This window comes from Camarhynchus parvulus, chromosome 3, assembly GCF_901933205.1.
Source record: "Camarhynchus parvulus chromosome 3, STF_HiC, whole genome shotgun sequence".
Classification (NCBI taxonomy): Eukaryota; Metazoa; Chordata; class Aves; order Passeriformes; family Thraupidae; genus Camarhynchus; species Camarhynchus parvulus.
Window position 1 is genome coordinate 109511632 of NC_044573.1, and position 55833 is coordinate 109567464.

General features: G+C 47.8%; 2 protein-coding genes and 5 non-coding genes across 7 annotated transcripts; 2 read left to right on the forward strand and 5 right to left on the reverse strand.

Moving 5' to 3' along the window:
- Positions 1-2837: 2837 nt before the first annotated feature.
- LOC115902348 (gallinacin-10-like) lies at positions 2838-3286 on the reverse strand. Its single transcript, XM_030945793.1, has 2 exons — positions 3229-3286; positions 2838-2977 (listed from the first exon to the last, which is right to left on the reverse strand). The coding sequence occupies exons 1-2, from the start codon at positions 3284-3286 to the stop codon at positions 2838-2840; spliced, it is 198 nt and encodes a 65-aa protein (XP_030801653.1).
- Positions 3287-15386: 12100 nt separating this feature from the next.
- TRNAW-CCA lies at positions 15387-15458 on the reverse strand. The gene has a single exon. It is a non-coding gene; the product is annotated as a tRNA-Trp (tRNA).
- Positions 15459-17130: 1672 nt separating this feature from the next.
- Positions 17131-17203, forward strand: TRNAR-ACG. Its single transcript has one exon. It is a non-coding gene; the product is annotated as a tRNA-Arg (tRNA).
- Positions 17204-18624: 1421 nt separating this feature from the next.
- On the reverse strand, positions 18625-18697 carry TRNAR-ACG. The gene has a single exon. It is a non-coding gene; the product is annotated as a tRNA-Arg (tRNA).
- Positions 18698-19232: 535 nt separating this feature from the next.
- Positions 19233-19305, reverse strand: TRNAR-ACG. Its single transcript has one exon. It is a non-coding gene; the product is annotated as a tRNA-Arg (tRNA).
- Positions 19306-20963: 1658 nt separating this feature from the next.
- TRNAW-CCA lies at positions 20964-21035 on the reverse strand. The gene has a single exon. It is a non-coding gene; the product is annotated as a tRNA-Trp (tRNA).
- A 3666-nt stretch (positions 21036-24701) lies between these two features.
- LOC115902706 (gallinacin-11-like) lies at positions 24702-27798 on the forward strand. Its single transcript, XM_030946421.1, has 3 exons — positions 24702-24759; positions 26348-26476; positions 27671-27798. Exons 1-3 carry the CDS (start codon positions 24702-24704, stop codon positions 27796-27798), a joined length of 315 nt encoding a protein of 104 aa, XP_030802281.1.
- The last annotated feature ends 28035 nt before the right edge of the window (positions 27799-55833 follow it).

Consider the following 55833-nt stretch of genomic DNA (forward strand, 5'->3'; position numbering starts at 1 on the left):
ATATATTATATATTATATATTATATATTATATATTATATATTATATATTATATATTGTATATATAAAAATTGCAATACTGCTGGTGTTTATTTGTTGCCATACAATTATCCTCTGTGTCAAGAGTTTCCTGTAAAGTTCTTCCCACTCAGCTTTCATTCCCGTCATCCTAAATGCTTTATTACCATCATCAAAACTGGTTGCTCCTTTAGTCATTCCCTTTCCCAAATCCTTTGGGAATATGTGAGACTGCACAGCCTCACTTCTGAAAAAAATACTGCATCACTCTGAACCTTGCGTCAAAACCAGAGAGGAAATTACTGTGAGTAGCAACAAAGATCACAGGTTTTGGTTTAAGAAAACCTTTATTTTTATGTGCGAATAAAATAATAATATATATATTGCTTCACATCCTCCAAGAGCTGCATGAACCTGAAGTGATTGAACCTCCAAACACCCCTGTGAGGTAGGCTGGAATAGGTGGCCAAGGAACCAAAGTGGCTTGAGTATTAAAAGCAAAAAGGGAGTGATTTTAGCAAGGAAAAACTCGGATCTCCAGAAGCGGTGTGCTAACAGGACATGCCCTCTGGAAGCTTCTTTTAAAGCTCATTTGCAGGAGGCTTTAGACAGAGGAGGAATCCATGAAAATCAGCTCCTCAAGGCAGTGGAAATGTTGCTGGTCCAAAGGCTCTGATCCAGGAAAGCATTTTCTTCTTATTCTGCCGAAATCCTGCAAGGATACAAAGGGTCTTGTTATTGTGCTGCAGTTCCACCTCAGTTCATTCCCTAAAAGCCCCAACACCTTCTAATTACCTTTCAAAATGAACCTACAGGGTGGGTTCAGCCTGCAGGTTTAAAAAACTACATCTCTGTGTGTGTTGGGCGTCCTGGTCTGCAGATAACCAGTGTGTAAAACTGTGGCCACTGGCAAATGAGTTATATGACCACTTGTAATGACTTTTTTTATTCAGTTTGCACCAAAATAAAAAATTGAGGATTTGATGTAGTTGCTGAATATACAAGTTTAGTGTCATCTGAAGTGGTTTGGGGTATCTGCTTGGCCTCCAGACATCTATCTTTTCTGAAAAACAGTGTTTTCCCTTAGAGCTGACTCAGCCAGATACATTGATATGATTTAAATACTCCAAGGCACCTCAAATGGCACTAAACATCTCAATGTATTCTGCTGAACCAAGCCCTTCATGTCTAAATTCAAAGATTTGTTTTCAAGCAACCTGAGCTGGAAAAAAATATTTATATTGTACTTCAGAGTACCCTGTTGGTTTTAACTTCTACTCTTGTGTTGGTTTACTCAGCTGAAAATCAAACAGCCAGTATAAGAACTTTAATCCTGAACACTAACATCCATCAGTATCAGGTACATTCTTCCAAGAAAGAGTATTTCTGTAGGAAAATTACACCTGAAACCAAACTTGAGAGGTCTTGTTAATTTCCCAGGCTCAGTTTTTCTTTTTGTCCGGTCTAGCAGATGTTCTGACAGAAATTTGGTGTTGGAGTTCTCCCATCTGCTCCTCCCAGTCCATTTGCTATCAGTGGAAATTGCTTCCCAAGGAGCATGAGTGGTCACAGAAACTGAGGGATCACATCACTGCTTTGTAAAATCATCTAATATCAGGTTCCTTCTGTTCCATTTGCTTTCCTGAATTCCCAAATGCATTCTTAGCATCTTATTCCCTAGCATCTTATTCCTTAGCATCTTATTCTCCTGGCAACAAACCTGTCCTATTATTGGAATTGAGTTTCCTGAAACCATTGAGGATCCCCATTTGCTGAATAAATGTATAAAACTTTTTTCTAGAACCACCTCATCAGATTTCTTCAGTTTCTGGGAACCTTTAAGCCTTGGCAATTCTATAAATAACAGAACCACCGAATAAGGAGTTCTGGGAAATTCAGACATCACAGGTCTGAGCTCTCCCTTTGTTTTGAGCCAAGGTCTGTCCTGTCACATCAGTGGCTGGGGATCTGCCTGAACATCATGGCTGGGATAAATTTTATCATCACACCAGTCCTCTTCACCAAAGGTACAGGAACCTCTCCTAATCTGTCTCTGAATTTGGGGGTGTGAATGTCACTGCAGCTGCCAAGGATCATCTTGTGGCCATTAACGGAACAAAGTTATTCTAAGAATTAATAGATGGACAATATGTTGTATTTTAAGCTGAAGAGCATTTCCCAAAAACATGTTCAAAACCTTAAGGAAATAAAAAAAATCTGGCTATCAGGGAAACTCCAGACATTATTAGAAAGTGGTTTCCAAGGTCAAAAGTGAAATGCACACCCAAGTCTCCACTCACTGACAAATTCACTCCTCTTCACCTTTCTAAGACCTGTGCAGTGGTGGAAGGAAGGAGAGATGGGGAGAGGCGGAGAAGCAAAGTTCTGTGAACACTTTTCCCCCTTTAAATGTACATTTTCTAGGTAAATTTTAAAATAAAAACAGAGGGATGGTAAAATGCTTCCCCTGATGGGTATAAATACTGTGAAGCATTTTCCTAATAATTTCTTGAAAAAACTTCTTTCTTTTCCCATAAAAATTCAAAATAAAGTGAAAAATACTGAATTCTTGGACATTTTGACAGTTCTGAATTCTTTCTGAATTCTGAATTCTGAATTCTGAATTCTTTCTCCCATACATAACTTCCACTCAAATGAATGTTCTCCCTAAACACACATCAACATTGTACACGTGTTCCTCCTCTCTCTGGACCTTCCCACCAAGGGTTGCCCTTCAAGCCCCGCTAAGGTTTCGCTGATTATTCAGAGAAACAGGGGATAAAACAGGGGACCTTCTGAGGTCCCTGAGATGTTTTGTTACCTACCTGGAGCAGCAGTTCAGCGTCCCCCCGTGGCATGTCCCCGTGGCAGTGAAGGTGGGTGGGCACGGCCCAGCACGGCAGAATTTTCCCTGTGCGTTCCGGCACTCGACGGTGTCAGCAAAAAGAGGGTCTGCAGAACCTGTGGGGAGTGGAAGGAGTTAAAATCTCAGCTTTCTGCCTGAAATGATGAGAGGTAAATGCTCAACAAGTCATGTGTTGTCTTTTTTATCAAGAGGGGCATCCTGAGCACAGATGCTCCTGGTCCCACCACTGCACCATCCCCAGGGCATCAGAGTTTTGCCTTTCAGCTAAATGGTGGCTTTTTGTCCCCCTGTGAACACTCTTCTGCTTAGAAACTCTTCTGCTTTTTATAAGAGTTTTGCTTCTCACCTGAAGTGGCCTGGAAGAGGAGGAGGAAGACAGCGAAGAGCAGGTAAAGGATCTTCATGGCTGTCAGCTGCTTGTGGATTGTGAGGTCCTGCAAAGCACCTGAAAGGCCAATGATGGCTGGAGCTGGCTTGAGCAAGGGCTGGGACAGGCACCTGGTATTTATAGGGCCCTTGGGGTTGTGCAAGTGTGACAAGTCAATGAGTAACTGCCATGAACTTTCTGGAGAGGGACTGGACCCCTTATCACAGGTGGGAGTGAACGTGTTGCAATCCCCCAAGGGTGAATTTCCACTTCATGGGTCAGTTATATAATCTGACCATCAGCCAAGCCTGACTGAGCTGCACCAACTTTCATGGCTTTTGGAAACCTCTTCCCAACACAGGGACCAGGATGGGTATGGGGGACTTGGAAGTCACAGAATCACAGAATCACAGAATAATGAGGTTGGAAGAGACCCCTAAGATCATCAAGTCCAACCTATGCCCTAACACCTCAACTAGGCTATAACACCGAGTGCCATGCCCAGTCTTTTTTTAAACACATCCAGAGATGGTGATTCTAACACCTCCCTGGGAAGAGAATTCCAGTCCTTTATTATTCTTGCAGTGAAAAATTTCTTCCTAATATCCAACCATACCTTCCCTGATGTAGCTTGACCATTGGAGTGGGGACCCAGCTTTGACCCTGGGTTTGTCACTCACTGACAGTTCATGTAACATTTTGTCTCCATCTCCCCATCCCTGTAGTCAGGTGGATGATGTCAGAGGCAGAGGAAAGCGTTGGGAAAGACTTGAGGTGATGCAACTGCTCTCTGTCAGTTTTTAAGCAGGTCTCAGGACAGCCTCACCCACTGCAGGGGGCTGACACAAAGCTCTCCCCCTCCTTCACTCCTCACTTTTATCACAGAATCACAGAGCAGTTTGGGTTGGAAGGCACCCTAAAGATCATCTCATTCCAACACCCCTGCCATGGGCAGGGACACTTCCACTAGAACAGGTTGCTCCAAGCCCCATTCAGCCTGGCATTGCATCCCACATCATTCCCACTGCTTTACCTTCAGCTTTAAGGGGCAAATTCTGACCCCTTTGCATTCAGTTTGTTTGTCCATGTTAAAAACCTCAGGAGTTAAGAGTTCTAACACTCACTAATACATCTATTTTCCTTTAAAGGAAATAAACTATTTCATATACATGCACAAGTTTGTGATGCAATGCCAAATATTTCCCCTCTTATTGCCCTTAAAAGGTTGGGAGAATGTGCTGATTCCACAAGAATCATGACACAATGTTTTGAAGGGCAGCATCTTCTGGGGCTTCATTTCAGAGCATGATCCTTGTGGCTGTAAATTTTCTTAAAAGGAGATCCATGCAGGAAGGCTCTCCTTCAAAAATTCCTGGGCTAATAAACAGCTTGAACACTGTCACAGCCCAGGTGTTTCTGCAGTTCCTACCTCTGACATTCTGGTTCAGTGGTTTGCTTCCTTATTACCTCATTCATTATATTTAACTCGGAGTTAATGGCATTTTTGTTCCAAGAATTGTTCGAAGGATGAAAACATTACCAAGGTTTATGTTTAATTTGTACTGTAATGGGCCAGATCAAGCATCTGAGAGAGATCAACAAGGTGAGTTTATCCAGCAAATAACAGCAAGATAAATACTGATTTCCCTCTTCCACTCATAAAATCTAATTAACCAAGAAATGCCAAGTGCTCCTTTTTTGTCCCTCTTTTTTTTTGTACCCTTGCCTTGAAAATGATCTTTTCCTTTGCCAGCAACTCTTCAGCTTTCCCCATTTCTAATGGAGAAGAAATTTAATTTGCCACCCCTCTCTTTTCTCTTTAGTAGGATACAGAGAGGCAAGCCTGCAACGCCAGCATGAGTAAACCAAAAAATAAAACTCTTGTTTTTCTCAAGACCCTTTGAGATGTGAATTCCCCTCATCTGTCTTTCACACAGACAGAACAGCTGGGAATGTTGTGCAAGTGGAAGCACTTATCCATAAGACATCCAAGTTGGGGAGGAAGGGTCTTTTCCCAAATAAATCAGAGTGTGGCACTGGGGAAAGTTATGATTACTTTTTGTTATTTGAAAAAGCTCCACTCACTTCCATGGCTGGAACAGAGTCAATCTATTATTAAAGTTAAATTATATAATTTCATTTATATGGATTGCCACAGCACTCAGATTTTGCTGAACAGATTTTGCAGAAGGAGAACAGCCCTCTAAGAAACAGGGAGGAAGATTTTTTGCAATGAGGGTGGCAAAACCCTGGAACAGGTTGCCCAGAGATGTGGTGGATGACCCTGGAAACAACCAAGGATGGGGCTTGGAACAATCTGGACCAGTGGAAGATGTCCCTGCCCATGGCAGAGGGTTGAAATGAGTTTAACCAAGAAGAATTTCCAACCCAAATTTTTCAAGGATTCTATGATTCCATGATTCTATGCAAGGGACCAACACTTTGAGCCCTGCTAGCACAGGCAACCTGAAAATGTCACCCAGAGCAAGAGGAAAATTCCATGACTTTGAGTGCTAACAAAAACAAAGACAGGAGCAAACTGGTTGCTTAAAACCGGGCAAAACTTGTATAAAACAGGCAAGGAGCAGAACAATTCATGCAGCACAGCAGTGACCTGGGGCTGGAACGTGGAAGTGTGCGCATGGAACTCTATCTCACAGTACCCAGGGCCAGGATGAAGTCCTGGAGATCTCTGTTGTACATTAACTCCCACACATGAGCTGGGAATTCAAGGAGCTGCAAGTACCTATCCCAGAGAAATCAAGCTCTCTAAGCAAAGAAGAGCTGGGGGGATTTTGCAATTCAATTTTCCTGAATTTTGCCCCAGCAACCCCTTTCCAAAGGTGATATTACAAGGAAAATCTGTAATGTTGTAGTGCTGCAAACAGCATTTCAAGCTGATTTTTTCAGTCTTCTGCAAAACAGGGCTTTTTCTTTTCTTTTTCCCTCTTGGGTAACAAACTACCCCCATAATAATTCACAGCAAGCACCATACATGATGTTATATAGGAGGGGTTTGCCTCAGTGTTTTCTTTTAAGTGTGACTCATCAGCTAATGGCAAATGAAAAGAAGTCTAAGAACTATTATTCTTTTGAGAAAGTTTGTTTAAAATAAGGTACATGTATTTGGATGGTGGCAAAACTTTGTTTTACTATTATAAATATGCCTTTAAAATCTTGTAGGCACATAGTTATTTAAGAAATCATGTGCTTATGTTCCATTAAAACCAAGTGCATGTTAAAACATAATCCAGTATTCTCCTGGCTTTCCTAAGGACAGTGAATATCATTATAATAGAATCATGAAAAGATTTGGGTTGGAAGGGACCTTAAAAATCATCCAGTTCCACCTCTGCCATGGGCAGGAACACCTTCCACTACCCCACGTTGCTCCACCTGGAACAGCCTGGTCTAATGGAAGGTGGAACATCCTTGGAACTGTTCAAAACCAGGCTGGATCAGGCTTAGAGGAACCTGGGGTAGTGGAAGGTGTCCCTGCCCATGGCAGGGGGTTGAAACTGGATTATCTTTAAGCTCCCTTCCAACCCAAACCATTCTGTGATTCCATGTTTCTACCCTTTGACATCATCCTGCTAAGGGCGTGTGGAAGAGGTTTCCAGCAACTTCTGTGAGCCAGAGAGGAGTTTGATAAGAGGATCCATGTTTACCCCTGAAATAATTTTCTACCAAGGTCATTGACATAGAAACCAAGAAAGAAAGAAGGATAAAGAAGAGAAACTTGCAACTGCCTATTCCAATGAGCACTTTGTCTTTCATGACCAATGAGTAAAGTGAAAACTTATGAGCTTTGTAAGAATGTATAAAAAGCATGCATGCTATAATAAAAACTGTTTGAAACCTTCTGAAAATGGAGTGTGTTGCTTTGTGTTGTCTCTGTCTCAACTACAACAAGGGCACAATGAGAATGGGAAAATGAGGGCTAAGATTGCTTGAAAATGAAAATTTACTAGTGGACATCCTCTAATGAATACACTTGGCTTTCACACACAATATTCCCACAAGTCACTTGGCATTAGAGTAGTTTGTGCCATTTCCCATGGGCTAAATGGGTGCACAGGGCAGGTTTTGCCTCTGTTTCTCCATCAGCCCTCACTGCGCTTGGCAACAGCCACAAAGGTCTCCTATTAAAGAAACATCCTGAAATTTTCAGATGAGGAAAAATACAGCAGATGAGTTAATGAATCCTGGTGTGTGAGACATTGGCTGGTGTCACTGAAAGGGCACAAGGGGAGGCTCCTGTACATTTCAGGTTCAGGGATGGGGCTGTGCTGAGGTCTGGGAACCTGGTCAATCATTATCTGCCCTTGGCTGCTTTGATCTCAGCTACTTGTGCCCTCCTGCTGCAATCCAGACACTGAGTCAGCATAAAATAGAAATTCAAGTGACAGCACTGAACACCAGCTGGGAGAATGTACTGTCCTCTGTGCCTCTCAGCTAAAGGGGAATTCCTCTGTGGAGGAGAGGGTGAGAAGGAATAATAATGAATGTTTGAGAGGAAGGAGGAAGGCAGGATCTCCTGTAGGCTGTGGAGAACAGACTGGAGTTTCTCTGGTCCTGATGAGGAGTTCCCTGATCGGTCACACAGCCCCAGAGCTGATGCTTTTCCTGAAAATACAGAGACTTCTGTGTGGATGGTATCCTACAGAATAAGCCTTAATTTTTAAGAGTTATTGTACAGCTGATGACAAGTTAAAACACCGGAAGAGTCTTCGTTAGACAGTGAGCAGCTCTTCCCTCTGTGCATCATTTAAATGTCTACTCCTGTTGAGTAGACATTTAAATGATGCACAGAGAGAAGTATTGGGTAGGTTCTGTTGCCTTTGGCAGCATCATCATCATCAAAACCTGAATCATGGAACTCCACTGGTTCTTGTTAGGTAGGAAGCTGCTAATGCTGCAGCCACAAGAATTGGATTCACATATATTTGTATCTATAATCAATCAGGTCAGCATGGCATTGACCTTCTCCTTGTTCTCATCTGTAGTAGACAACTCCCTTGTGCCTGCTACATCCAAGATCACATTGCAATTTATTGAGCTGCAGCTAATTCAGGCAGCAGAGTGTGAGCAGTGATTCAGGATGTGACCACTGAATACTCATCATCCACAATATTCAATTATTAGAACAGCCCTGACAGTTTTGCCCTCTGCCAAAAATTCCTGGGCTGTTTCAATGATTAGTCCTGGCTAGGAACTATTCCAGCAGGCACCTGGTGTGGTCACCTTGGACTGGAAGCCAAGAATTGCACAATATGGGCATGGTCAAATGATGTCATCTCAGAACCCAGAGAAAGGCACTGCTATGAGTCCAGAAGCTTTCCAGACTGTATTTGCAGCTATTCATATTACAATTATTACATATTGCAGCTGACAGAATGAGAGGACATAGGCGCAAGCTGCACCAAGGGAAATACAGGTTTGATATTAGGAAAAAGTTTTTACTGACAGAATCATCAAGTTGTGGAATGATCTGCCCAGGGATGTGGTGGAGTCACCATCCCTGGATGTGTTTAAGAGAGATTGGATGTGGCACTTGGTGCGATGGTTTAGTTGAGGTGTTGGGGCATGGGTTGGACTCGATGATCTTGAAGGTCTCTTCCAACCTAATGATTCTGTAATTCTGTGAATTATTCATGTTTTTCTGGTTTGGCACAAGATGCAAATGAGCCTTTTGTAAGATGCTTCATCAATTGTCCTTCTCCTCCTCCTCATGGTTCAGTTATCTTGAATTCCTCTGTTCTGCTGCTAGCAATCTTTCTTCTGCTATAAATGACAACTAATAACAATAATTTTTTTGAGATCTAAATATCTGTCTTCTACACAGGTCAGTGTCCTGATCAAAGTTTGGAATTGCACAGAGCTTCATTCCTGTCTCTGCTTGGATGCCACTGCCCCAAGAGAAATCACAGTGATTATGGACGTCTAAATCCCATTCTGAGTCAATCACTGCACATCTCCACTTGTACCGATGGCACAGAAAAGAAAAGGTATCACTAATCTAACAAAAAATTGTTTCCATTCAGTTATGGCTTGAAATATCATATCAAGGATGGTGTGGGTTGGAAGGACCTTAAAGAACATCCAGTTCCACCCCCTGCCATGGGCAGGGACACCTTCCACTATCCCAGGTTGCTCCAAGTCCCATCCAGCCTGGCCTTGGACACTTTTAAAGAACAGAGAAAACCAGCTACTGGCTGGAGGAGTCACCTGAAATAACAGATACTTTGATTTACTCAGTTACCTCATTTCTAGCCCTCTGTAAAGCAGCCCACAGCTTCGAAGGTCAATATCAGGGACAAAACCCAGTTGTGCAAGCCATGACATCATCAAGCACATTACCAATTTCCAATGAGCCAATCAGGGCATTGTGTAATGCAGGGGACAGAGCTGGGAGTGGAGTTTGCTTTCTCCCGCCCAATGGGCCACATCTGCTGGGGATGAGAAGTGGCAGTGCCTGGCTCTTCACTTGTTCCTGCATCACCCAATTGTTTGCTTCCCAGGTTCTAGTTTAAATTTCAGTTAATGTTTTTTTCTTGAAACTTTTTTTTCCCTGAAATTAGTTTTTCCTATAATTATACACTTTGTGGATTGAAAGCACTTTTCGATGACTGTGTTATTTCTCAGGAGTCATAGAGACAGGACTTTGAGCATTTCCTTGATATCTGATGTCTTTTAAATATCTCCTTGAGATAAGCATGAGGGTGGTGAGGACCTGGCACAGGTTGCCCAGAGAAGCTGTGGCTGCCCCTGGGTCCCTGGAGGTGTCCAAGGCCAGGTTGGACAGAGCTTGGAGCAGCCTGGGATAGTGGAAGATGTCCCTGCCCATGGCACAGGACGGAACTGGATGATCTTTAAGGTCCTGTCCAACCCAAAACATTCCATTCTGTGGTCTATCAGATGAACCTCTGGGAGCACTACGTAAACATACTTTCTGCCTCTCCTTTCACTTAATCTCTTTCATTTCACCTCTTTCATTTCACCTCTTTCATTTCATCTCTCCATTCACAGATATTTTTTCCCCACAACACTGGTCTCCATGCTGGGGGATGAGGTTTGCTCCAGCCTCAGCTGGGAGCAGGGCTGACATTGCAGCAGCTGTACAGTTCCAGCATGGAAGAATCTCTCAAAAAAACAGGGAAGTCACAGAGTTGTTAATTTTTAGTGTCCCTTCCTCACAGACATGTTGACATGGCACAAACCATCCTGACTCTCATCTGCTGAAGTTTACAAAATGTTTGAGATGATTTTAATGACCCCAAGCCTGCTCTGCACAGAGGTCTCCACAGACCCACCCAGGGCCAATAGCTCCTGCTCCCCTGGGCATGACTTTCCTGGGAAACCACATCTTGAGCAGCAGCACCTCACCCCCTCCTTCAAGGACAGGATTCCTCCTGGGTAATGAACCACACACTTCTAGGAAACTTTGGAAAGGCCAAGATTTCCTGCAGCATTTAGGGCACATTTCTCAAGCCGTCTGCACATTTTCACTCCCACGCCTTTGCTGGGGGTATGAAACAGAGTTTAATCCACCTTTTACCCCCATCTCCAGCCCTCCAGAGGGGCAGTGAGGTTGAGTTTGTGGGTGTGGGTGCAAAGGTCCTTTCCAGCCCAAACCATTCTGTGATTCTGAGGCAACAAGTGTGGCTGGCCTCATCCATACTGTTAAATTCCTTCAACTTCAGGAACAGGTGGCTGGATTAAAACAATCCACAGGGAGTGGTTCCTAGCCCATGCCAGCCCCCATGGGTTTGGGACAGTTCTGGGCCCACATTGAGCCAGTTTAGCTGATATTACAGACCCAGGCCCTGTACCTTTCCCCTACACTGTTTTAATGCCAGCATGGACATGGTGCTGCTCCAGGACATTTTGTGATGGATGGTCTCACAGGAGAAGGCAGACAGAGCCTTTCCTTCCCTCCTTCCCCTCCACTCACTCCTCCTGCCCCAGGACATCAGCAGTTCTGCTGGTACATTATTTGGACCAAAGCTGTTGCAATCACACCACAAGTAAGTGAAATCTCTGGCTTTTACTCTAAAATTTAATTGGCCTTTCAGATTACAGCAGTTCTGCATTTAATCAGCCATTTCCACCATGTAAAGGACATAGGTCTAGTGCAAGAGCAGTTTAGGTTGCAGGAATATGATATAAAATCTCAGAAGGAAGGAAGGAAGGAAGGAAGGAAGGAAGGAAGGAAGGAAGGAAGGAAGGAAGGAAGGAAGGAAGGAAGGAAGGAAGGAAGGAAGGACGGAAGGAGCGAGCCGAGCTGTTGGATCAAATTGCATTTGCAGACAGCTCCTGTTCTTACACCAGGGACAAAATCCCAGGGAAAAGTTCAGGCAAAAGAAATTAATTTGGTTGATTTTCCATGCTCAAAAGTCTAAGAGCTATATTATTTCTCCATCAGCTTTGGGAGATGGGGAATGATATGCTCAGCAGGGCCATCTGCTCCAGCCTCATCTTGCAATTTTCTTCCTTGGGAAAAATTCCCATCATTACTTTTTCACTGCAAATATAAGGCATAAAAAGTGTCTAACACACTTTTGGAGATTTGAATAGCTAATGGATTGTGATAGAGCAGGGAATGCAATTAGGATGATGGGTACCTACAAACTGATGAGCTCTGGCTTGTATTCATTTAGACATTTATTCATTTTAAAAATCTACTCTTGATTACATCTCCCTGCCAGCATTGGTGTCTGCTCACAAGGGTGATCCCTGCGCTTTGTTCAGGTTTTCTTGGAATTTGTTCTAATATTCACCCAGTTCCTAAGACAGGAACCTGAAAATCACTCATGAGTACATCTTGGGTCTGCACCTGGCAAAACAGCTGAAAAAATAGAAAAAAAGAGTTTACAAGAAATTAATTATGAATGAAGGTCTGGAATCTGATGACAAAGAAGTTTGACAATTTTCAGGCTTGGGTATTGCAACAGAGATAGAGATAAGAAATTGCTTTGAGCATTTTTTATTGTTGTTTTCCCACAAAATAAATCTAAGGAAATATTTCTCTCTTGAAGATTCTTAGCTGATAATCCATCCCATATTGGTTTACGGCCTGATTTTAAAGATATCAGTGTACAAGCTGAAAACCCTTCTGCTTCCTGATTGCAGAGAAAGATAAATATCAACCACATGCTGTCAACAAAATGTACATTGGGAAAGAAATCACCCAGTGTCACAACCTGGGTTATTTTCCCCTAAATCCATTACCCCCAAGTACTTCTGTTATATATTTTCCCACTTGCTCCATTTTATGAAGTTCCCTGCTGTTGGTGTGGCTTTTAAATAGCTGGAATAAAACTGCCAAAACCCCACTCTCTGGGTTTTTTTTCCATGTCATTGCTGAAGGTATTTATAAAAATTCATCCCCATATGGAAGACTGAGCAATCACAGCCCTGCCACCCCCATCCTGCTCCACACTAAGGCAGGAGTGAGATGGAGATGTAAATAGGGAAGGGATGACAGCACCAGGGACAGGCTTGGCCAGAGGAAATGGGAGACACAAAGTCTGTTAGAATCACAGAATTACTGAATTATTTACATTGCAAAAGAGCTCCCAGACCACTGAGTCTAATCTGTGACTGATCCCCACCTTGTCAGAGCACTGAGTGACACATCCAGTAATTCCATGGACACTTCCAGGGATGGAAACTCCACCATCTTCCTGGGCAGCCCCTCCCAACTCCTGAGCACCCTTTTCATGAAAAAATTCCTCTGGGTATCTAAACATCAATAGGTTCCTCCATCGCTCCTCCAGCAGTCACTTCATTGATTGGTTCAAGTGCTGAGGGAATGGAGGCTAAAGATCTTTTTTTTTGGCATGGAATGAGCCTCCCTCCACAAACAGGAGGACCTACAAGTTGCCCAGAGAGGGTGTGGAATCTCCCTCACTGGAGATATTCCAGAACTGGACACAATTCTTTGCAATGTCTTCTAGGATGAGCCTGCTTGAGCAGGGAGGTTGGGCCAAATGACCTCCAGTGGTGTCTCCCAACATTTTCCATTCTGTGTTTCTGTGGTCTTTATCCTTAGGAAGGTCCAGCAGACCAAAAACAACCCTTCCTTGGTCACTCACAGGGAGATGTGACCTTGTCCTCAACCTGGACACTGAGACTTGAACCAACAGGGTGGAGAGAAATGAAAACAAATTTCAGCTTCCAAAATAGTCATGGGATCATTCTAGAAGGAAACCTGGTGACACAAGAGTGACACTGTTGCTTATATAGACAGAAAAAAACCAAAACAAAGCAAAACAAACCAACCTTGCTGCCTGACAAAACATACTTCAAGTTTCTACAGAAAAACATTTCCACCAGACACAAAAACTCCAGAATTGAACCCAATCTGTCCAATCTGTGTGAAGGAGTGCCAGCTTCAGGTTTCACATCCTCCTCTGGTCGAGCTACTTCTAAGTCAATATTCAGAGTAAACTACTTTGTGTAACAGACCTCGATAGTGCTGATCATAATTCCCTGAGAATTGCATTTTCACTGGAAAATAAACTTATATAGGAAAGAGAATTTGTTACATGAATTTACACCAATATGGAATATTTTAAGCCTTTCTCCCTCACATTTCCCCATTTCATGCAGCCTCAAAGATTTCCTTGTTTATGCAAGACAGAGTATTTTAACTGGAAACATTTGGAGAGTCTCAAGATTATGAAATAATCTTGGTTATTAAGTAGCTTATGACAACTTTCCTGGAATGGGGGACATCAAGTTCTACTCTCTGTTGAGGTGTCCCTTTGATTAAACCTCATCACCAGGCTCTTCATAGAATCATCAAATGGTTTGGGTTGAAAGGGGACCTTGAAGATCCTCCTGTTCCAACCCCCCTGTCATGGGCAGGGACACCTTCCCTAAATTGTGACTCAAAACACTCCTGCTTAAAAAAAAAAAAGGCTTTCAGAAGTCTTAAGAGTTTGGCCCTTTGAAAAGTGTGAATAGTTGTAAATTCAGCATTTTTTTATGAAATGTAAAACTGTTCCCATTGCCTGAAGTGAAAATACTTCTGATGAGAAGTCCACAAGAATAATGCCTCCTACCAGATATCCTTTCAAGAGAATGCCAGTTGTCCCAACAACAGCATCTTGAAAAATTGTGCTATTTGGGGCTTTTTCATCTGTGGAAGATTTATAGAAGGAAATGCCTGAGGTTTTTTCCATTCTGAGAAGTCAAAGGGACAGAAAATCACATTATGGAGACAGAGCCAAAGACAAGGACATTTGACTTAATGATCTTGGAGGTCTTTTCCAACCTCCATGATTCTGTGACATTGAAAGCAATGAGGCAGCGACATCTTGAGGAAATCCCTGCTCACTCAACCCTTTGGTGGCATTCCAGGAGTTATGGAATAAGGGAACCTACGTTCTTGTCTTTCTTATTGATCCATTGTCTTATCTCAGTATATCTCCTGTTTATATATTTTAAAATTCACCTTGAAAGAACCCTTAAAGGAGTTCAACTACTTTTTATGAATTATAACTCACATAAGGCCATTCCTACAGATTCAAGCCTTTTTTCCAGCCCTCCATCCCCTCTGTCCATCTCACCATGGGGAATCAAGAGAAGACTAAGCAAGGAGTTAAAGATCCTGATGACCAGTCCTGATGGCTCAGCTTAGGCTCCCCACAGCCAGGTGTTTCAACAGAATCAACGAAAAAACCTCACTGACACAGCGAAGCAAGTTCAGTGAGAGCCATCAGGGTGGTGGAGGAGTTGGAAATGGGAGATGTGAAGAGAGATGGGGAGAAATTGGGATTATTCTATTCGAGGAAGAACGTATAGAGGGATCTTATCCCCCCTAACAGTTCCTTGCCTTTCCAAAGAGGTTTTGGGACCAGAAAAATTGATATCCTGACATGAAGCCGCATCTGGGGTGCCCACTATTCCTGTCAGCTTTGCAAACATAGGATACAGGAAAGCTGAAGTGATACTTTGGAGAACCACAACTTTGAAGATACTTTGAATCCTCATGCAGCAAGGAAAGACCACTCTGCCATGGCTCATCCATTGCCCTTCTGAAGGGATTTGAGGTACAGAGTTATGGAGTGGGAGGGCAAAAGGAAATGTGCAGGAGATGCTGATCTCACATCCCCACAGAGGGGACATTCTGACCCCGGTGTGATTTGAACACACAGCCTTCTGATCTGGAGTCAGACGCGCTGCCATTGCGCCACGAGGTCAGGGGTGGAACAATTTCTGCTCAAATGTCATCCTGGAATTTGGGGCATTTTTGAGGAAATGGGAATTTTGTTTCACCTGGCAGAGGAGTGGCACCATCTTTTCCTGCCTTGCCTTGGTATAAAAAATATTCTAGATATTTCGAATATCTAAATGAGGTACTTCAGAGGAAGAAGGCCAAAAATGGCCACTGCCCAGAGCAGCCCTGCAGAGCCTCTCCCAGGAGAAACACTCCTGGATGTGGTGTCTCCAGAGGGATAGGAAAAATGGAGGCCCAGTTTTGGAACCCTGGTTACTAAGGATTTTAGACTTTCTATGCTATCAGGCACTGACCCCCCAAGAGAACACTGCATTTGACCTGAGGCTGTGGAGAAAACTTCCAGAATTGAATGATAGAACTGGGATTATGGATGTGGAGTTTGAATAGAAGTGTGTAATATCACATAGTAGAAAACTTAGAGTTTAAGGTTTTAGAATATAGTAATATATATAAAACAAGATATAGGTTTTAGAGCAGAAGCTAGCCCTTCTTCACCTTCTTCTTTGTAGGTTTGAGTAGTATTGTGTAATTAGAAAAAAAATCTGTATTGTGATCCACAAGTAGTTAGTTATTAAGTCAAAAATAAAAATAATTTAAATGTAATTTTTAGTTAAATAATTTATCCTTAAAAAACCTTATAGAGAGATAAGACTCCATTTTCAGTTTGTTAAAATAAAATACTGTAGAACCCACAGTCTGTAAAACTATAATATAGATAAGAACTAATAAACATCTGAGTCCAAACATGAAATTCCATCTTGCATTTAATCCCAACCTTAACAAAAAAGAGGCAAAAACTTCACAGCCCAGCACCTCCCTGAGGACTGAAGCCCCATTCACCTGGAAGATGCATGGATATCAAACCCATGATTCACAGGGCACAGGCCATAACCGAAGTGCAGTACACAGCAGGGAAGTGTGGTGGGTGTCTGCTGCACTTTGCCTCATGAGGAAGCTGAATGGAGTGAAAGCTTTCTCTGAAAAGAGGAAAAAGCTTCACAACTGCAGGCTCAGTCACTCCTGGGGGACTTGGACTTATCTCCATGTGATATTTCACCACCTGGAACATCAGTGTGGGGTGGTACAGTCAGTCCAGAGGACTCCTGGAGTGTTTAAGGACAATGGTTCAGTGTAATGTGATGAAAACAGAGGTTTCTGATGAATGCCATGAGGAGTTTTTCTCAAGAAAAGAATAAAAAGGAAGTCTGGTCCATCCCACCTCAAAGGCCATGTTCCTGAAATGAAGGAAGAATGTGATGATGGCTGGAGACAGGGACCATGGACTTCCCAAGGGCAGAACACTCTGGGATGATACCATTCCTTCCTCGATGGCCAAATGGACACTGAGGAACATCATTTATCTTGGCTTTGGTTTCACCTCTGACAAGGTCTCCCAGACATGTCCCTGCAGCAGGACATGCACACAGAGCAGCTGAGCTCATTCCAAAGGCAAAGCAAAGGGCCACAACCAGGCACTGAGTGGGTTGGGATCAGGGGCTGGGGGTCCAGGGGACCCTTCACTGCTGGATGCTGAGCTGGCTGTGCTTTGGGGTCTCTGTGGTGGGAGCAGAGGCTGCTCCACAGAAGGAAGGACATGGCCAGCCTGGCAGGGACGTGGGGGTCACCAAGGGACAGGGCCAGTGGCGCAATGGACAACGCGCCTGACTACGGATCAGGAGATTGCAGGTTCGACTCCTGCCTGGCTCAACACTTTTAGCCCACGGAAATTCCTCCTGCTCCCTTCTTTCTGACCACCTTCCTTCTCCTGCCCACCATCCATCCTCCCTCAAGCTCCTCATGTCCTGTCCCACACTCCAGAAGGGGCAGGGATGGAGTCCACACCAGAGCCAGGGGCACCACAGCAAATCCCACAGCGGAATGCAGGTGCCTCCTGGAAATACAGGTGCTTCCAAAACTCCTGTCCCACAACCAGGACAGAGCCAGCACTCCCAGGATGTCCTGGCACCTCGTGTGTCCTGGTCCCAGCCCGCTCCGAAGCTCACACTGGTCCTGCTGCCCTCTGTCAGGGCCTTGCCAAGTTCTGCTCTGGAAGCAGTGCCCTGCTCACAGCTTTGATGTCACAAAATGATGTTCCTGAGATGGTGGTGTTGGAGAGATGGGAGAAAAGTCTGGAAGGTTAAGGACCTCTGGAAGACAGCCGTCCCTTGTCACCTCCACCACCAGTTTCAGGGTGATCCAGGCAGGGCTTAAACCTGCAGACTCCTGATCCATAGTTAGGTGTGTTCATTGAGAAACTGGCCCCAGCCTCTGATCCTACCTGCTCTCCTCACTTCAGGACCACCTGGATTTATTGGTGGTTAAAGGGAAGTGGTAGGACCTCACCTTGCTCCTGCCTGCCCATCCCATGTCAGCCTTGCCCTCCTCACCTGTGGTCCCACCGGTTCCACCACCCAGGAGAGGAGGTGCCCGTACTGAGCTCCAGGCTCAGCTCAGCTGCTCTGGAGGGTTGGAGGGCACATCCTGCCTTCCTATGGGATGTGTAGTTAAACTTCCCAGGCCTTATAGAACTGTCTGGAGCTGTGGTGCCCAGTGGAGGGGAAAGCTTAGCCCAAGGCCACCTCCACTTGCTCCAGCCTGGTGACAGAGGGATGGACAGCTGAGCTGTAGCAAGATTTTGCTTGATGGCCAATTGGTCTGGGCTGCCCTGCACATGGACACCTTCAACCTTCCTCGCCCAAGCCACAGACACAGTGAAGGTACAAAACAGTGATGACAGGACCATGAGTGTGCAAATATGGGATGAAGCAACAAAAGAACATGGAAATGGGAATTTTACATCAAATAACAGTGATTCGTGTTGGAAATGACACATGGTGGTCTCCAGTCCAGACTTCTGCTTAATTGATGACATGCAGATCAGAACTGCTTGCTCAGGCTCTGAATACCTCCAAGGATGTAGAGGCCACAGGCTCTCTGAGCTTCTCTCTTGGTGATTTACCATCTCACAGAGAATTTTTTTCACCAGTATGTCCAGTCAGAGCCTGCCCTGATGCGAGGGAAGTTTTGCTGTGCAGGAAGGGACAACACCGGACAGAGGCAGGGCACCATGGGGAAAGACGTCCCCTGTCACCATCAATGTGACAGCCAGGCTGTGGGCAGGAAAATTGCGAGCCAGGCAGGAGTCGAACCTGCAATCTCCTGATCCGTAGTCAGGCGCGTTGTCCATTGCGCCACTGGCCCGGCCCTCCTGGAGCTCTAGGTGGGCTTTGTGACTGAATTAATCAAGTATAGGAAAAAACAGATTTTAGGACATCCCTGAGAAGCAGGCGATCTAATCCCCCCTCAGAGCACAACATTCTTTGACATCAGGTTGTAGCCAAATTTTAAATGACTCCAAGGATGGAAACTCCAAAGCTTCTCTGGGACCTTGCCCTACTCTGAGACCATTGCTGTCCCATGCAGAACTTGACAAGGCACTGACAAAGGGCAGCAGGACCAGGGTGAGCCTTGGAAGGGGCTGGGGACCAGGGTACAGGAGGTGCCAGGACATCCTGGGAGTGCTGGCTCTGTCCTGGCTGTGGGACAGCAGTTCTGTAGGCACCTGCATTTCGCTGTGGGATTTGCTGTGGTGTCCCTGACTCTGGTGTGGACTCCATCCCTGCCCCTTCTGGAGTGTGGGACAGGACATGAGGAGCTTGAGGGAGGATGGATGGTGGGCAGAAGGAAGGTGGTCAGAAAGAAGGGAGCAGGAGGAATTTCCGTGGGCTAAAAGTGTTGAGCCAGGCAGGAGTCGAACCTGCAATCTCCTGATCCGTAGTCAGGCGCGTTGTCCATTGCGCCACTGGCCCTGTCCCTTGGTGACCCCCACGTCCCTGCCAGGCTGGCCATGTCCTTCCTTCTGTGGAGCAGCCTCTGCTCCCACCACAGAGACCCCAAAGCACAGCCAGCTCAGCATCCAGCAGTGAAGGGTCCCCTGGACCCCCAGCCCCTGATCCCAACCCACTCAGTGCCTGGTTGTGGCCCTTTGCTTTGCCTTTGGAATGAGCTCAGCTGCTCTGTGTGCATGTCCTGCTGCAGGGACATGTCTGGGAGACCTTGTCAGAGGTGAAACCAAAGTCAAGATAAATGATGTTCCTCAGTGTCCACTTGACTACCAAAGAAATCATCTCTTCAGAGAAATCTATTATTTTGGTCTAGGGTGGTCTGCATTTGATAAGTTCTTGGCCTTCCAGTTTTTTCACATCTTTCCTCCTTTTGGGCATGGCTTTCTGAAGGATTGTTTCCATAGTGTTCAGGCAGACCCCGAGCTGTGATGGCCCGGACTAGAGCTTTCCAGATGGTCTTCCTTAAATATTCTTGAAAAAAAATCTTTCCATGTTGTTCATCAGAAACTTGTCCCTTTTTCCATAATCCTACACAGAGTAATTGCTCTTGATTCCCCTCCAGATATCTCCAGATCCTTGGAGATATTCAGTCCCCTGGACTGACCCTACCACCCCATGTTACCCTGCCAGGCAAGCATGTCCAGGTCCTCCAGAAGTGACTGAGCCTGGAGTTAAAAAGTTTCCTGCATTTTCCTGAGGAAGGCATTAACTCCTTCTTGAGGTAAATTATGGCCAATACCCACCACAACACAACCTCCCCACTTGCATCTCGACCCATAATTTCCATCCAGCACAGCTCCCTGCTCAAAGGAGAGCTCTGGGCATCATGTTGCCCATATAGTCTAGTCCATGTCCCTACACCCTGAGCCCTGTCCCTCTGTCTTGGTTTGAACAGACAGGTGTCTGCTAAGGAAGGCAGGAGCCTCCCTTGAAATGGAAAATGCAAACCCCCTTCCTCTGAATTATTATAATTTTGAAATTAAGGTGTTCTCAGGCAAAGATATGGGAACAGGAGTAATAGTTCTTTACTAGGAAAACTAAAAATACAAATGCAATAGTACAAAAAGAAAACAAACCACTGACAGAGTCAGAATGCAACCTGACACACTGTGGGTGAGGGTGGTGGCAGCAGTCCCATTAAATGGTGGCTGCAGCCCTGCTGCTGCGCCAGGTGTGGTTCTGTTGGAGCAGGGATCCTGGAGAAGGGTAGAGTTTTCCTCTGAAAGTCCAGTGGTGATGTAGATGGGCCTGGTCTTCCTCTGGGAATGCAGTGGAGAAGAAAGCTGCTCCTCTGGGAATCCAGTGCAAAATGCTGCCTGTGGTGTTCCAAACTTCAGATCATATCCAGGTAGGAATGCTTGGCTCCTCCCTCTGGGTGGAGCATCTCCCAAGGGGATGATGGAATTTTATCAGTCCTGCAGGGACACTCAATGACCCATGAACAGAAGAGATGTCCTGGAGGGAAGATTGCTTGTGGAATAGATACAGAAAACTGCCCAATTAACAGAAGATAACTGCCCCACCTCCAACAGATGGAAATAGAATACACACCCCCAGGCTAAGGCACCCTCCCACAGAGCAGCCCCCCAGAAAAGCAGAGGGATGCCAGTGCTGGCCCAGACTGACCCCGGTGTGATTTGAACACACAGCCTTCTGATCTGGAGTCAGACGCGCTGCCCTTGCGCCACGAGGTCAGGGTGGCAGGGTCCTGGGGCCTGGGATTGGCCCCTGGGAATGTCCTTTCCATGGGGACCACCCTGGGGTGTCCCTGCACCCCGGGAGCAGGGCTGTGGCTGTGGAGGGGCAGCCTGAGGGGAGGGTGGCTGCTGAGACCAGCCCAGGCTGCAGGATGGAGGTGTGGGGTGGGATGAGGGGAACTACGGTGTCAGTGAGGGCAGGAACCAGGCTCAGGGATGCTCCAAGGGAGGATGGTGGCTCAGGGGGGAACACAGAACAGCCCAAGGTGGGTTTTGGCTGTGGACTCAGAAATGGTTTTGGCTGTGGACTCAGAAATGGTTGTGGCAGAGCGGAGCACCCATGGGCTCAGGCCACTCACAGCTCCTGATGTCCTGCCCCAGCCACAGCCCTGTGCTGGCTGGGAGTGGCACCTGGAGCTCCTGCAAGGAGGGCAGGATGCTCCCTTGTCCCCTGCCCCACCACTGCAGCTGCCCAGTCCTTTCCTCGTGGCTGCTGAGGGCAAGGCTGCCATGGACAGCTGTGTCAGTAAGGAGGTGAAGCCTTCCTTAGCCCTCTCCATCTCCCTTCCCAGCTTCATTCCCACCCCATGGAGACATGCTGGAGACAGCCTGCTGGGTACCAGGGTGTGTGGAGAGGGGCAATACGGGCAAGGGCTGTGGCCAGCAGTGCAATGGGCAAAGCACCAGGAAACTCCTCCCTGGCTCAGCCTAATCCTGGTAAGAGCAGAGCTCTCAGTATTACTATAGTTACAGAGATTTTTAAAGTTATAGAAATGTTATTAAATTTCATGAGGTTAGAAAACATTAACTTCATAGTTAAACACTTACCCTGAATGTGACTCCCTCCAAAAATTCGATTCCTCTCTAAAATTTGATGCCTGAAACCAAATCCCATCCCTGCTGTCCAAATATATGAATAATCACCATGAATTTTCCCTGTGGATTACCAGTGCTGAAGATGGAGCAAAGAGGCATTTCCTCTTTCTTTTACCTTTCCACCTGAGCAAATTCTGCACCACGAGGTCCCTTCCTTCTCCAGCACCTTTTCCCACAAGAGGGAGCCAGGAACCAGCTCATGGGCTCCATGAGCTCTAAGTCAGGCTGGAGATTAATTTTGTTCAGTGAAGAATCCTCCATCCCAAGGCCAGACTGGAAATTCAGCTTGTTTCCTTCCTGGGAATACAGTGGTTTTTCCTCCACAGCACAAAGTTTTTGTCTCTTCAACCCCAATGGTTGCTATTAGATTTTCCCCCATATTTTTCCCTGCTGACCACCCTCAGTGGCACCTCTCCTCATCCATCCCACTCTGTCACTTGCTCCTCACAATGTTGGAAATAAAGTCAGGTTTTCAGCCAGTTCCAGGACCACTTCAGCCCAACTGCAGTCAAATCCTGCTGATTTACATTGCCATAACACAAATCTGGTTAAGCGCTTTGGGACAGCAGATGTTTCCCATAAATTTAGCATCCCAGTTATTATTTTCAGAGCTGTCCCATGACTGAAAACTTCAAAATGAATGAGAAGTCTTCCCTTCTCATAAAAACTCCTTTACTCAAAGGGATGTGAGTCCCAGACCAGATCAGCAAAACCCTCCAGGGATGGGGATTTCGCCACTGCGCTGGGCAGCTGTGCCAGGGCTGGACAGAGCTTTCTGTGAAGGAATTGTTCCTAATTTCCAATCTAAACCTCCCCTGGTGCAATTTGAGGTGATTCCTATTGCTCTGTCCCTTGTTTCTTGGGAGGAGATCCCGACCCACCCCTGGCTGTCCCCTCCTGTCAGGAGTTGTGCAGAGCCACAGGGTCCCCCCTGAGCCTCCTTTTCTCCAGACTGAGCCCCTTTCCCAGCTCCCTCAGCAGCTTCTCACAAGAGATCCTGAGGCAAGGGGCAGAACTTCCACTGTGTATGAAAATATCTTTTGCGTTCCATATAAAACATGTCTCTGACCTGGAATAACCTGGGAAAGTAACCTGGGAAAGGAGGAGAACAAAAAGGAGCAAACAAAGTGCAGAGGTGTCAAAGCAGACTGCGATTGTCCTTGAATTTCAAAGACTTGGGGTTTTTTCTGGGATAATTTCTGATCCTAATTTGAAGGGCACTGTGACTGTATGAGCACTTGTGGTGTGATAGTAATGACATTCTGGAAACGATGGGGAGGGATTTTGAATGTGGGATTACTGGGCAGTCACTCCTCTTCCTCCAGACTGTTAACACACTTGAGGTTTTAAATTTGTATTTTACCTCCCATGGAAATAAAATTTTAAACAGCAAACACATTTCCAGGCCATCACTACAGAACAAGACTTTTTTTTGTGATTTAAAAAATAATTGCTGAGAAAGCTGAGTGTCTGCTCCTGTCTAAGTACAACAACAGATCCTGAAAGCTGAGATGAATATTTCAGCTAGGATATCTTTGGATTCAGAGGGAACCTGAGCCAGATGAAGGGTTCTTGTTGCAGCCTTTGCTCCATCCCTGTCCCTGGAGTATCTGGAAATGGACACAAACACTTCTCCTTCAGGACTGGATGGCACCTGCAAATTTGCAATGGAAAGCAAACAAAGAAAGCAGGGAGGCAGACAGAGAACAATGCACATGGCTGAGGGGGAGGTTTTATTGTTGATATTGGGGCTGCTGGGTCAGAACAACATCAAAAAATACCTTGTACAGAAAGAGGCTGAAGTAAATGATGGAGGGAGAGCCTGAGCTGTCAGCTGCCACCTCCATGTGTCTGCTGGTATCATTCAAACTCTGTACAGACAAATGCTGAGTAAAAATCATTAATCTCACTTGTCACATGCTCTTTGTGCACCTGCAAAGTTGAAGGTGCTGCTGGTGATACCTGAAAACTGATAATCTGCACTTCATGTATCATAGAAACATGGAGTGGCAGAAGGGTTTGGGATGAAAGGAATCTGAAAAATCATTTAATTCCATGGACAGGAAGACCTTCCACTAGACCAGACCTTTTTTTTTTTTCTTCACAGCACCTTTCACAGAAAAAATACAACTATTTCATATGCTTGTGTATGGAATGATTATTGTAATTTATTTATTTTTCTTGGGAACAGATGTTGCATCACAGGACAAGCAGTAGGAACAGATATTCTCTGTTGTCCAGAGAAGCCTTGGCTGTCCTTGGATCCCTGGAAGTGTCCAAGGCCAGGCTGGATGGGCTTGGAGTAACCTAGGATAGTGAGAGCTGTCCCTGCCCATGGCAGAGAGTTGGACTGGATGACCTCTAAAGTCCTTTCCAACCCAAACGATTCTATGATTCCGTGATGATTCTATGATATTCCAGCTGCCTTCTCTCCCACCAAACAATGGCTAATTTCCTCCAGACAATCCATTACCAACCACATTGACATTTCAAGTTAATGATGCTCTCTGGGTGGTTCCATATTGATAAGGGGCCCTCCCAGTGGTCAGGCGGGCAGGCACAGCTATTTGTCCCCTTGTTTTTTGTGCCCCCGAGCCATTGTTCAGGTTTAGCCACGTGCAGAGGTCAGGCTGTACCTGCTGCCTTCCCCTGCCACCCCTGCCAAGGTTCCCCAGACAGCCCCAGCTGCTCCCACTGCCCTATAAATGCCAGGGTGCTCCCTCCTCCCCTGCCCAAAGGTTCTGGTATTGTGGCCCTGTCTCCAGGCTGCAGCTGAGACCTTCCACCATGAAGCTCTTCTCCTGCCTCATGGCTCTCCTGCTTTTCCTCCTCCAGGCTGTTCCAGGTAAGGGGCAAGCCCCACGCTGGGGTTTGCCTGTGCAGGAGGCACAGCTCGCTCGTGTGGTGGTGCAGAATGTTCTCCTCATCTCCTTTTCTTAGAACAGTTCCCTTTTTCTAAAAGCAGAAGTGAAAAGTTAACCTGTGGGGAGCAGGTGTCACACCAGAACCTCCCCACACAAGCTTCTGCCAAGTATTGGGTCTTATGACTCTTTGAAATGTTTTTTGTGGCACTATTGGATGGTGGCACCATGGAAATCACCTCCTCTTCTAACCCCAGGGTTAAAATTGTCCCCTCTGTGTGGGTAGAAGAGAGCAGAGGTGTTCTCTGGTATTGTTCAGGTTGAACTGCACCACTGACTTCAGCTGTCTGAATATTCTGGTTCCCTTTCCTCAGCCCTTCTGCTGCACTGACTCATCTTCCGATTGTGTCTTTATCCTACCTGTTCTTCTTGCTTAATGAAACTCCTCACCTTGGAGAAGGCTTCCAGAGAAAGAAGGGACTGGGCAAACTGCTTGTTCCTGTTAATTGAGCCAGATCCTGCTTTTGGGGTTTTTTAAAAGCCATAATTTTATCTCCAGGACATGTGATGACCTTGCATGTCCCTTGCATGTCCCTGCAGCACTGCAGTCACAGAACTCAGAAGCAGCCAAGGCTGGTCTGTCCCTTCCCATTATAGCACAAATTGCCAGGATATGTTCAGAAAATTGACATCAACCTCTATGTTTCACTCCAGTTGTACAAAAAACCTTCTTTTAAATGCTCTGAGGTCCTATGAGTTCCTCCAGACTTCTGGGTTTTGGGGGTATTTGTGTCAGATCCCTAACTGGGGTCTGTGGGGTTTCAGCAGGAGGAATGGAGATAAGAATGGACTGATCCTGCAGGACAACTGGGAATCCCATTCCCCCTGTGTTGGGAAGGATGAAAGTTTGACAAGAAAGTCTCACAGACACATGTGCTTAGCAGAAAGATTTTTGAATGTAGAATCTGATGAAGGAATAGAGATGGAAGCAAGTTTTGATATAGAAGAAAAGAATTGCTGAGTCTTACTGGATAACTAAGGAGGCAAAAGTTATGTTAGTCAGAAGGGGTTTTTATGACTTAGAGCAAATCCACCTCAAACAAGAAGATATTTTTACCAAGCAGAAAGAGAGCACAGGCAAACAAGACTGCCAATGTTGCAACTAGAAAAAAGGTCTCGGAATTTTCCACTGCAAGAAAACTGAAAAACAACTTCTAGCTTAAACTGTAATGTACTAACTTTTAGTGATTGGAGAACAGTAACATGAATATGGTAATTATAGTAGTTATGATAGGCTATAGATAATAGTTAAGGTATAGATTGGCTCTACTGTATTAAGATGCTCAGCAAAGAAAAGTACATAATGCAGTGTAACCAAAAGGAAAGTATATAATGCATTGCAACCAAAACCAAAGGGTCTCCAGGCCTGGCTGCAGCTGGAGCTGACAGCTGTAGGCACAGCTCTGTCACCCACCACCCTGGACTGCTGTAACCTCTTGGATGGAATAAACTGCATTTTGAAGAGCCACCTGGAGTCCCACATCCCTCATTTTGGCTCTTACACCCCTGTAGGTCTCGGCTTGCCCAGGGACACCTCGCGTTGTTTGGAATACCACGGCTACTGCTTCCACCTGAAATCCTGTCCGGAGCCCTTCGCTGCCTTCGGGACTTGCTATCGGCGCCGGAGGACCTGCTGTGTTGGTACGTGTGGGAACCCTGCCCTGGAGGGAAAATTCGGAGAGAAATGGCTGAACTCAGCAAAGCAAACTTTGCCTCCAAATCACAGAATCACAAAATGGGTTGGGTTGGATGGGAACTCAAATCCATCATCTCATGGTGAACTCATCCAGTTCCACCCCCTGCCATGGGCAGGGACACCTTCCACTATCCCAGGGTGCTCCAAACTCCATCCAGCCTGCCCTGGACACTTCCAGGCATGGGGTCTAAGCCATCTCTTTCCATGTACAAAGATGGACCTGTGTGTTCCTCCACTGACCCCAGTGTGGAGCCTTTGGGGCTGGCCAAAAGAACCCAAAGCTCTACATCCAACTGGAGAAATAAAATAAAAGTTTTGGCCCACAGAGAGTCTTCTTTCCTTGGTAAATCTTCCTATAATTATCTGTTGGGGGGCTGCTGGCTGCACCCACCCTGCTGGGCTTAATAGGTGCCAACTGACCCTGTTATTTTATCTGAATCTTCCCAGAATTGCTTGTTTTTGGTGCTTCTCAGTAGATAATCCTCAGCATAAATCATTCATGAATATATACTTTAGAAACAACTGTGTTAATCCCAAAGTTCCTCTGATCCAGCATCCTGGCCAGAAGTGGATATTTCCTTGCACTCACTCTGTGTGTGTAAAGTGACCACAACCACATAATTACATTTCCTTATATGTTATGTTATGTTATGTTATGTTATGTGTTATGTTATGTTATGTTATGTTATGTTATGTTATGTTATGTTATGTTATGTTATGTTATATGTTATGTTATGTTATTCTGGATTTTGTGAAATTGCAGCTCGGGATTTTTAGATTTAGACATCCTTGTGTTTAAAAGTTCTTACTGGATGTTTTTCCCCCAGGTTAGGAATTCCATTTATTTTAAAACCTGATCCCTCATAATTTTATTCAGTGCCACCGACTTGAAATGTAGTCATTCTGCATCCATCTTTTTCACAGGTCTACAATATCTTTCCCTCAGTTAATTCTTTTCCAAGCTGGTGGGTCACAAATTCCTTCTTTTACAGAAGTGCTGTGATAAACCCCAAAGTTCATCTTTGTGTCTTTGCTTTTGGAGACACAGTAAGCAGAATTTCCCAACAATTTTTGTGTATGAGATGGTTTGGATGGCAGTGTCAGGTTTCCTGGTTTGACTCAACCCCTCTGAATTGCAGACACCACATCCAACTTCCACATCTGCCAGGATGAGGGGGGCCATTGTGTGCCCCCAGAAATCAGATGTCTGCAAGAGCAGGAGGGGCTCTGCCCTCGCAGGGGATGGAAGTGCTGCACAGAAGTGTGACAAGGACCTCGTGGGACTGCAGAAAACCATGGGAGTGAGCAGACAAGAAAGCAAACAAACTTTATGCTAAGTGTTGTAGATGTGTCTGCTGTTCTCCACATGCAAAGTGTGTAATTAACTAGAGGTGACACGTGTCTTTATATAAAGAAGGCAATAAATGATGTATAAACAGGTGTAACAGTCATTTATTTATGGAAAGAGGCAGAATGTCTCTCTATTACACCCACATGCAGAATTGCACAAAAATTTGCTGTTGTATCCTTGGAAACCCCATCCCTTAATCCTTCTTACCAGCCTAATCTTATTTACCAGGTTTGATTTTACACTTGGATGCTTTAGAGGACTGAGGACACTTAATCACAGAATCATTAAGGCTGGAAAAGATCTCCAAGGTCATCGAGTCCAACCTGTGACTGATCCCCACCTTGTCACCCAGCCCAGAGAGCCGAGTGCCACATCCAATCATTCCTTGGACACTTCAGGGAGCAGCTGAGGGAGCTGGGGAAAGGGGCTCAGCCTGGAGAAAAGGAGGCTCAGGGGGGACCTTGTGGCTCTGCACAACTCCCCGACAGGAGGGGACAGCCAGGGGGGTCGGGCTCTGCTCCCAGGGAACAGGGACAGGAGGAGAGGAAATGGCCTCAAACTGACAAGGGAGACTCAGATTGGACATCAGGAGGAATTTCTGCATGGAAAGGGTGGTCAGGTATTAAAACAGGGTGCCCAGTGCAGTGATGGAGTCCCCATCTCTGAGGGATTTAAAAGAGAGACAGATGTGGCATTTGAGGACATGATTTAGTGGTGGCTTGGGAGAGCTGGGGAATGGTTGGACTCGATGACCTTGGAGGCCTTTTCCAACCTAAATTACTCTGATTTTAATTACGTTGTTCTGTTTGGGTATTTTTTTTTAGGGAGAAAGGGGCTTTTAATTTTACTCTTTAGCCTGCCAGTTTAAGATGTGTTCACAGAGCAGTTTTATTGCCACAGCTGAAGGGACAGCAAACAGCAGGGCCAGGCAGGGCAGCTGGAATATCACATTTCACAGCCAGCACTGCACACTCACCACAGATTTACCACCATGAGGTGCACTGCTGAACTAACAGCTCTTCCACCAGCACTGTGTGCTCATCACACCCTCAGGAATGAAGCCTCCCAAATTCCTTGGAAGCCAAAGCTGGGGAAAAAAAAATAACACCCAGGTTTCAGCTGGACAAAATATTCACACGAGCTCAGATTAAAAATTAATCACTCCCAGCCTGCGTCCTTCTCCTCCTTGCAGATCCTCAGGACTCTTCCCTTGCTTCCCTCCTCCCTGTCACTTCCAAGGGACTTTGATGCAGGTGAAGGGCAGAGGATCTCCCTGAGTTTCTTTTTTCCCTGCTGGAATTCTACCAGCTGCCAAGGAGAGGAATCAGGAAAGCCAGTAACCTGTGACTGTGAAAAAAAGTCATCATTGTTTGGAGCAGCAGAGCTGGGTCAGAACGACACAAAACGGTTTCTCAGCAGCAAATGTTACTTTGAGGACTGGAATGTAATTAACTCCTGCCTACTCCTCCCCTCTTCCAGGATGCCATCCAGCATGCCAGCAGCACACAGAGGCTTCTGTGAAATGTCATTCCCAGCCCTGGGATTTTCCAGCAGAGCCAAAGGAATGGGGTTCCTCGTGCTTGTTTTCATATTCATCTCCCTGACCCAGCACGGTAAGACCAGGAAGGCCTGGGGTGGTGAACAGGATATCTGGGAACAGGGATAATCTTTCTTCACTGTGTGATAGCGACTGAGGAAAGGTTTTCTGGGTGAGAGAGTGGGTGAGGTACTTTGGGAAAATTCATTATTTAATCCCTTGGGGGAATACAAAAAATGAGCAGGGAGGAGGCTGTGAAAATGGGGCACATCACTGAGTTAGGGGAAGCCCTAAAGGAGAAGCTCTGTGCTCTGGGAAAATGTTCCTGCCTTTTCTCAGGCTGCAGTTGCCTCCTTGGCAGGGAGAGGACAGCCCCTCTGACCTCCCATGCACGGTCTTTGCCAACATCCTGAGAAAACAACTCCGTGATAAAACATTCCTTGAGGGAGGTTGGCTCAGCAGCTTGGGATTTCTAACATGGATATCTGAACCTGGGATGGGGATCCTGGTGTGTGCCCAGGCTCTCTGTGTGCTCCCAGTGCTGGCTTGGCTGGCTGGGAACACGGTGCCAGAAGGAACCCCACTAATTTTATCCATGAATTTGCTACTCCCTTGTCCAGGAGGTGCCCATGGACCAGACAGCTGTAACCAGGGAGGGGGCTTGTGCCGAGTGGGAAGCTGTGTTTCTGGGGAATACCTGGCTCAGTTCTGCTTTGAACCCGTCATTCTCTGCTGCAAAAATCTGCCAGCTGCCACCACAGAGAGCTGAAGGTTTCCAGAGGAGCCACTGCAGCACATGGAGAGCTGCAGGATCCACTGGCACAGCATGAGCAGCTGCTGGGAAGTTTTTGTGGTTTCTGTGGCTGTGGATTCACTCATGGAACTCCTGAACACTTTGGTTTTGCTGTAACTTTTTTAGGAAATGCTGTGTGACAAGAAGAAACTGGGGCCACTCATATCTGTGGCCCTTTTGGGACTCTTGATTGTTATCTGACATGCTCAGGCAAAAAAATTGCCTTTCTGCTTTATCTGAAACCAATAAACCTGAGGTTTAACAAAGCAGCAAGTGCCCACCTGTGGGAGTCAGCAATGCTGCCAGTGGTGGGATGGCACTGAGCAGGAGTGACCACAGCATTCCTCACCTCCCCAGAACACCAGGGGGACTCTGTGCTTTATTTCCCTTCCCAGATGCAATGGGGAAAGTCGTTTTGGCATCACTTTTGGTGCAAAAGGCACCTGGTTTGACATAAAGGCGAGTGTGGTCTGTGCTTCTCAGGCAAGATCCACCCCCATCCACTTCTCCTTTCCAGGCTGTGCCAGGTTCTCAAGGCAGTCATGGAATCCCAGAATGGATTGGTACATTAAAGATCATCTCATTGCCATGGGCAGGGACACCTTCCACTATCCCAGGGTGCTCCAAGCCCATCCAGCCTGGCCTTGGACAATTCCAGGGATCCAGGGGCAGCCACAGCTTCTCTGGGCACCCTGTGCCAGGGCCTCACCACCCTCACAGGGAGCAATTTTTTTTTCCCCCTAAATCCCAGGTTTACTTGTTTTAAACATGGTGGGGAGGGGATCTGAAAGCTGCATCCCATTGCCCTGACAGGCTGCCCTCCACCCACAGACTGCATTTCTGATGCAACTCCTTTCCCTTTTGGTCACCCAGCCCCAAGGAAATCAGCCTCTTTGTCCCTCACATCTTTCTTCCTATGAACTCCCTCAGCCTAAATTAATTTTCTGTCCAAATCCCCTCTCAGCCCTTCTGTGTCTTTTCAACACAAAATTTTGACACTTCCCTGCCTTTGTCAGCTCCTGGTCTCCCTTTCCAGGTAAAATATTTCTCTCTGGGTCAATCATTTCTGTGAAAGCAAGGAAACAATGATGTAATGAGAGAGCTATGCCAACCAGCTGAGGCACTGGTCAGACAGAGCCAGGGAAAAGTCTTCTCTGGGAGATGAAATTCTTGTTCTGATGAATCAAACAGGAAAATTCCCACTGACCTCACCAGGGTCAGGCCCCAGTGCCAGAGGAATGACAATTCATTCATCCAAGAGCCTCCATTCACTGATGAGCAGCCCAGCTACTCTCCTCAAGTCATCACTGGGACACCAGTGATGCCAGTGGTCCCCTGGAGATCCCCTGAAGCTGGATGAACCCTCAGGAGAGCCAGATAACCCAGAGCTGGGGAACTGATTCTGAAAAGAGGGACAGGGCTGAATCCAGAGGCAAATTCCTGCCCATGCCCAGCCCATGCCTCTGACGCACGCGGACGAACGAGGACAGCACAGGGAGGCCTTGGGGTCAAGGCACCTCTCCAAATCAAACAGTTTATTTCTCACATTCATCCACAGGGTTCATCGTTCCTGCAACTCATCTGGGAATGCTCAGCCATCCTGGTTACAGCCTGGTTTCCAAGGAAAGTGAGGAGTGAGCTCTTGCATCTCGCCTTGCACATTTCTCTCATTGTCACTGGGCCCCTGATATGCTTCAGACTTACTGGCCAGTCCACCAGGAAAGGTGGAAAAACTCACTTTATAGGGAATATTGTCCTTCTGGCACTGGTCTGTCCCTCACAGGTATGATCCCACTGTCCCACTGCTGTGTGTTCCCTTGTTTGCTGATCTGGATGGAAATAACCTTAAAAAACACCAAACCACAATCCAACAACAACCAAAAAAATAAACAAAAATCCATCATTATTTCTGCCCAATGAATAAGATGAACTGAATCCCCTTCCAGTCTCACAGAGAGAAAGGAGAGAGAAAGCACCAAGGATAGGGTGGATGGTGGAGAATGGCATTCCCAGACTTTATAAAACTATTTCTTGATGTGGTTTCTTTACCCCTGAACTCACCTGGGGCAAAGCAGCCAGCTCAGCTCAGCTCATGGGGACTTGTCACTATATGACATGAAACAACACAACACGGACACTGTGCTGTTTTTAAGGTAAAAAAGGGAAGTTTATTTTCTGACTCTAACATTTATAGATTTCCAAAAGTGCCAGTGGATTGGAGGGTGAAAGTGCCACCGCTCCAATGACACTGGACAAACCAACAGTCCATCATATTTCTCCTCCTCCATAAAAGAATGAAAAACAATGAGTTATTTACATAAAGTGTGAGAGGAAGTTCATTACAAGAATGTCAACATCAGAAGGCTGAGAAAGTCTTAAAAAATCAGGGTGACAGGAAGTTGCTTGAACAGCAGCATGAGCTGCTTTGGTGTAAGTGTATGACAGGGAATGCTGCTCAAAATAATTAAACCCTGGTTGGAGTAGCCTGTAAACCCTGGGGAGGAGGAAGAATCATAAATTCATCACAGAATCCCAGGATGGTTTGGGTTGGAAGGGACCTTAAAGATCATCCAGTTCCAACACCCTGCCATGGGCAGGTAAAAGCCAAATGAAGAAGGGGGTTTTGGTGGGAAATTCTTGATTGAGCCTTGAACTCCAGCTGTCTGTATCTGATAGAGCTCAGAAAGCTACAAATTGGGGTTCTTTAGCATTACCTCAGCAGACCTATACCTAAAGGAGATGCAAAAATCATCCAGACATCTTGGTGTGCCTATTTGGGATCTCTGCAGCCACGCAGACAGCCAAGATAGAGCTCTACCCTCATGCCAGGTCTGTCACCCAGCACAAGCCTCCTGCATAACTGGGGATTTCAGTCCATCAAAGCATGGCATGGATTCCCTCAGCAGGATTTGTTTGCTGTTCCCAGGCAACAGGACAGTGTTTGTTTGGCAAAGAGAGCCAAATCCTCCTCTTCTGCCCTAAAAACGTCACTGTGATGTGCAATCAGGAGCAGGATGGGGCTGGCTGGGCTCCTGCTTGGGGAAGCTGAGATGCCAAACCCATGGGCAGCCCCTTGGATCCAGGCTGTCCCTCACATCCCTGGCAATCCCACACAAACCAGTGCAACCCCCGGCATGCCTGGATCTTCCTTCACCCCCACATAAAGAGAAAAGGGGTCACATTCCAACATCCCACCCGGAGCTCTTCCAAATCCTGTGGGGTGAAAGGAATCACCAGAGCACAGCCCAGCTCCGGGGCATGCTGGGGAGATCAAACAGCCCAGGATTCTGAGGCTGCACCTACATGAGTAAATCAAATCACGTGAGGCTCAGAAGTCAGTGGCTGCTCAAATGTGCTGCCAGAAAATGAACTGTTTTCCACTCTGTTCCTTGGCACGGTTTGGAGGTGGGCACATGCCAGGAATGATCAATAATTCACACCTGGATGTGGCCCTGCACTGGAAAGGAGAAGTTGATTGCACAAGGTGTGCTCTGGCCATTTTCTGTGGGGCAAAAACATCATTTCTTGCTGTGTCCAGCTCTGGGGGCCTCTACTTGAGACAGACATGGACCTGTTGAAGAGAGTTCTGAGAAGGCCATGAGGAGTGGTCTGGAACAAGAGCCATGGGGGTTTCTGGACCAGGGCTGAGCCCAGAGCTGAGCCCACAATAATTTATTCAGAGGTTGAATTGCAGGGCTCTATCAGTGCTTGCTTGTTTGGCAAAATGCTGGCAGTGGGATTGGGAGAAGGAGGTGCCATCACAAGCTGGATAAAGGGTTCATTCACCCCAGGAATTGCTCCTGCTGGCAAAAACTTATCCCAGTTTGCATTTAAAATAAAAACTTATCCCAGATGCATTTAAAAATCAGCCTGCTCAGGTCCTGGCCTGAAGGCAATGAAGTCAGTGGAAACATCCCTCCCATTTGGGGCCAGAGAGCAGATATAGATTGATTCAACTCCTCCCAGCCCCAAAACCTCTCAAGCACCCAGGAGCCCATTCCTGTGCCATGTGTCTGAGCACAGATCAGCCTTTGTGCATGGTGAGCTCTGAAAAAAGACATCTGCTGGCAGGTTGGGGAGCAGGAGAGGGTGGGAGGCTGCTGGGCCAGCCCCAGTGGGCTCACCAGAGGCTGAGGCCAACACAGCAGCAGGACCATGCCAAGGGGAGCCAGACCAGCTGTTGTACAAGCAGTTGCCCAAGGGACAGAGGTTTCCTGCTCCTGATTTTCTGGAGGAAATCTGTTTTTTGTTGGTACTGTATAGTCCTGGATTTCTTTCCCAAGGCACGTTCTGCAGCTCAACCCATGTACCCCAGCTGCAGAGCTGGGGTTTGTAGTGGTGTGGAGGATGCAGCTTGGTCCCCATGGAGCCTGCAGCATCCAAACAGCTCCAGGCACAAATCCCCCTCTGCAGTGGTGCTGCTCCCAGCACGGGAGAGCAGCTGAGCTGGAGACAAACACCTGGAGCTTTGCCATCCAACACTGGGAACATCATGGCCACGTGGTACCCTGGCCCCGTGCTCCACATCCTCTCTGGAGAACACCAAACCATCTGCACACACATGCTCAGACACTGCAGGTCACACACTCAGAGCAGGACACTCACAGGAGCATCCACACGTTCCTTCCTGCTTGGGCTGCAGCTCAAGGACTGCTGTCTCCTTTCTGCTGGATAAGCTCTGCCCAAAGTCTTTGCTTTGGAAGTTCTTCCCTGTGAGGGTGGGGAGGCCCTGGCAGAGGGTTCCCAGAGAAGCTGTGGCTGCTCCATCCCTGGAAGTGTCCAAGACCAGGTTGGATGGGGCTTGGAGCAGTCTGGGATAGTGGAAGGTGTCCCTACCCATGGCAGGGGGTTGAACTGGATTATCTCTAATGTCCCTTCCCACCCAAACCATTCTATGATTCCATGATTCCAGGAAATCCCCCTGCACCATCTCTCAAATTGGAGATACCAATCCTCAGAGGTACAGGGTGTGTTATTGTCTTCCACCCAGGCAGGGCATCAACATTTTTCCAGAGGCTCACACACATCCTTGCATCCAGCTCTCCCCCAGGTGGGTTCCAAGGTCCATCTCCCTTCCCAGGCTGTGCCTGGCCGGTTTGCAGGACACCCTGGTTAAGAGCTCGGTGTTCCCTGCTCCAAAGTCCAGCTGGTGAAGGTCCCTTTATCTGCACTGTTTGATGAAGGTGATCCTTGTTCTGTTCAAGCAGCCTGAAGGACACGGGGTTTGCATTTTCCAGCACCCCCTGGCATCCAGCCTGCAAAGAAAAATCCATTGAGATGACTTCTGAAAGGAAAAGGGAAGACTTGGTGATGGCCTCTGCTGCATCACCACTGTAAGAAAAATCTTTATAAAGTTTCTATTTCCTCTTCCTCCATTTGTTCTCAGCTGGGGCACATTCCTGCTCATTGTTTGCTTTGTGTTGTTTTCCCAAGTTGAAATGCAGGTCTCACCTCTACTGATTTCCTGGAACTGACCTGGAGAACTGGTACAAACCTGAGGGCCTGCCAGGATCCCTGGGAGAGCTGTAATCCACCTGCTTTCCTGATGCCCCTGAGTATTGCAGGGAGATATCCCAGCTTTCCCATTGAATGAGTACATAAATGAATAAAATATTAAATTGCAATTTTTTCTTGGCAGTTGTAAACAAAACCTTGGCAAGCATCCTCTCTGCAGCCTGGAAGTTGGGAAATTGAAGCAGATCCATGATTTTTTTAAGGATCCCATTGTTTCCAAGCCAGCTCTGTGTGCTGGGGAGTGCTGAGGAGGAGACTCTGGATTTTTTCATGCTTGACTGTGTCAGTGCTAAACACAGAGAGTGAGAGCTGGAAATATTAAAAAAAAAAAACCAAAACCAAACCAAAACACAACATTTTGATACTGCAAACACTTGGACTGGATTTCAACATCACATGCTCGAGCCTACACACACAGAGCCAGACTGGGTCAGTCCCAACATCCTGTCTCCAGCAGCAAGCAGTAGCAGACTCCCCAGTGCTCAGTGTAATTGTCAACAAAACCCCGATTTTTCCGTCCACTTTTTGGTCTTTTTCCTCTGGTTTTTTGCTTTTTTCCCCCTCTCTGTCTGTAACACGATGTGACTGAGAGCAGGCACACCCCATGCAACTGTTTGCCGTCATGTTGAAATGCACCTGAGATTGACAAAGTTCCCTCCACTCCAGGAAAATTACACAACCCCCCTGGCCTCTATAAATCCAGAATTTCCCTCTTATTCCTCTCTTTAGGGCCCTTCACTCCTCCTCAGGGTGGAACCTCCACCCACACCGAGCCATGAGGGTTCTCCTGCTGCTCTTTGCAGTCCTTGTCATTCTCCTCCTCCAGGGCGCTCCGGGTAAGGACAAAATCCTCACAGGGCTTCCTGCAGGACGGTGGAGAGGGAAAAGGCAGGTTCCTACTCTGCTGAGGTAGAAGAGGGCAAGACAGGGTCCCCAAGTCAAGGCTGAGCTCACTCATGCTTCCAAGGAAAAAATTTCTCCTGGGATGGTCTCCGTGAAGTTCCTGCATGCAGCTGCCCTGAGTTCACAGGTTGTGCATCCCCTCCTCCCTGCACCCTCAAAACTCACCCAGAAATGCTGAGCCTAAGCCAGGAGCCTGAGCTTTGCTCCTGGCCAGGATAAAAGCCTCATCCTGCACCAGACAAGGAGAATCCCATTAAATTCTCCATGAGTGGAATACAGGTGTGGCAAATGCAGGAAGATGCAAGTGTGGCCAGAAGGTTGAGGGAGGTGATTTTCACCCTCTGATCTGCTCTGGTAAGATCCCACCTGCAAAGCTGCCTCCAGATTTGGGATCCTCAGCATCAGAATCTGATGGAGCAAGTCCAGAGAAGGCCTTGGAGATGCTCCCAGGGCTGGAGCCCCTCTGCTCTGGAGCCAGGTTGGGAGAGCTGGGGGTATTCACCTGGGGAAATGAAGGTTTCAGGGAGAATTTAGAGCCCCTTCCAGGGCCTAAAGGGGCTCCAGGAGAGCTGGAGAGGGACTTGGGATGACGGATGGAGGGACAGGACAAGGGGGAATGGTTTTAAGCTGAGGGAGGGTAGGTGTAAATTAGATATTGGGAAGGAATTGTTCCCTGTGAGGGTGGTGAGGCCTTGGCACATGTTGCCCAAAAAGGCTGTGGTATCCATCCCTGGAAATGTTCAGGGCAAGGTTGGATGGGGCTTGGATCAGCCTGGAATAGTGGAAGGTGTCCCTGCCCATGGCAAGAGGTTGGAAGTAGATGGTCTTTAATGTCCATTCCAACTTAAATAATTCTGTGTATCTTTGATTCTATAAAATCGAAACTATCTTTCAGGGGGAAAAGAAGAGGGAAAGGCAGATAGTTTACCTTTTTTTGTTTGTCTTTTGGGATTCTGGTTTGATAGAAATTTATTCCATGACTTGGCATTTTTGCTGGCTGCTTGTATACACATGTCAGAGATTTGGGTTTCATTCAGGTGTAAGGTCACTATGATGTCAGCAGGACTTTGGTGATATTATGTTTGCAGAAGGCAATCCTGATAACCAAGAAGAAGAGATTTACTTGCTTAGCCTGTTTATCTTGTAATTTATTTAACTAAAGTCCTGGGGACAATGAAGGGAGAGAGAAGGGTTTGCCCACTCCACTGGTGGTGGTGGACCCTCCAGAACCCCCAAACTTGGTGTTTCTGCTGTGTCTAAAGAGAAGCAGCACATGCCCTTTTAATCAAAACAGCAAAAGATTTGAAAAACCCAAGAAAACAAAAACACCAAAACACCAAAAAGCCAAAAAAAATCTCATAAGGAAACAATAGGTGAAACAACTGTTCCAAAAGGCACTTCTATGTCCAGCCTCACCTAACTCATCCAACATAACACAGCCAACCCAAACCTGGCTGTCTCACCCAGGCCAGTCTTTAGGAGACTCCCAGTGCTTGCTCGATGGAGAAACTCCTCCCAAGCACATCTGATCCTCACCATGGAACCACCTGAACTTCCCTGCTGCCAGCTGAGAGCATCCCACGCTCAGCCACCAACACCAGTGGAGTTCCCAGTAGGTTTTAGAGCTCTGAGTAGGTTCCAGCTCTCCTAATCAGGTGTCCTCTCCTCTTTCCCCAGCAGCCAGAGGCCTTTCAGACACCCAGCAGTGCAGAAGCAACCGTGGCCACTGCCGGAGGCTCTGCTTCCACATGGAGCGCTGGGAAGGGAGCTGCAGCAGCGGCCGCCTGCGCTGCTGCCGGTGACAGCAGCCACCCCAGGGGGCTGTGACAGCCCCAGGAGAGCCAGCCCAGCGATCCTGCAGCCAGAACTGTACACAGGACCTGCCCTCAGGCACCTCCGTGCCTCCACGTGCAGCTCGGTTTGTCCAGCACCAATAAACCTCTGGGTTTGCTGCGTCCTGCTGGATCTGTGAGCTTCCCCCCAAGATGGAGCACCCTGCCTGCCACTCGGGGGCTGATGGTGCTGGAGGTGCACTGGGGTGCTGAATCCTGGGGGATCCAAATTGTCTGCACAAAGGTGGCAGATGTGGTGTGTGACCGTGTTCACAGGGGTCCCAGGATGAGGGAAGAGACAAGGATCTGACTCCACGTTTCAGAAGGCTTGATTTATTATTTTATGATATATATTATATTAAAACTATACTAAAAGAATAGAAGAAAGGATTTCATCAGAAAGCTAGCTAAGAATAGAAAAAGAAGGAATGATAGCAAAAGCTTCTGTCTCAGACAGAGTCCAAGCCAGCTGACTGTGATTGGCCATTAATTAGAAACAACTCTATGAGACCAATCACAGATCCACCTGTTGCATTCCACAGCAGCAGATAATCATTGTTTACATTTTGTTCCTGAGGCCTCTCAGCTTCTCAGGAGGAAAAAATCCTAAGGAAAGGATTTTTCATAAAACATGTCTGTGACAGTGGTGTAGGGGCAAGGGGTGTCCTTCCAGAGTGGCAGCAAGAGAGGGATCTGCTGGGCTGGTCCAAGCAGTTCTGAGACCTCTCTTTGGACCCATTCCTCCACCTCTGTCTCAGTCACTGCCTTTAACAACCTCAATTTCTAGCTCTGTTCAGAAGAGGCCATGGCAGGATTCATTTTCTTCAAGGGGATGGATCCAAGACAGTGGTATGATTTTCCCTCCAGAAGTTCCTCTTCCTTGTTGTAGTTGAGATGAAAACAATACAAAGCAACACACTCCATTTTCACAAGGCTTCAAACTGATTTTATTATAGCATGCATGCTTTTTATACATTCTTACAAAACTCATAAGTTTTCACTTCTTGCATTGGTCATGAAAGACAAAGAAAATGCTCATCGGAATAGGCAGTTGCAGGTTTCTCTTATTTATCCTTCTTTCTTTCTTGGTTTCTATGTCAACAACCTTGGTAGAAATTTTTTTGGGGTAAATATGGATCCTCTAATCAAACTTCTCACAGAAGTCACTGTAAAACCTCTTTCACTCTTCCTCTCCTATAGCAGCAAGGTGAACCTGGGTGGGTGACTCAGATTAACCAACCTGATCTCCTGGAAGGTGTCCCTGCTCATTGCAGGAATGCTGGAATAAATGACCCTTAAAGCTTCCTTCCAACCCAAACCATTCCATGATTCTGTGATCCACTTCTGTGAGGGGGTAAAGGTGGGTAAGGCCGAGAAATCCCTGTGGGGAGAACAATTCAAACAATTCACCCGGTCTCACAGGGAGTGTGGTGGGCTCTGCATCTGCCCTGCTCCTGCATGGAGCCATTCCCAGGTGAAATCATACTTCCATAGTGCAGGTGATTCCAAACTCCATCCCAGTATCACCCGGGGGGTATCACTGCCTCTTGTCCTGACAGGCTGATTTATTGAGTAGAATTAAGAGTGGGAATGAGCCAAGGCCAAGTTCACTTCCAGCAGCTCCTCACCAGGGAGTGAGTTGTTGGCTGTGGACTGTTTTCTGGAGGAAGGGGAATTGCCCACCGTGGTGTGCTCTGGAGCAGGACCCCCAAAGCAATTCCTCACCTTGGAGGTGGTGAGGAGAAAAGGAGTTGGTGTAGGACGAGCAGGAATAGAGATGAAGGAGCTGTAAGTAGAGAGTTGGCTTGAGAGAGTATTAAAATCTCCTCAAGTGAAAAGCTGGAAGATTCATCTCTGGAAAACACCCAGTGTGGTACTCAGGACATGAAAGAAATGAGGTGGGCAAAATTCCCACCCTAAAACCCCCAGCTACACACCTGGCTTCAACCTAAACCCACTCTGCTATCATCCATCCCAGAGGCACCAGTCTTGCCCTGCAGGAAACCAGTAAAACCAGTGACCCCAGGGGAGACCTGCCCCATCTCTGGCTGGGCTGTGAGCAGGGAAAGATCCCCTCCCTCCTCCCCACCATGAACTGAGGCAGTGAGGGCCTGCTGGGCTCCATGCACCCCATCCTTGCGCGTGCGGCTCTGCAGCCTGCAAACACGGTGGCAATGCTTTCAGGCAGTCCCCTCTCCTGGATGCTTGTCCTCTCCATTGTTGAGTGACACTCTGGCTCCTCAGGGGCCTCGGGAAGCTCAGCCAGAGGTTAGCAGCCACTGCGGCTCGCATGAGCCATCAGCCCCATGGAGAGATAAGGCTCCCCTTGATAACAGGACCTGCCAGAACTGAGCCTCCAGTTTTTCCACCTTTTTGAAGTCTGGCTGGTGAAGTTTTGCAGAACTTTGTCTTTTTGCCAAAGTAACCAACTTCCAGCTTCAGCCTTTGCCTTCCCTCCTTTTCCCCGGCCTCCTCCTCCTTTGCCTTCCCTCTTCCTCCTCACTCCTCCGAGCATGATAGGGATTCTGGGGGGAGGATGGACACCACGAGGGGGTGATGTCATCTGTTTTTGGCCCTTCAGAGGCTTAGACACGTCTGCCTCTACCCAGCCTGGCGCCGGGAGCAACTGGGAGCCTTCCTCTGGCAGCCGCCCCTGCGCCTTATCAGGGGCAGGGTGACATCCCGGGGCCGGGATGCCGGAGCTGCGAGGGAAAGGAGGTGGGGAGCCCCTGAACTGAGCCCTGTGAGAGGCTGTGTGCACAGGGATGTGTCTGTGTGTGTGTCTGAGCTCCCTGGCAGCAGGGAAGTGGCTCCCAGCAGGATGGAGCCAGCTATCAGCTGCAGGAGAAGGGGAAAGCGCCTCTGTGCAAAGCTCGGCCAAGCCAAGGGTGATGCTGTCACCCAGATCTGCTCCTGGGGTCTCAGGGCTTCAGCTGGTCAGAGTGACCCTGAGATGCATCAGAAAGTCTCTTTTCCCAGCCCAGCAGTTGAAGAAGGAGTCAGAACTCTTCAGTTCTTGTTCTCAAGATTGTTTATTGTTTCTTATCTATAAAATTCTTTCTCCTGTCCAGCTGAGGTCTGCTCAGCAGGTCAGACAGAGGCACTCTGCCTGCCCCTGGGGAGGTGTTATCTTTTTATACTAAAAACTACGTGTACATTATTGACCATAACTTTCCAATACCTATCACCTATGTTAGACAGTGAGTTTCTACTCTAAACCAATCCAAAAGCACCAACATCACAGCAGAAGATGGAGGCCAAGAAGAAGAAGGAGAAAGGCTGGACACGCCTAGACTCTTCCATCTTGCCCCCTGAACCCCTGCTCTAAAAACCCCAAAAAATTGATTTTTCACCCCATGATAAATTCACTATCATTCTACTTAAACTGTCGTGGCTTGCAGATCTTCATATAAGGTTGGTAATTTTTTCCATGGGTCATAATCAAAGTCACAAGCATCTTGGACTCTGTGCCAGGGTCTCTGAGCCCCCTGGCAGGGGTCCTGGCAATCCAGGACAGCGAGAGGGATGTCCTGACATCCGACACTGGGAGGGTTTAACCTCTCATGTCCCAGGCAGATAACCTGGAAAATCCATCTGAAAAAGGTTAGAAGATTGCCCTTGCCATCATAGGAGAAGATCAAGGCCGATGGAGGGAGATAAATTAATTTGTCCCATGCCCAAAGCTCAGGGTCTGGAGTGCTCTCAAGCAGAGCTAGGTACAAATTTACCATGGAAATGGTTTTGGGATGGACTTTTGCATCCTTCTCTTGATTTGGCACCTTTCTCCAAGGTGGAATGCAAAACCTTCATTCTTCATAAAATGCTAACACCACCCCCTCTTTTCTTCTCTCCCCCAGAAAAGTGGTTTGATCAAAAAAGTGTGAAATATTTTAGGCTAAATCCAGGGAAAACTGGGCTTCCTATCTCCTAAACACAGCCCTCAGAAGGGAAAAGTCTTGTGGGACATGGAGCCCAAGGACAGAGACAGTTCCGCACAGCAGTGGTCTTCAAATAAATTTAATTTTGTACTTTTTTTTTATGTTAGAAAGAATATTTTCCACCCCGTTCTGATGGATCATCATGCTCACTTTGGAGACCAGTGCACTGGAGGGAAAGGGAAATTTTGGGGAGAGCATCCACAGCCCCTAAGGACTGGGACAGAAATCTAAACAACTGGGAGGTCTCCTTCTAGTTGGAAAATCTATAAAATTGATTTTCTTTTGCTTGGAATAAATAAAGTTTTCTGCAAAAGCCATTCTCAGTTGTTGTAACTAGAGTAAGAAAATAGATACTGAAAAACTAGGAGTGCTATAAAATCAGAGGGAATGGCCTCAAGCTGTACCAGGGGAGGTTCAGGTTGGACACCAGGAGGAATTTCTCCATGGAAAAGGTGTTCAGGCTTTGGAAGGGGCTGCCCAGGGACGTTTGGAGTCCCCATGCCTGGAGGGGTCTAAGGAATGACTGGATGTGGCACTCAGTGCTCTGGGCTGGTGACGAGGTAGGGATCAGTCACAGGCTGGACTCAATGCTCTTGGAAATCCTTTCCAGCCTAAATGATTGTGTGATTCTGTGTCAAATTAACCTCTGTCACCAAACCCTGGCACTTTTTTCCATTAATAAATTGGTGTCCTGTTCATACATCCCAAAAAGGGGACTGGGAAGAAACACAGCCCCTGGCACTGCCCCATGCTGACCTCGGCTCCCCACATCAGCACAAAAGCCTGGCAGTGGCTCAGTGGCTCATCTCAGGGGCTGTGCAATAAAGCACACGTTTTTTCCTAGGCATAAATAAATGACTTCACCCTCCTGGCGAGCTGCTCTGTGCTCTTTCAGCAGCTCCACGTGGAAGAACGGCAGCGCTGGAGCAGCACAGCCCCCTCTCCCCCCCGAGAGAGCACTGGCTGATGGGGAGGCTCCAAAACAAACATCACGCTGAGCAGCTGCTGGGCTGCTCCCCAGCACAACAGCCAAGCCACCTGAAGCCAAAATCTCATGGCTCTCAGTTTGGAGATGCCCCAGACCAGGGTGGAATTTGGGGAATGTGCAGGGGAATGGCTTTGCACCCCAAATGGGAAGGGTGGATGAGGCCTTTCCCCTCTCCAGCCTCCTCCCCAGGATCACAGCTTGCAGGACCCTTCCCCAAATCCCACAGTCATTCAGGTCTTCATCCAGGACTATCCCTCAGTGCCTGGGATGGACACAAAAGCTGTCAGGAGTCTTTATTGTCCAGATCTTTGTGCTGTTATCAGCGACTCCCACACACTGGAAGTGAGATATGTGTGACAACATTTTTTCCATCAGCGAGCTTATCATGGCTGAGAAGAGTGGAAGGGGTTGGGGAGGGTGATGGAGAGGGGGAGGAGGAGGAGGAGGAGGGAGGGAGGGGAGGTGCATGGGCATGAACGCCCACCCAGCCCATCCTCCACCCACCCCATGATCCCACATCTATGGAAGAAGGAGAGGAAAATGAGAGTTTTTTGCAGTTGTGCCAGACCCAAGGCCTCCTGACCCAGCAGAGCCAGTCCTAAATTCCTTGGGTAAGATCCGAAAACACCCTTCCTGCAAAAGCATCTCTTAATTCATATGGGTGTATGTACAAATGAGGAGAGCCTCTGCAAGGATGTTGGCTGGGCTAGCAGGACCCCAAGGGGTCTGACCCCTCCTTGGTGTCAGGCAGAGCCTTCCCAGGGCAGGGGGGAGCTCCAGACAGCAGAAAGACATAAATGTGGAAAATATCTCAGCTGTACCAGACCACAACAGAGCTACTGGACCCCCAGCACTGCATCTGTGGTGGTGAACTGTGTGCTGCATCTCGCTGGGTTTCTGATGTTGTTCTGATGTTTCTCAAGTTCTGGGCCTACAACCCAGGTTTCTAGGGTAGAACCTGAAGCCTTCCCTTCCCTGTCTTCATCTGGAGGAGGTGGAGGGAGCAGAAGTAGAGGATGATTCTTTAAGACTGGAAGTTCATCCCCGGCCTGGAGGACCTGATGCCATGGTCCTGAGGCACCAAGAAACAGCAAAGTTTGTGCTGCAGGAGCTGTGGGGACAAAACCAAACCTGCAGCTGGGTGATGGGAAGATTTTAGGGAGCTACAAAACTTGGTGATAGAGATGTGGAGCTGGCAGCACTTGCCAGGGCAACACGTCCCAGTGAAGTCTGCAGGACAAGCTAAAAATACAGATGTGATTTCACAGAATCATGGATTGTTTTGGGTTGGAAGGGACCTTAAAGACCATCTCATTCCAGTCCCTTCCATGGGCAGGGACACCTTCCACTATCCCAGGTTGCTCCAAGCCCCATCTAGCCTGGCCTGGAACACTTCCAGGGACTGGGAGTCCACAACTCCCCTGGGCAACCTCATCACCCCTATAGTAAAGAATTTCTTCCTAATTTCACAGGCTCTGTACATTTGCTCTGGAAATCATTATGTTTATTCCAAGTTCATGCATATCCCAAGTTTGCCATTAGCCCCTTTTCTCCCAAAGGTCTGGGTGTCTGCTTGGCCCATAGCAGCCACTCCAAATGAAACACATTTCATTTGTGTTGGGGTGAAAAACACAGAAATTAAATAATCCCTCCCTCCAGGCTGCTGCTTTCAAGGAAAGCCAAGAAGATGCTGCTCTGGTTTTACCTCAAGGTGAGGAGCCTGGAAGTGCTGTCTTGAGACCATGGGAAGGTGATTGCCCAAAGGAACCACCTCTGGAAGCAAAGGGGAAGCTGAAGTCCCCCTTGCTGGTATGGGAACAGCTTTATCTCCCCAAGGAGGACAGTTATGGATTTGTCTGTTAGGATCTACACAATGAACAGTTAAGGATTTGCATTACGGACCCTCCAGGCTGATGTCTCCAAGGATGAGGCTGGATGACAACACAATCCTTCAATTTATGATCCATGGCCCAGGGGCAGCCCTATCAGAGCCCCAGACAGATCCTGACACAGAGCACATGGAGGGAAAACACATGGCAGGGGGAAAACGTGGATGTTTTGTCTGCCTGGGGCTGTGGCTGGTTCTGGTAGCTGGGATGGGGAGGTAGTGGCTGTGCTCCTGTGATTAATGGGAGGTTTCACCATCAGCATCGTGGCTCCCAGGCTGCCTGTTCCCTGCTATCTGCTGGGAGAGGCTGCTCTGGAGTGGCTGTCTGCTGGGAGAGGCTGCTCTTCAAGCACAGCTCGTTAGCACGGTCCCCTGGGGGGGGACAGACCGTGGTGGGCTCAGCACAGGCTGCAAAAGGGGTTTTGGGGTTTTGTGAGCTGACACGGTGGGGGATGATCCGAGGTCCTCCTTCTCAGGTTGCTGTTGATAATTGCTGCCCCAAGATGTGCAGGATGTCTCTGCTTCGGCCCGCACGTCTGAAGAATGAGTCTGGATTCTTCACTTTTCGGTCTTGAGGTTGTTTATTAATTCTTATCTATAAAATTTTCTTTCTGCCCAGCCGAGATCTGCTCAGCAGGGCAGCCACAGGCACTCTGACCGCCCCCGAGGTGGTGCTGTCCTTTTATACTATAAACTACGTATATCATATTTACACTTAATTCCCAATACCTATCACCTATGTTAGACAGCGCACTTCTACTCTAAACCAATCCCAAAGTGCCAACATCACTGCAGAAAATGGAGAGCAAGAAGAAGAAGAAGAAAGGCTGGACGTGCCCAGATTCGTCCATCATAACCCCCATACCAAAAATCCTAAAATCTACATTTTCACCCTGTGATCATTTTATTATTACACTATTCAAACCTCTGTGACTTTCAGGTCCTCATACAAAGTTGGCAACTTTCTCCAGGGGTCAAAATCAAATCCCCAGGTGTTCTGGGCAGCATGCCAGGGTCTCTGAGCCCCCTGGCGGGGTCCTCGGCAGCTCTGGACACCCAGAGGGATGTGCTGAGTTCCGACACTGCTGACTGTAGGCAGAAGCAATTCTGGCTCGAGCTAATCCAGTTATCAGCCCCCACAACAGCCCTGTCACTCACCAGAGTCACGTGGTGGAACACTGCAAAAATGCCTTCAGAGAGGGGAAGTCATCCCACCAGCCATTGTCAGTCACCAGCTGGACAATCCTGAGGTAAAAGTGGATCCCAAAATATGTGCAGGGACCTCCTGTAACTTGGGCACGGGGCAGAGATGAGTGGGTTTCTCATGGATGATCTGCAGCCGTGACTCTTTTGTCAGTCTCAGACCAAGAAATTTGGTTTGTGGATGAAGGTGGTGTAATAAAAGATGGGGAGAAGCTTTTTAGCAGAGCCTGCTGTGACAGGACAAAGGGTGGTGGTTTTAAACTAAAGGGGAGTCAATTAAGATTACACATGAGAAAAAGTTTTTGCAATGCAGGTGGTGAGGCTCTGGAAAGGTTGCTGTGGCTGCCCCATCTCTGGGAGTGTTCAAGGTCAGGTTCTGTTCAAATCAGATTTTTCAGGGATGAATGGTTTGGGTTGGAAGGGACCTAAAAGCTCATCCAGTGCCACCTTCCTGCCATGGGCAGGGACACTTTCCACTGTCCCAGGTTGCTCCAAGCCCTGTCCAGCCTGGCCTTGGACACTTCCAGGGATCCAGGGGCAGCCACAGCTTCTCTGGGCACCCTGTGCCAGGGCCTCACCACCCTCACAGGGAACAATTCCTTCCCAATATCCCATCCATCCCTGCCCTCTGGCAGTGGGAAGCCATTCCCTGTGTCCTGTCCCTCCATTCCTTTCAAGTCCCTCTCCAGCTCTCCTGGAGCCACTTTAGGCCCTGGAAGGGGCTCTGAGGTCTCCCTGGATCCTTGTCTTCTCCAGGTGAGCACCCCCAGCTCTCCCAGCCTGGCTCCAGAGCAGAGGAGCTCCAGCCCTTGGAGCATCTCCATGGTTTCCTTTGTATTCATTCCAACAGGTCCATGTCTCTCCAATGCTGATGACCCCAGAGGGCACATGGATTCAACATATATCTCTCACTTCATTCCTTTTATGTTGGAGAGGGAAAGAGGGGCTGCTTCTCTCTGCAGCCCGTGCACAAACAACTCGCTGAGTCCTTCTTTTTTTTCCCTAATTAGTGACAATTTTGTATCAGGGTTGTCCCAGGCAACACTTTCTCATATCCAGGATGTGTCACCAACCACATCCTGGTCAAGTTCCCTGTGTGCTTGTGACTCTGGGGCTGGAATTTCAGTTTCCATCCCCAGCACTGTCAGTGAAGGCTCCTGGATCAGGTCACTGGGATGATTCTGCTCAGGCTCCTCTGCTCACACCTCTTGTCTGGCAGCAGAGTTGGTGTTCTGCATCCCATCTCATCCCAGGGGATGCTGGCACCATGGAGATCTCCTCAACCTCTGCTGTGTCTGGAGGATTGACCTCTTCCCTTCTGGGGTTATCATCTACCAGCCCCTCACTGCTGCCAAGTTACCTTGGCAAGACAGGGATAATCCTTCCCATCCAGGAGGGAATTAAATTTGTCTGCACTTTTAAATTAGCCACTCGTTGCTTTTAACACTGACCAGTGAGCACAGAGCTGAACAAGCCCTCGGCACAGTTTGGCCATCAGGACATTCCCAGCAGGCTCCTGTGGGGAGGAGGTCCCAGAGAAATGATTTTGAAGGAACACCAGGTTGGGTGTGCCTCCATTGCACCCATCTGTGTTTTGGGGAGGGTTCCTCCACAGGTTTTGGCTGTGATCAGGATGGATCTGGATTGGGGTTTTATCCATGTAAATGGAGAAGAAAGGAAATGTCTTGGAGTAATGATGAGATTTCCATGTGCCACAAGCATGACCTGCTTCAAGGTGAGAAGGTGGAAGTGATCAATGCCCGAGGGATCAGCAGAAAGTGGTGGTGACTGCAGAAACCAACCAGGAAATGCAGTTGTTGTGTTCTGCCACATTGAGATTAAACAGCAGGGCTCCTGCACAAGGAACAGGTGAGTCAGGACACACCTGGGATATGGGCACAAGCTCCTCTCTCTGGTTTGTTCCAGCCCATCAGGATCCGAGGGACTGGTTCACACAGAGTCACAGAAAGATGGAGTCATAGAATCAGACAGTCATGGAATGGGTTGGGTTGGGAGGGACCTTAAAGATGATCTGGTTCCAAACCCCTGCCATGGGCAGGGACACCTTCCACTAGACCAGGCTGCTCAGAGCCCAATCCAGAACTGTCCCTGTCCCCAGAACTGTCTCTCTTTTGGGACAGCATGCATGAGGCTCAGTCTCACAACAGAATCACAGAATAATGAGGTTGGAAGAGACCACTGAGGTCATCAAGTCCAACCTATGCCCTAACACTTCAACTAGAGCATAGCACCAAGTGCCACGTCCAGTCTTTTTTTAAACACACCCAGAGATGGTGATTCTAACACCTCCCTGGGAAGAGCATTCCAGTACTTTATTATTCTTCCTGTGAAAAATTTCTTCCTAATATCCAACCTATACCTTCCCTGACGTAGCTTGAGAACAATGGGAAACAGGCCACTAACAGATTAATTAGCAGTCTTCACAACAGGCTAATTGCCATTTTCACACAGGTTTTTGGAGTTTCCCAGCCAGGTATGACCCTGTGGGTGTGTGACAACCCCTGCACACAAACCTGCTGAGCACCCCTGTGCTGTGAGGCTGAGACCCTTTCCCCAGCACAATGAGAAGGATATTTCTGGGCTGCTTTCCTTTCAGCAGCTTCCTCTCACGGCACGACATCTGCTGTGATCCTCATTCCCCTCTCTACCCTCCATTTATTCCTCAATATTCCTCTTCCAGGTCCTTTTCCTTATCTGCAGCCACTTTCCTGTTTTTCTTCCTTGCTCAGCACCCTCCAGCCTGCCTGGCTCCTGGACCATCATCTCCTGTCGAAGGGTTTCCTCCTCCCCTGGCTGATGTCCTCCCAGAGATAGCCCTGAGCATCCCAGGGGACCGTGGGCATCCCGTGGGGTCCTGTCAGGAGAGGGTGGCGGCGCTGACCCCGCGCCGAAGGAAACGGCGCCGGGAGGAAACGGCAGCGCTGGGCTCCCAGAATATCTCTGCTCTGGGTTACCCCAGGGATGCAGAGATAAGCAGAAAAAGGGGGAAGGAGGAGGAGGTCAGGGCTGTTTTCTGAGATGTTTGTGTGTCTTCTGGCACAAACAGCAGTCTGGGCTTCCCCAGCAGGCGCCAGTGTCGTTTTGGGGGGCAATTGTTTGTCCAGCCTCACTCACCTTGGAACGTGCGGCTCAGCACCACGGGGGCTAGGGAGATGCTCAAGGCCATGGGGACACAATGCTGGGAGAATCACAGCAATTCCCAGGAGAGGATCCCCTCTTTTTGTGGTGTTTGTTGGCTTGGGTGGGCACCAGTTCAGGGTTAGGACCTCGCTCTGCCTGGTGCTGACAGACTCAGGGCTATCCTTTACCCCTCAGATGGGACAAGAGGCACTTGGTGTCACAGCCCATCCCATGGGACATCTGCCTGCTGTTGTGGGGACTTCCATGGGCGATATCCACCCTTAGTGAGGCAGTCCCAGGAGCTCATGGCCCTTGGAAGAACCAGCAAATAGAGTTTGCCAGGTACAAGTCCTTGGAGTGGCTGCGGATACTTGTAAAATGTATCAAGGCCCCTTTGGAAGACCTCGTGGTGTTTTGTCAGCCCTAAGACCCTGAGGTCCATCCCAAGGCAGGTGACTGGCACAGTGGAGGCTGCAGCCAGGAGTCACCACCTCTTTCCCCATGCCAAGAACTTCCTGCAGCCAAGTGATGCCTTGGCAGATAAATAAAAGACCCTGGAAGAGGAATATTGAGGAATGATGGGGAGGTAGGAGGGAAACAAAGATCACAGCCACTCCTTCAGCACAGGCATAGCTGGAGATAGTGACATTCTATTCTATTCTATTCTATTCTATTCTATTCTATTCTATTCTATTCTATTCTATTCTATTCTATTCTATTCCATTCCATTCCATTCCATTCCATTCCATTCCACTCCATTCCATTAAATTCATCCAAATGATTCATGGTTCCGTGACTGTGCCATGACCACGGCCGTGTGTTGGGACATCTGCCACCCTGTTCCCTGGAGAGAAAAGTCACCTCAAAACTAAAAAAAGCCCATTCCAATCCAGCTGACTTGTTACCCCATCAGCTGAGAAAAACACTCAGCTGCCAGCTTCCCCTCCAAACCCCAAGACCTCTCCAAAATCCCAGGGCAGCATAACTTTGGGCTTAGCTCTTGGTTTAAGCACGTACACGTGACTGTTGCAATGACCACAAAGCTGTCCCTGAGCCAGTTCCCTCTGCTTGTCCCCAGCCAAACCTGCTGCCTTCCTCCTGCTATATTTATCTGAAGGATTTGGCTGGTTGGAAAGTGCTTGGGGAGGCAGCAGGGGTGGAGCCACCTTGGAGATCAGCCATGGGAGAAAACCTGGAGCCAGCTCCAGCCCCATGTGGCTGCTTTGATATGGTCTCACATCCCCCCTCAGGGTAATTCCAGTGTAAATTTGGGAGGCTGCTCTTCAGTTGGTGAATTCTTCATGTTTTACAGATAATTTATAAATCTTTAGCACCTTTGTGCTTGTCCTTGGGACCTGCTGCCTTATTGAACCTTCACAATCCTCATCTCCAAAGAGATTTCCAGGGAGAGATGCTGCCACTTTTTTTCTATCCAGGAGATGTTCAAATCAATTTTTTTGTCCCCCTGTCTCTCTGAACCACGGCGATTGTCACCCTAAACTGGGAATTCTTACAGATACCAGTGAAATCGGCTCATTTGAGTACCTAAAAAAGCTTTTTCACCCCCACACTCTCCTGTAGCAGTGAGAGCAGAATAGAACAGCACACAACACCTCTCCCAAACCTCCACAGTCAGACAGGACAGCATTTGCTCCTCATTTTTCTGCATCCCTGGGAAGATCTGTTTGTAGCTGGAAGCTTTGCCTGTGCCAGCCTGAAGGCACTGCCTCAAATCCCTGCAGATGTTGAGCAAGCTGTGCAGAGATTTCTGCTGCACACCACAGCACGTGGGCTGCTCTTGGGCAATCAACAGGCTTGCAGCAACACAGGACCAAACCTCTTGGATGTGGAGGTTTTGTGGTGCTCAGCTTCCTTCACTCCTGGAGCACTCACCCCTGGAATTTTGGGCTCTGAATGTGTTTAGTCTTTCTCTGCTTCTCTGTGCACCCTGTGCCAGGGCCTCGCCACCCTCACAGGGAACAATTCCTTCCCAATATCCCATCCATCCCTGCCCTCTGGCAGTGAGCAGCCATTCCCTGTGTCCTGTCCCTCCATCCCTTGTCCCCAGTCCCTCTCCAGCTCTCCTGGAGCCCCTTTAGGCTCTGGAAGGGGCTCTGAGCTCTCCCTGGATCCTTCTCCTCTCCAGGTGAGCACCCCCAGCTCTCCCAGCCTGGCTCCAGAGCTGAGGGGCTCCATCCCTGAGAGCTTAAAATGGGATGGGATGAGACAACCCAGCTGCCTTGAGGTATTCAGGATGGCAATTCCCAAACAGACATGGGATAAGGTGACGGAAATCGCCCCCCAGGAATGAGACCTGTTCAAAGTGACAGGGCCAGGGGCAGATTTCCGGATTCTGCCAGGGAAGTGACAGCAGGAGCTGCCCAAGTCCACAGTTTTCTGCTCAGCCAAGGAAATGTGCTCCACACATCCCTCTGTAAAACCTTCCCGGACCACGAGATGGCATCAAAAACCAGAGCAGCCTGAACCAGACAGGTTTTCCCTCTGGTCTGGCCTCCTCCAGCAAACCCAGAATTTCCAAGGTTCATCCTGCTGGGATGAATGGCACAGCGTGTCTCTTCTTACAGGAATGTCACTTCTGCCCCAGGAAACTCTCTGCTGGCTCCCTTATCGTGCATTTTTTTTCCTAAATAAATGAAATTAAAATTAGAATTAAAATTAGAATTAAAATTAAAATTAAAATTAATTAAAATTTCATTCTAATTTAATTAAAATCAAAATTAAAATTAAAAACTAAAATAAAATAAAAATTAAATCAAAATTTAAAATAATTAATTAAAATTTCATCCTAATTTAATTAAAATTAAAATTAAAATTAAAATTAAAATTAAAATTAAAATTAAAATTAAAATTAAAATTAAAATTAAAATTAAATCCAATGTACTTCCAGTTTCTTCCACATCCCAAGCAGGTCCAGGTACCCATCTCACAGGTCCCTTGCTGCTGACATCAGAAATCCCTCCTGGCACTTTGCCCTTCCTGCCCCAGCTCCTTAGGAATGACCCCATTTTCCAGTCCCACCAGTTCTCCTCCTATTTCCATTTCCCCCCTGAGGCTCATGTATAAACAAAGCAGAGAACAGGGAAAAACAGGGTTACCAGGAGAAAAAGGGTCCCTGGTGGCTGGTGGCATGTGACAGACCCTCCTACGTCACCGGTGCCTGCTGAGATAACCTTTCACTGGAGCACCAAAACCAGCCTTTTCTGAAGAATCCTGGGAGGTTTCCCTTCCTGCCGGGAGCCAGCTGCTCCTCCGGCTCTGCAGGCAGTCAGAGGGTGCCCAGCAGCACAATGAAATTGAAATCATTGCAGCAAGGCTCTCCATGGGCCACCACTGTGGGTTTCTCCAGCTGGACTCACTGTGGGATGGAGCCTTCCTGCCTCGGTTTCCCTTCTGCCAAGAGGAAATCAAAAATCGCCCTGCAGAGAAAATGGTCTCTCCCCAAAGGCAAATTCTGCCTGTACCACACACAGCCTCCATCCCTGTATCGCCTTTCCAATCCAAAAACACCACAGAACAAATGCTTGGGCCTAAGGAAAGCCCCCCACCCAATGGGTGTTTCATGCTGTGAACAGGAGACATCAAGAGATGAAGTCACAGACACAAATGAGAACCTGGGGATCTCCTGGAACAGACAAGGGCAAACACAACCCCATTCCTTGGCCAGAAACGTTGGGAAAACACCTTCCCAAATCTGTGTTGGGAAGAAAGACTCAGGTGAGTGTAGGAGGAGCCAAGAGCTCAGGAGATCCCCCTTGTTCAGGCTCTGATCTGGGCCATGGCCAATCTCTGAGCTTGCAGAGAAAAGCCAAATTGTGAAACACTTCCTCAAAAAGCTGTGCCCAGAGTTTCCCCAGTAAAGCCAGGATGGCAAAGTTGCTGTGGTTGGAAGGGACTGACACACTGATCATGCAGAATAGCAAAGGTCACAGAACAGGGGTTTTGCTTTCCCTCTGTACAACACACACAGAAAAGTACTTTGGGTGCAAATTCTCACATGTCACTGTCCCCACTTCTCTCTCACTTCTTCTTTTCAGTGGATTTTCTCCTCTGGAGCCAGCTGGGAGTTTCTTTTTGAAGTGTAAGGTCCTCATCCTCAGATGTTCCCATCCTACATCTGTCATCTGGGCAGTGGGTGACCCAGAGGGGCACAGAGGGGAAGTCAGGTCCCACAGAGGGGCACAGAGGGGAAGTCAGGTCCCACTTTCCGTCACAAGCCAGGATGGATGGACACAGATTGCAGCTGAGTGGCTCAAAAGCACAACCTCAGCAAGAACGGGAAGGATGAGGTCAGGATCAGGTGACCGGGCAGAGCAGCTGAGTCCTGAGCACTTCCCAGAACTCCTGAATTCCCTGGAGGTTGGGGCACGGCAGGAGCAAGAGCAAAGTCAGGCGGGAACCACAAAGGGAACAGAGATCACAGTGGCTGCTGCAAAGTGTCTGAACACGCCTGACCCAGCTGGACATGAGCCAGGTGTGCCCAGGTGGGCAAGAGGCCAAAGGCACCTGGGCTGTCCCAGCTCTGGGGTGGCAGCAGGAGCAGGGCAGTGCTGTCCCCTGTGCTGGCACTGCTGGGGCACCTCCAGTGCTGGGGGCAGCTCTGGGACCCTCACAAGAAAGACATTAAGGGGAGAGTGTCCAGGGAAGGGAACGGAGCTGGGGAAGGGGCTGGAGCACCAGGAGGGGCTGAGGGAGCTGGGAAAGGGGCTCAGCCTGGAGAAAAGGAGGCTCAGGGGGGACCTTGTGGCTCTGCACAGCTCCCTGACAGGAGGGGACAGCCAGGGGGGTCGGGCTCTGCCCCCAGGGAACAGGGACAGGACAACAGAAAATGACATCAAGTTGTACCTGGGGAGGTTTAGATTGGATATTAGGAATAATTTCTTCATCAGAACTGTTCTCCAACCCTGGGACACCTGTCTGGGGCAGTGGTGGAGTCCCCACATCTGGATGGATTAAAAAGCCGTGTGGATGTGGCACTTGGGGACATGGGTCAGTGCTGGCCTTGGCAGTGCCAGGGGATGGTTGAATTCAATTATCTCAGAGAACTTTTCCAAACTAAATTATTCTAGGACACCTTGTATGGAAAGCACATGGCAGAAGTGCCCTGGAGTTAAGGTGTTTCCAAAAGGAACCTCCTGGACTATCTGGGCGTGGAGCAGCTGCCCCAGCCAGCCCCACATTGATGGGGACACAGCTCTGGGGAGCTGCCCCAGCCCCAAAAGCTGAAAAACACAATCCCTTGCCAGGGCAGAGAGAGAACACAGAACAAGTTCCCATAGATTCAAAAATCTGTCGGATTAGTGGTGGAAAATTCAGATCTGAAAAGTTCCACCTTTGACTCCAGGAGTGCTGCAGCCAAAAATTGCTGGGAGAGTGGGGCGAGAGGCCTGGCCATGCTGAGCAGTGACATTCACACAGGTCTACAAAGCTCTGTCTCAAGCAAGACTCAGGACAAGTTTGTTCTCTGCCTCTCTGACGTGCCACATATGAAGAAAAACTTTTCCACCTTAGGATGGGAGCAGTCCTTGGGCACAGCTGGTGATGTTTGCTTGAAGAATTAGGAGGGCAAATACCTCAGGAAGACAGGATGGAGCATGGGAACCAAGGAGAGATTATCAATAAAAATAGATCATTTTTTTTTTTGCTTGGGGTAAACATTATTAATGTTTAATCTAGACAAGGACTCTGCCTTATGCTGGTGCTGAGGATCAATTAAAAGGGACATAAACTTTGCAGGAATTAACAATATCCCTGTCCTTGCCTCCCCACATCCATCCAGGGCCAGCAAGCTCAGCCCTGGAGGTCTCGATGCGTCCCAGGCAGGGTGGGAAGAAGCTTTTTGCTGATGTCATCTGTTCCCTCCCTGTGGTCACAGGGCTCCTCGTGAGCCAGCCCGGCTGAGTCACCGTGCCCGCGGCGTTGTGTAACCGGAGTTCCCTGTTTGCGCCGAATTTTCGGGGAATCAGAGCTCCCTGTTCGCAAGGATTTCCCGAAAGCAGCAGAGAGGATTTTGCAGGATCCTCCAGATCTAGAGGAAACCTTCAGCCTCTTAAGCAGCATCAGCAGCACAAAGTTAAGGTGATGCTGATGGGTGTTCAGGGGGTGTAGGACACCAAGACCCCCCCTGATAATCTCAAATTATCTCCCATCCACACCAGGAGCACACAGCCCCCACCAGCCAGGACAGCCTCTCTTG

What these genes read in the sequence shown, in the direction of transcription:
- LOC115902706 (XM_030946421.1), top strand. Translation starts at nt 24,702, where the DNA reads ATGAAGCTCTTCTCCTGCCTCATGGCTCTCCTGCTTTTCCTCCTCCAG. An exon ending in CCTCCTCCAGGCTGTTCCAG is followed by an intron (nt 24,760 to 26,347) that starts GTAAGGGGCAAG and finishes ACACCCCTGTAG; the next exon opens with GTCTCGGCTTGCCCAGGGAC. An exon ending in CCGGAGGACCTGCTGTGTTG is followed by an intron (nt 26,477 to 27,670) that starts GTACGTGTGGGA and finishes TCTGAATTGCAG; the next exon opens with ACACCACATCCAACTTCCAC.
- LOC115902348 (XM_030945793.1), bottom strand. Translation starts at nt 3,286, where the DNA reads ATGAAGATCCTTTACCTGCTCTTCGCTGTCTTCCTCCTCCTCTTCCAG. An exon ending in CCTCTTCCAGGCCACTTCAG is followed by an intron (nt 2,978 to 3,228) that starts GTGAGAAGCAAA and finishes CACTCCCCACAG; the next exon opens with GTTCTGCAGACCCTCTTTTT.